The sequence below is a fragment of the Juglans microcarpa x Juglans regia genome, chromosome 5D (assembly GCF_004785595.1).
Source record: "Juglans microcarpa x Juglans regia isolate MS1-56 chromosome 5D, Jm3101_v1.0, whole genome shotgun sequence".
Taxonomy (NCBI): domain Eukaryota; kingdom Viridiplantae; phylum Streptophyta; class Magnoliopsida; order Fagales; family Juglandaceae; genus Juglans; species Juglans microcarpa x Juglans regia.
Window position 1 is genome coordinate 3890790 of NC_054602.1, and position 55845 is coordinate 3946634.

Genomic DNA, 55845 nt, shown 5'->3' on the forward strand with positions numbered 1-55845 from the left:
ATAATCTCAACCCATAACCAATCAAACATTCACATTCAATCAAAACCACATAAATTGAGTACTTGGATAGAAACTCAAAATTACATATATAGCGTACTTGGATACAAAATGTGCAAAGCGTGGCCTCAAATACTATGCCACATATACAAAACGTACACTTTCACCACTAATACATCACATACTCCAATATACCAACACCAACACGCAAATTCCTACAAAATCACCCCTACCACACACAAATTCCAACAAACCCACAAACAACCCAAATTCCATCAACACTCAAGCTTAGTAAATATAATGGATCTTTAAAATCTTGCTACAAGAAACTGCTGGGTTGCGTTCCAAATTCCGTCTCCGGCTGCGTTCCATCCATTCCTAGTTGTATCTGTGAACATAATAGCAGACAAAGTAAGACCCACATAATAAAAACCACTAACTATACAAAAAAATGACCTCAAGAAGAAAGTGTACACTTTCTTGTGTCCCCATCACTGGATGTTGTCCACTTTCTTCATTGACTATTATGGGAGTTTGTACATTTTCTTGCATCCTCATTTCCAATAGGCCGAGTTGGTTTTCAGTGCTTTCCAATGGTTCGGTGTCCAATCTACGCCTCTGACAACATAAAAAATAATTAGAGTTCAGAAGTAAGTAGAAGTAACATTAGGTAATAATTTACAATAAATATGCTCCTACCACAGTGCAACTTTTTCCTTTATCTTTTCTCTTATTTGCAGTCTTAGTTTTAATTTTCTTCACTCTTTCCTCCATCGTGGACATCCTCCTCTTACACGGGGGTCTTCCCTTGCCTCTGACAACATGGGGACTTAGCACCTTCTTGGAACTTCCTTCTGTGAATGCATTCACGGTACTTCCTCCAACATTGGATACCGTGTTGGAGGGCTTCGATGTGCGCCAAACCTCATTCATCGCATACAAGTTTGAAATCATTTCCTCAGTATGCCCATCGCACGAAACTGCATTTGTTATTACCTCATTGAAAGTTCTCAAAATACGTTTATACCTAACAGTTTTAGGTCTCTGATCAACAGCGTCATAACTGGTCGGAAGAATAGTATAGGCCCGTTTTATGTCTTTCCGCCACCGGTCTAATATGTACTTCTCTGGCAACTCACGGACTTTCTTAGCTGAAAAGATTGCAAGAATATGTCTACATATTATCCCTCGCATCTCAAACAATCCACAAACACACTTCGCCTCACACTCAGCCTCATTAAAGTAAAGAGTATACGTAACCTCCTTGATAAAATCTTCAGCCTTTACTTGATCATCGACCGAGTAAATTGCGATTACTCCCTCCATTTTCTCGAAACGACAATGGCAATATATCATTCTCATTATCTCTTGTTGAACCTCCTTAAATTTTGCATTTGTGTATACATCTTGAAACTTCTTCTCAAGAACCAAGTGTGATATGCAAGGAATGGTGAAGTTAAATGAATTGAAGTCAGCTTGGTTTTCGTTCTCAACTTTTTTCTTGAGAGCATTGTCGAACTGATCAACAAACTCTTTAAGGTTTGTTATGGCATACACGTAGCCATCAAAGAAAGCATTCATGCTCTCACTGCGTTGAGTTGTACTCATTCCAGCCCAGAACGAGTTCTTTAAATATACTGGCACCCAAAACTCTTTTTCTACATATAAGCTTTGCAACCATGCATTTTCATGCAAGTTGAAAGTATCATTGAGGCTTTTCCAAGAATTCTCAAACTCCTCAATTGTAAGGGAGTCATATACACAAGATAGCAATTTACTTTTTAGGCCACATTTGTATTGACCATGTGAACCAAGTTTCTCAGGGACCTTTCGCAATATGTGCCACAAGCAATATCTATGCCGCGTGTTCGGGAAGACAATGGCGATCGCATTTTTCATTGCGCGATCTTGATCTGTAATAATAGCATTTGGCGCTTTTCCATCCATGCAATCAAGCCAAGTTTTAAATAACCAAATAAACGATTCTGTATCCTCACTTGAAATAAGGCCTGCACCCAAAAGGATTGACTGTCCATGATGGTTTACACCCACAAAAGGTGCAAATGGCATTCCATACCTATTTGTCAAGTATGTGGTATCGAATGTTACCACATCTCCAAAGTAGTTGTCTGCCCCTCTACTACGGGCGTCCGCCCAAAACACACTTTTCAGTCTATCATCATCATCTAATTCCATGAGGCTGAAAAAACCATCATTCTTGTTTTGCATCCTTCTAAAATACTCAAACAGCGCTTGAGCACCACCTTTACCAAGACGCAGGTGTCGTGCCTTGTCAATATAGTTACGACAATCTTTTTCTCCAAATGGTACGTTCTCATACCCACCCGCTTCAGTCACAAGAGCATGGAAACTCTTATTCATCCGTATGCCAGCCTCATCATTAGTATCCAACACCCTCCTAACAGACTCATTAACTTCTCTGTTGCATCTAAGAAACCTGGATTTTCTTGGACTGAGCCCATGATTGTGTGTGTTAACTACGGATGTCACACACAGCTTCCCATCCTTTAACATGACATTTATCCTTACTTTGCAGTCTGTCTTGCTTGTTGGCCGAGGCTTGGAGACGTTTGACGACCTATTCCGTGCCTTGCCACCCCGAGCACATCCCACAGTGACATATTTCACAGTCCCATCTTTCTCTCTTTTACTCCTTTGTGTCATTATCGGAAAACCACATTACTTTCTGTATTGTTTATAGTAATTCATTAACTCATCCTCCGACTCAAAGTGCATCCCTGGTTTTGGCTCCTCAGTGATATTACCCCCATCAGTGCCAGCCTCCTTGGTATCAACCGTATTACCCAAAGAGGCAGTAGATTGCGCTTCAACTTCTATCGAGTCTAATGTGGCCTCACTAATTTCTTCAACAGAGTTACTTTGCTGTACTTTATTTTCCTGTAAAATAAAAGAAAAGTATTATATGTAAAAATATGTTATGGATAATATAAAAGACAGTGCATGTGGAGAATCTAAGACATCACCTCACTGCCACATGGATATGGGTTGGTAGAAGTTGGAGGAATAAATGTTGGTAAAGCCGAACAAGAGCTAGCAGCGACACTAACGCTGGTTTGTACACTAGAACTGACAGCTACACTAGAGCTGACACTACTTGCGGAGCTAGACATGGGAGCGGAAGTAGAGATCCATGGGTGTTGCTATAGTTTAAAAAAAAAATATAAACATAAATAGTTAGACCAATATTCAAGTCTAACATTAACTACAATAAATACTCTAAAAAATGATCACCTGGTTGCTCCATTGATATGGGTAGGCAGTTGGAGGAGGTCCCATCATTGGTATGGAGGAACTATACAAGGCAGCAGTGCTTGACGCGGGAGCGGTACTACTCAAGATAGCAGTACTTGACGCGGTAGCTGAGGTAGTGTTCCATTGGTGTTGCTGCAGTTTTCCATAAAAAAATTAAAGATAAATAATGAGACGAAATATTCAAGTTCGGAAAATTAAAGCACACTGACTACAATAAATATTCGAAGACATTATCACCTGGTTGCTCCATAGATATGGGTAGGCAGTTGGAGAAGGTCCCATCATTGGTATGGAGGCACTTGACGTGGCAGCTACAGTAGAGCTCCATGGGTCTTGCTGCAGTTCTCCCAAAGATAATTAAAAATAAATAATTAGACCAAATATGAAAGTTCATAACATAAAACCCATAAACTACTTTACCATCCAAAGATTACCTGGTTGCTCTATGGATATGGACTGGCACTTGGAAGAGGCACAAAAGGTGGTAACCAAGCATGAGGCACTGGACCGTAGTAACTTGGCATGTAATTTGAATGTAGTGGTCTTGATATGTCCTAACATATAGCAACATAATGTTAATCAATCCAAGTGGACAATGACTACACATAAAATAAACACATGACAACTGAGGTTTACAATACCTGCGTTGATGGATTGGTGATAAGAGCTGTTATGCGGGATGCATCTTCTATTTCTTTCTCCATTTAACTCAACAATGAAACCAAGTGGGTCTTACTTTCAGTTCCTGTTTTACAAGTTCTATCACTATGAATGTTGTATCAATTATGGAGATCAGTACTATCAAGTTTGAAAATTAAAGAACAACCAATGATAATGTCAAATGTCAAATACTTCAAATGTAGTAAAAATTTAATGAATGGAATATTATGTAGAATATAATGTTTTACATTATAATGTACTTTGGCTAATACCCTCGTTATCTCTCCTTAAGAGTTGACACAATAATAATTCCTTTAAAAAAGTGGGCTTTCTTTCACTGTGACTTTTTGATTTTTTCTACATAATTTTTTCTACATAAACCATCAATGGGTATTAACACTAGATGCGTTTTTTCTACTGCACTTTATTTATCAAAAAAAAAAATTCCAGTTCTTTAAAAACAATGCTAAAATACAGGGGTTCTTACTTGAAGTTGGAGACACAATAATTGCATCACTCAAGGAAAGACTATAATCTCTTACCTTGTTTTATTTTTTTATCCCAAGTCAATGCTAAAAGCAATTAGGAGACACTGCAAGTTTCTTCAAGAGGAAAGATGATAAAGATTAGCTCATAAAGGAATCCAATGCTAAATTGTATTGTTGAAAATTTAATTGGTTTGTAACTTGGTTTGTAACTCTAGATAACAGTCCGGTTATTGAAATGGTTGGGTTTTTGCCTTGGATGGTTTGGGAATTTGCACAAGGAGGTTGTGTTTACCAACTCCCACTCCTTGATTTCGGTATCAACCTCGCTACATCTTCAGGCCTTAAATTTCAAGTGCCAATGAGTTTGGATTCAACTGTTTACATATAAAAACTTGCACCAAATGTCATTTTTTTATTAAGTGGCACTTAAAATTTAGTAGTCTTTCTTCAATTAAACGGCGATAGTAACTATAAAAAATTGTCAACTCTTTCAAAATGTCATTAACTTAAGTTGCAGCTCAATCTTAGAAAGAAAAACAACCAAAATGAGAAACAGAGTGAAAAGACTGGCCGCCCCCCAGCAAGGCTCGAAAGATGGTGTGGACCATATATAATATATCAAGAACAAGGTTATCTTGTGTTTCATGGTTTAGGGGCAATTTGTCTCGACAACAAGCCAATTGGGTTCCAATTTCAGTGAGAGCAAATTCTAAGTGCAGAGATGAACTTATCTACAACATGGGACTTAGCACATTTATTCTGTTTGTCTGAAAGAGCAATGCTAAATTTTTTAAAAACTCATAGAATAAATTTTCTCCAAATACAGGGGTTCAAAAAAATAAAACTCACAGAAAAAATGTCAACTACTGATAGATAGCAAAGCAAGATGAAATCTCAGCAAAGCAAGATGAAATCTCAGCAAAAGAAGATGAAATCTCGGCAACAAAAATTCGAAGCAAGATGAAAAAAAATCAAAAGAAGGGGTTCTTACTTTGACAATGAAATCTCGGCTTCTCTATTTTTTTCTCAGTTTCTCCCACTTGTTCTGTTCGAAATCTCGGCTTCTCTATGAAAAATTTTCAGTTCTGCCTTCCTCTTCGCATATTGGCTTCTTTTCCTTTCGTTTCTGTTCTTCCGCTTTCTTCTGTCCTGCTTTGCGTTTTGTTTTTTGTTTTTTTTTTTTGTTTTTAAATTAATTGCTGACGTGGCAAAATGCCACGTTAGCGGCGTCCGCGCGCAGGCACAACGCCGTGCCTGCCTGTAGCAGCACTCAATACATAATTTTTGTAATAGTCTCACAATCACTGTGATTTGACATTTACTTGTTAATTCGATGTAAAATGCCTCGAAAAAGAGACACAAGAAAACATTTAAAACCTCGTTTATTTTTATAATTTTTTTTCAATTTATTTTATCTAATCATTACAATATTTCTAAACTTTTATACAAAAAAAAAACAATTCAATATTTTTAAATTTTAAAATAAAAATAATATTAAAAAAATATATTCTAACAATATTTTATTCAACTTTTATTTTAATTTATCTCATCTGTAAAAATAAACAAGTCATTTACAACTCATCTCTATGCACTCATTCTTTTTTTTTTTTTTTGAATTTTATTTCAAATTTAAAATTTAAATTAGGAAAAAAAATATGTAGAGTGGATCTTACGATATTTATGAGTATTTAACAAGTTCACAGGATTAATAAAATAATAAAAATAATGTTAAATCCGTTTCACGCATATATCTTTACAAATAAGTCGTACAAAAGGAAGTATAGAAATCGACGTGAATTAATTAATTAATTTGAGTTACTCTATAATAAAAAGAGCTTTACTAATTAAAAAAAAAGGTTTTACAATATAATTAATACCATACTAAATCTATGTTAATTTAAACTTTATTTCATAATTGCTAAGTCATTTAAATCAGATGATATAAGACCTGGTTTTTAAATGGAATAATCAGGTTCGTGCCCCCACTCTATATAAAAAAAGAACTTTATTTCACAATCTTTTATAGACCATGCATTTCTTGTTTTTTTCATTCTAAATGCAAATTGAAATGTTAGATCCTAATTTATTCATATGATAAATATTAAAGACATTGTTTCTCTCTTTTCCTCGAAGCTCTCTATATTCTTAAAGGAAAATGATACGTAGCACATGATTTCGCATTTATTCCATCCATTACCATTTATTCTCGCATTTTCACTTATTTATTTAAGGGTAATGTTGGATACAGTCTCTAAATAAAAACTGTAATGTAAAAACAATTTTAGTTTTAAAATTTTTTAAAATTATAAAAATATCTCTTTTAAAATAATTTTTTTTATTTAATAAAAGACCTGTACATACAGTCTCTAAATAAAAATTGTAAATAAAATTTCTCTTTATTTAAACAACAAGACGTAAATGCAAAAAGACTCATGCATTCCCCTGTTTCCAATACATGCAATTTTGTATTTTCTTTTTCCATCTTCCAGTTTGTGTAAAACCAAATTGATATGACATATATAAAAAGAAAAATTTTATTCATAAGTCTTATATTTTTATTATTTAAAAATATATAAATTTATTCTTTTATTCTCATATTTAATGACATATAAAATATAAAACATGAAGATAAAAGAGTAAAAATATTCCACACTTCTGCTCAAAAGACTATTTGACATATTTTCAGTCGACGTAAGAAAAAAAGTGAAAATGAAATCATGATCCCAAATAATTTGAACTGAAATAATTGAATTATTTTTAGATTTAAAAAAAAGAAAATACTCTAATTACAAATGATTATTCAAAAATAATTTTATAAAATAATGTAACTTGATGTGGTTCGTCATATTATAAATTTATTTTTATTGTAAAATAGATATAACGGATCAGATGAAATTATATCAGTTTGTAAAATTATTTATGTGAATTTATTTATTTATTTTAGATGTAGCAGTAAAAAATAAAAAAAATAAAAAAACCCCGAAGCAGGCAATAAGAATTGAACAAAACGCAACGTTGATCTCCTCCCTGAAATTCTCGCCCACCCACCCGCTAGTCTGCTCGCTATTTGCTTCCAGATTTCCCGTCATGGCAGCCCTCTCCTCCATTTGGTACTCTCTCTCTCTCTCACACTACACATGGCCAAAACAAACGCAGTTACGCATGGTTATCTTCGATTTGCCAAATCGAATTTCAATTTCTTCTCTGCTTTGATCTGTCTCTTACTGGTTTAATTTAACATTAAACAGGAAGGCACAATCATGAGGTAAAAATGAGAAGAAAGTGTAGGATTTGGTGGCCAAAGCAGCTGTCATCAAGTGAACCTCTATCTTCCAGTTTCTTGTTCGGATGGTTTCTTTCTTCTTCTTCGGCTTCTCTTGACATTGTAGTAGCTTTCGCGAGCAGTGAAGTCCCTTCTTCACATAACCAGTCCGACCTCGAGGTATAGCACTCAAACGTTTGAATTATTCCCACGCATATAGAACACGTTACTCTCGATCACATGCAATTTGTTCTTTAGATTTATCAATTGGTTTTTATTTTTGTTCTAACATTGCGAAGTGTAACATAAAGAAACACTACCATCTTCGTATGCACCTACCACTGAGTGGCTTACGGTTTTAGCAAAGGGCGCCCTCCCTCGTGGTTGGGTTGTCATACGAAAAAACTTGTAGATCAGTGTTGGCCATAAATTGCCAGATTACGTTTAAGAGTGACTGCTCAATTTATCTTTCCAACACTCGGCGATGTAAAGCTGTTCAAGGTGCTGGTGCCACGCATTTCATTCTCGTTTTAATGAACATTAATGCCCTGCTTTGATATATGGGGGTTGTTTTACGTGAATTGATATTTAGGTATGTAACATCTCCAGACTGAAGGTTGCCTTTGTTCGGGGAACCATAGCCACTTCTTGAATCTTTTTATTTTTTAAGTTGGCTAGTTGAAACTTTTTGATCATGGCTAGTGAATTTACGGCCAGAAGTTCTTTTTATCAGGGGATCCTACGTGAAACAAACGCGAAGATGCCCAAGTTTCTACAGAAAAATTCAACACTCTCTATACTCGGCCAGCATGCTGTAGATCTTCACAGTACTGGCCTTTTGTTGAGCTCTGGAACTACAGAAGATCAAAGGAATTCCTCAACTTGTGGCAATGCTTGTCTGCTGAACAATAGAGGGACATTTAGACAAGACTATGGACGATGGACTCGTGGGTGCCACAAACTTGATGGATCACTAGAGCAATGTACACAAGCTTCTATCGGAAACTGTAATTGGATCCTGCTGGCATATTACTCTCAGGAACAGTTCGGTGAAGAAATTTATTGGATTCCTAAATTACATCACATTCACTGGAATGGACAAGTAGTGTTTCAGTCTGATATCCACGTATGTAAGTCATAACGGCTTCTACTGTATGCTTTCAACCCCTCCTCGCCTTTCTTGTCACTGAATCTTAGTTGTTGGTTGTGATTCATCTCCTCTCTTTTCTTTGAACGATATAGGTAATATTCTATGAAATTCCCTCATATGGTGGTCACCATTTCTCACTGCATTGTTGGGATTCATCTGAGCAAGTGAAAGCTCCTTTGAAGAAACCCAAGTGGGTTGACGAGCTTCACCAAAAGCAGCCATTAGTTGATTTGGTAAAAAGATCTCAAGATTTCTTTTTGTGCATTTAGATCTTTTGCCTAGTTATCAATATTCATTTTCTATTCTTTATGTACAGGATACAGTAATTCTGGCAATTAACAGTGCTGCTGCCGCTAAAATATTTTTCGAAAGACTTGTTGCTCCTGGGAGATCCCTTGCTCGGTTTTCCATTGTTTGCATGTATTCACTTCACGACTCTAATCCTGCATCCCAACTTCTTTCTTCTTCCATCCCACTTTGGTCTGCAATATTTGATGACCTATGTTGTGGCTTTTCAGGTTTATTACCTTCATGTGGCAAGTAATTGCAATATCCATGGCTTCACTGTCAACTTTGTTTTATGCCATTCTTCAGCTTCTCCATAGCCTATTGAGCTATGGATCGCAATCATGGATTTATGTTACATCAGCAAAGATATTCGGGTCTACATGGATAATTACACGAATCCGCTGTTGTCAGATCTTGTATTGGCCAATCTTCCTTCAAGAAACTGGCCTGAGGTAAGATAAGGTTTTGGGACGAATATTTGGGAAATGTTGATTTGTACGTTAGGTTTACTCGAGTCGGTCATAAAAAACTTATAAATATGAACTTAATGTTATGTTTACAACCATTTTGATTATCAATTGATTTCTGCATTTCAATCTACCATCTGCTTAATTGTACAAGGCCAAATGTAAGTCAAATAGAAGATGAGATAAATATAGACAAGGTTAAGACTATATATGGTTTTTATACTCAAGTTAAGCATCAGCTTCAACCTGGATGGGAAAAGCGGGGCCAAAGAGGAAAGAATCTCTAAGTTTTACTAATATACTTAAATTCAATTAACCCTGAGGGGTAGCTCAGCTGGTCCGGCTTTGGGTTTGCTCCCCAATGGTCACTAGTTCGAGTCCCCTTAGGGCCATTGGAAGTTTACCTGGTCGTTAACTTCAGGGTTCCATGGGATTAGTCTAGGTGCGCGCAAGCTGGCCTGGATATCCACGGTTATAGAAACAAAAAAAAAAAAAAAAAAAAAAAAAAAAAAAAAAAAAAAAAGAAAGAAGAAAAGAAAAAAAAGATGGTAGATTGAAATGTATCCCGCCTTGGGTTGATAATGGCCCAATATACTGACCAGGTTGTTATTTTAATCCTATGAGATCTTGAAGGAAATTTCTATGTTTTTCCTTCTTAATCCGGCTAACATTTTTTCTTTTTCTAATTAGGTGTTCCTCTTGTATGCACCATATGTACTTGGGCTAGACCTTTTTGCATTTTTAGATAAAATTTCTCATTTACTTAAAAATCAAGCTTATATTTTTCTTGTTTGTATTCATTGTTTGCAGTAGGTTCCTTTGTTTCTCAACTCATTAATTGGGGTTTTTAATTTGTAAGGTCTCTGTCATCCGTTGAATATGCGGAGAAAGCTGCATTACATAAGCATTCCATCTGGTCAAGTATAGCTCTTGATGTTCTCTTGGGAAACTTTATTGGTTTGGCACTGTTATACAATGCTGAATCTGCTTGCTTGTGGATTATGAACTTTGCCAATGACATTACGAACAAGTTGTTGCGGTTAGGTTGCGTTTGGTTAATGGGAGTCCCTGCAGGTTTCAAGTTAAACACAGAACTGGCAGGAGTTCTTGGCATGATTTCTCTCAATGCAATCCAAATATGGTCTACCCTCTGGGGCTTTGTGGGTTTCCTTTCCATTTATATCATTAAAGGACTTGCAATATCCGGAATTCTTTTTGGGATGACGATTCCTGCTGCTTTGATCATAGACATACTTTTACTATCAGCTTTGCATGTGTCGTCACTTCATTGGTTGCTCTCACTAATATATTCGACGCAGATACAGGCATTAGCAGCTTTATGGCGCCTTTTCAGGTAGCACCTTGTGACTCCATTTTCTTCGTTTCGTTTTTCCAACTTTCAAAAGGTTCAAAACTCCACCAGGCTATTGTAACAGGCATGAACTTCTATTAAATCAATTAGAAGCGTTAAAAAGACCAAAAAAGAAAAAAAAAAGGTTGGCTATTAAGTTTACTTGCAGATGAGGGTAAAAAGTCTTGGTCATTAAGTTAAAAAGAGGATTTTCTCCTCGTGATGAATTTAAAAATGCTTGAGTTCTAATATGGAAGTGCTAGAGAGGGTTGGTCATTGCTATATGAGAATAATTTTGATCCTGCACATCTCTGGTCATTCACATTTTGACAAGAGTGCTAACTTTAAGCGGTAATATTGTCCCAAAAGATGCAATTTTTGTTTCATATATCATTCAAGTGATCAACAAAGAGTGGATGTCCAGTTGCTATATGTTGTGTTCTGGATTAGGCCTGCTTTGATACATTCCAAGAGAAATGCCTTTAAGGGATTTACCATGAGTTTTTAATGAAAGAACAATACACTTACAACTTAGAAAGTTAAGAGGGTAACTATCGAAGGTACTGGTATTGTGCACTTGGCTACATTTCAATAGTCTTTGGAGGCCGAAATATCTTTTCTTTGCTTCATTGGTAGATCTAGAAGTCAAATGTTCACGAATTTTTCTAAATTCATCACCTCATATTTCAGTAGATGAATTGTTTTTTCCTTGTTCAAGTTGTTCATGCTATTGCTGATTCTTTTGCAGGGGTCGAAAGTGGAACCCTCTTCGTCAGAGATTAGATAGCTACGACTACACTGTGAAGCAGCATGTTGTTGGATCTCTTCTGTTTACACTGCTCTTACTTCTATTACCAACAACTTCTGTTTTCTACATCTTCTTTAGTATTGTGAACACAACCATTAGCTTTATCTGTATATTGATTGAAGTCATTATCTCTGTTATTTATGCTACACCTTCTATCAAAATTTTCCTTTGGTTGGTGAGGCAAAGAAGATTTCCGTCTGGGATATGGTTTGAAATTGTATCTTGTCAGAGTAATCTAATTGATTCTTCATCTGAGAATCTTCAGAGGAATCAAAGTGGAGAGAAATCTAGCATTCTGGTTTCACTTCTCCACAGCAACTTCTTAAGTATAGGTGAGGCCTTTGGCTATATTGTTTATGATACATATGCTAAAGAAACATACTTGCAGGCACGCCACATACACATACATGTATACAAGTTTATATTTTATGATTTTATCTCCCTCAGATATTTTTTTGAAATATTGTGTCTCCCTCACACTGCTATGAATGTGGTGTCTTTTGTGCTAATTATAACTGGATAATATATTTCAGGAGAACTGATCTTGCCTCATTACGTAAACATATTTTGTGGGGTTTCTGGGTCTTTTGTAGCGAAAGCAATTCATGGTGTCCTGACTGGGAAAGGGTACGTCTCCTATGTCTATGTAGTATTCTTCCCACTGATCTGTCATTTCATAGCTATGAAGATTCGAACTTAGTTCCACTCTCTCTCTTGCACATTTATATTTCTTCCAGGGTTGCGTATAAATTGGGTACTGCTCTTCCTTCGCCGTTGCCATGGATGTTCATCCCCTACAAAGAGTATTGGTATCTCTGCTATGATTCAATTCTTGCGTGCAGCAGAACATGACTGCCTTGTGTGCCATTTTGGCAAACCTTAAGCAATGAACATGCATCAGAAAGTGCACATATGGTTCCAAACAATTCAATTTTATTCTCTTCATCCGGACTTTACCAAGAAAGATTACTATTTTTGGGGCGAACAGGTTGATAGCAGAACTTCACCGACGAATTCCTCTTAATTTGATTTAAATTCTTCTCCTCTTAATTTTTGCTGCACTGTGAATTTTGTGGGCTCGCAGGTTTGTCCATTCTTGATTTAATTCTTGGCTTGTTATAGGAATGAGTGAGTCGGAGAATATTGGATATTTTCTAGGTTGATTACGCATTTGTTGGAGCGTTTTTTTACTTATTTAGGATGTATACTTGACTGTTATAATACATTTAGGTTCCCTTCTCTAACATTTATCACATATGGTACTTGTAACCAAAACGTATTGCTGCGATTGCTTCTTCATAGTTGCATCATACCATGACTCCATAACCAAGCAACTGCAAAGATTTATAAATGATTGAACGACAATAGAGTGTTCACCTCCCCTCTTCTCGTTTAAATTTGTTAGCAAAAAGGTGAAGGGGAAAAAAGCCTAGAATTTGGCACCCTTTATTTTGGCTGGCGTGATCTTAATTAATAATCTTCTATATCCTTGGAGAGTCCCTCATAGAGACTTGAAAGCATGACTTTTCATCTACCAAGCCATGTAAAAGCAAGACTCTTGTCACAAAGCCAATACCCGTAGTGGTCACAGCTTATTTATTTGGTCCACCAAATTCGTTTACATTTTTACCTTTCAGGAACATTCGGCCTAGTCTAGTCATTCCAAACATTTCGAGGGAATAAATGGCTAGAAATGGCTATTTCTATGGAGTTCCTCGAACTGTTCTCACATTTAGAAGAATCCACCTAATAAGATAAAACCCTATCTTATCTATAGATCATGTGGCTGCACCATAGGTGTTGGGTAAGGTAAACTTGATCCACATGTCGTATGCTTTTTTTTTTTATATATAAATATATATGTATAATGCTGGTAATACGTGCATTTTCATGTATCTATCAGGCTATATAATCATGCAAATATATTTTGCCAAAAGGACTCCACTCTAAATTTTAATTACTCAAAACTTCATTGAGTGTTGTGGTTCATGAACTATACTTACTTTAACTTGAAAAACGAAAGAAAAAGAAAATAAAACTCCTTTTTTTAATCAACATTCACAGAATCATTGAATACAAAGAAAAAAAATCATAGATCACGAGAGGAAACGCTAACCCAGCCAACTGTACCTAATTCAAATGGTTGAGATGGCCGGCAAGGCAATTTCTTTCTCTATCTCTCTGTTTCTCTCTTCGTATGTTTCCAAGATTACAAAAGGAAGCCTGTAGATAACAACAAATAACTTAGTTCACGGGAATGGAATAGACTAAGTTGAAAGGACTCTTACATTGCTCAGCTGCCTTTAATGAAGATAAATCAGAAAGGATACTGAGAAATGAATGTATGATTTCTCTTTATATCTTCTCTCTCTGTAGTAAGGTGTGTATAGAGAGGGGCATTGGAAACTTTATAGGACATGTGAAGGCACATGTGAAGCAGTCTCACATATAACTTTCAAGCTACCCATGTCACATGGTTTCTGTTTTGTTTTAAAAGAAACATGACCGATTTAGCCTTCCTCGATATAAAATACATGATAGTTTGTTTGATCTCTCTCTCTCTCTCTCTCTCTCTCTCTCTCTCTCTCTCTCTCTCACCTATTAGTAGTGAGACTAACATGATAACAATTAACAAACCAAGGAGACTATAATATATGTTCAATGGGATTGCAAAATTACTAAATCAACAAAAACCAGCACATGCACCAATCGAAAGAATTCCTCAAATGGATTTTCTTCCATGCATGTTCATATTTCCTTTTCCATATGACAGTTAGAAAGGCAGCATATATACTTAAAAGAGTTTAAGGTGTTGCATATATAATAGTAACAAAGTAGACTTACATATTATGCTATAAATTAAATACCACATCCTCAACGCTATATAAACGCAATGAAAAAAAGGTGATGTGCAGTGGTGGAACAAGCAATTGTGTTGAGGGAGCCAACTTTTTTACTGTGTGACACATTTATGTAAAGAGTAATGCTGGATACAATTTTAGGGTGTGCAAGCTCTACGCACTCATTTTTAAAAAATGGGGCCTACCATTAAAAATTTATATTTTTCATGTAAGTCTTAAATTTATCTACTTTTTTCAAAAGAAGTGGGCGGAGCTTGCACATTTTAGGAATGCAAACATCATTTCTCTTAAGTAAATTAAAAAGAGATTAAAAAATCATAAAAACATAACTACAAACTATTTTTTATATAGATCATCGATCTTAAATAATTTTTCTTGTATTTCCATTTTAGATTTCAGGTTAAGAAGTCCAATATTGTATAACAAAAAACTGTGGGATCTAAACAAGTTTAGGAGAAATAATATAATTTGGATCTAAATTAATTTTAAATTTGGAGAGATCACATCCTTGAAAATAGATAATATATAGAAATTAAACAAAATTTTGGGACTATATATAAGAAAAAAAATTGGAGAGACATTTCTAGGTATATTAAAATTTTCTAAAATTTTAGTGAAATTTTAGAAAATTTTAGAGAGCATGTGAAAATTATAAATTTTTTGGGGGGCATTTTTTATATTTATAGAATTATGTATAAAATTTAAGGGGTAATTTATGTTTTCAAAAAGGTTTTTTTTTTGGGGGGGGTAATACGTGGGTCCGCCGCTTTGATGTAAATGCAGTATATAGAATTTTGGTCGATTAAACTACATTGCTATCGAGGCCGGGGCAAGTTTGGTAGCCCCATCGCTGTATATAGCAATTTTGTCCCTTGCAAAACTTCTTGTCATTTCCCAATTTCCATTTCCCAATTTCCATATGCATGTGAAATAGATCAAATAGTCCAAATCTAGAACTGTGGCGAGCGAACTGCCTATAAAATACCCCTTATAACGTCCTTGACAGCCACCCATCTTCACATGATCTCATATCTCTCTCTCTCTACAATGGCAAAGAAGATTTGCGTTCTAATGTTCTCAGTAATTATGATGCTGCATTTACTAGTAGAGAACCATGTAAGCCTACAATCTTAGAGCTCTCTTTCTGCATGTCTCCCATTATATGTTGTCACTTCGACTAGTAAGGAGGCATTTCTGCCAGAATTTAGTAGTTTCTTTGTTTGCTTTACCTTTTTGCAACACTTTTCTCCTTGATTTGAGACCTAAAGTAGAAACATCGTAGTCAAGGTACATCCCATGTCCCTCCCGCTGCTCGTCCATCTTACAAGACAGTAGAATAAAAGGTCATTTGTCATTCTCTCTGGTGGGCTGCTGGTGCATGCCTTGCTAAGCTGTTTTTGCAAAATTACTTTGGGACTACAGTTGCTTTTTGTTTTTGTTTGGTGACCAAACTAGAAGGAAGAATGACCCAGCACATGAGCCTTTAGGTGACAGGACTATCATAAGGTGACAACTTGGGCGCCTTTGCCCATTTCCTGAGCAAAATGGATGGTCCCATAAAACTATATAAGAGGGTGTTCGGGGTACTGTTCTCTGAATTCAGAAATAAGTACTAATACTGTAGAAACTCCATATAATTTCCATACGAAGTTGACAATTTTGGAGCCCTAGCTCTTCATCAGAGATTTACCATCGCCATTAAAATCTATGAAAGTACCTCGCATTTATACATGATTTCCCTTCTTTGGGTCTCTACTATGATATCATTGCATAATTAGGAGGTTTGTTTCCGCATATTTGCTAAGAATGTTTCCTGAATCCTTGATAATGATTTAGGCGATCGAGACTGAGGCTCCAACACCACAGCCCCAACAAAATAGCCAATTTCCAACGGTGAGATTTGTTAATGGACATTCATCTCTTAAATTTACAGACAAATGTACATAATGTCGACCAAACTGATCTGATGTTTTTGTTTTTGTTGAAATTCAGTATGGTACCACCCAAGGCAGCCTTCAACCACAAGGTAAGGGCAGCTTAACCAAACATTGACAGAACATCAAAACAACAACATCGTTGCAAGTTTTCCAAATCAAATTAATTTCTCCAACTCCGACAACCATATAATAGTGAAGCTTGTGAAACAATTATATATGATTTATTCTTTAATTTTTTTCTAGTATAAATATGAATACGATTGTGGGGGGACTTGCATGCAGAATGTGGTCCACATTGCACACAAAGATGCTCAAAAACAGCGTTCAAGAAGCCATGCATGTTCTTCTGTCAAAAGTGCTGTGCCAAGTGCTTGTGTGTCCCTCCTGGAACTTATGGGAACAAGGAATTCTGCCCTTGCTACAACAATTGGAAGACCAAGAGAGGAGGACCCAAATGCCCTTGATCCTTTCTTTCATGAATCCTCCATTCAAATATCTGAACAGATTGTATCTAAGTTCGTTGTTATCTAGAGACTAAAGATCGAGCAGTGTACTGTTGTTTTATTTTTTCAAAAAATAAAATAACATCTGGTATGATGGCGTTCCAATAATCGTCTGGCTGATATCTTCAGACTACAGAGATGGCTGGGCTGGTTAATTCATTAGGCTCACTTTTAACTGGAAATTTGGATTTTTTTTTTTTTTTTAGGATAATGCACATATTAATGTCCTAATATATAAATAAAGAGTTAACGTTGTCATCTATGCTATGGAGTTACTAAACTGCCATATAATATTTGGGCCGCAAGGATCGAACGCTAGCACCCAGGTCGATATTTGGGCTTTAATATAATTTCGGTCAGCGTGCTACGTTGAACTCAGCCAAGCATCCGACGCTCCAATTAGGACGGTCTTGGGAAAGAAAAAACCATTCAAAGACCTTGATCCGGTTCTTGTGGCAGTGGGACACAAAGCAACCAAGAAAGCGGATTTGAGGAGTAAATGAGATATTTCCCATATCGATGTTGCTCCCTGCGCATGATACGTCCCTGCTGCTGCATATGGGCGGGAGGAGGTTTAACCAGCTAGCATGTTGTCCCGAATGTCGGTATGCACAAGGGTTTTGGGCTGCTCGAGTACCTTATCATCGGCACCAGCGTCTCTCCTTCTGGTTTGGAGGGGAAGAGCCACGCTTTGAGGAGGGGCGTCAGCTGCAGCAGGTTTTAGTATTGGAAGACACTTCCTTTTCCTTCAAGAAAAAGTCTACATGCAACCGTCTTGGGTAACCGTGGGGAACCCTTGCTTCCGCGGCAAGTGAAACGATTCGTTTTGAACAAAACAGACCGTTTTCTTTGACTCATTCCCTCTGTTTCGAAACTCATTCCTCCAGACTTCGTCTCTTCGTCTTCTTTCATCTTTTTTTTTTTTTGTCTTCCTTCGTCTTCTCTACCTCTCCCCTTCGTCTTCAACAATTTCACTTCGCCAACGATCCTTCATCTTCAACAATTTTCCCTCCAGTAATTTCACTCCAGTCAGCAGCACTTAATCGTGCAGGTGTTGAGAATATGAAATCCAGACAATTATCTGATGTCATATATGATGATGAAGGGGAGAGGCAGAGAAGATAAAGGAAGACAAAGAGACGAAGTCTGGAAAAGTGAGTTTCGAAACAGAGAAAATGAGTGAAAGAAAATGGTTTGTTTCGTTCAAAACGAATTGTTTCACTTGCCACGGGGGCAAGGGTTCTTTGCGGTTACCCAAGACGGTTGCATATAGACTTTTCCTTCGAAAAAAAGACGCCCAGCCTGGATTTGATAGCTCCATTATTTTTTTAAACTTAATGATTAAAAATAACTATTAGCTAGAAAAATTGTGTAATTTTTCTTAATAATTAATGTTGTTAAAAAAAACTCCAAACACATTAGAGGGCTAGCCGAGCAGTATAAGTTGGGCGGCTGCCTAATATTATTCTTTATATAGTACTCCAATCTGGTCAACAATTAGAAAGAGTAATCAACAAAATGACATGATTTGATGTGATATATTATATTAAGTCATAATGAATTTATTTTTATAATATATTTTAATAGTTAAAGCAATTATTAAGAATATCATACGTTTTAAGCACTTTTATTTACAAATATATAAAATAGGATTACCATTTGACATGTACATAAAGTAGGAAGAGAGGTTATTATATATGGCTTTGGATTTATCAAGCAATTGGGGGGGGATGAGATTTGCGTTTTAATATTTGTTGCTGCGTGCCGTACGTCTCTAGTTTGACCGAAACCAAAGGCAATTCCAACTGCACATTCCCTGGCAGGCAATGGCATATTCGAATCTGGTCTTGTTTTTCTAGGAATTAGCAAGTAGCGAGGAAGAGGCTGGTGCAGTTAACATCATATTACAAATTAAATTACGTATTTATTGAAAAGATCTTCAAATCGCACTATTCTAAAGCTTAATATATCCACATAATCGAAAATAGAAATCAAGCAATTCTAGAAGCTATAGAGAAAATTGTGGCAGGAGAATGTTCAATGAAATACAAAGTATTTTGTAGACTTGGACCACACGAACAAAATTTTACAGGTTTGACCTAAATTAGTTTATTTATTTCTTCATATAATAAAATGTATGATTTCGAGAAACCCTTTGATCAACAATATCGTTGTAAGTACTTCATATTATTATTAGATCATATATGCTACTTCTTCTCGATCGAAGGCTCTGACTAATCGTACATATGATCTTCACATTAATTATATTACTACCTGAAATTAATGCGACCAACATCAAATGTTAATGATCCACATTCGATTTTGACGTGCTTATAAATGCATTTCATTTACACGTGCAAGACTAGAAGTTGACGTCGTGTATATATATAGCAATGCTACGTATAGTTTTTAAATGGAGATTATATTATAAGTTTAGTTAATTTTATCTATAAATTTTTTTAAAATTACAATAATATTCTTATCAAAATAATACTTTTTTTTTTTCATTTAATAAAGGGTTTATACATGCAATCTCTATTTGGAGATTGCAAATAAAATTTCTCTTATTATAAATAAATCTCAAATTGATAGCAGTAACGTTAAGGTTTGGATGAACAAATCATCTCATTTAATTATTATAATTTTTTAAAATTTGTAAACAAAATATAATAAATAAATTATTTTTTTAAATATCAAAATAAAAATAATATTAAAAGATAATATTTTAACAATATTTTATTTAATTTTTAATTTTTAATTTTTATCTGCTCTCAATTTACCATCCAAATCTGATTTAAAAATTTGAAAAGTGCTTATGTCGATGTGAGATGATCACTATCCATAAATAAATACGTTTAATTGGCAGTTATGCTTTTGTTTTTTGATCTATGGAAGCTGGGATCATGTCGATATGAGATCTTGATAATTGAAATTACAAAAAAAAAAAAAAAAAAAAAAGAAAAGAAAAGAAAAAAAGACGTGCATAGTTCATGGCTGCATCATGCATGTAGTTTGAGAAGTGATCAGGATCAATATTATTATTAAAGGAGCTTAATTAATTTCTAGCTAGCTACGTAGATCAACCCATCAAAATCCAAAAGCTGGGGAAAAAAAATTACTCGAGCCATCCAAAAACCCTTACAGAAACCCTAATCCGCAGTAAAAACCAAAGAGATCAAAAAGATCATCTAGCCTCAGTCTTTGGAACAGTTTGACACACAAATGGACTTTTTACGACGCAACTCGATCTTGATGATGCAGGGAGAGGGAACCAATGCCGTGGAAGAAGGAGCTAATTGACAACAAAGCTTGTTTCTTTCTGGCACGTCGTCGCCGTCTGCATCTACCTTTGGTGGTTGCACACGAAGAGCGACAGGCATGTTGTTGTTGCTGCTGTTGTCCGCATTGACAGGGGTCGTACGAGGGTAATAGAAATCAGTGGGGAAGAAGTAATAATTAAGGCCGGCCATTAATGGAGCTCTACAAGCCAAACAGATTACAAGATTTGAATCCTCTGATTTGGTGCTTGGGATATGTGGGGGAGTATGTTGGTATTTATTTATCGTTCTTCATGGCTTGGGCTCCAAGTCAATCGGAAGAGTCGTTTCCGTTTCCAAGTTGAAGACTTCTTTCTCAGTTTCTTGCGCGTGAAATCAAAGTCATTGTGGGGAGGGCGGGCCAGGCCCATTTTCGTGGACCGCAAGGTCCATTCAGAATTGGACCGTACATTTTTTTCGACCCAACTTTCTTAAAGTTTTTTTTTTTTCTCTTTCTCTTCTTAGTAAGAGTTTAAAACACAATTCTTCTTAATTTATCTTATCTAATCATTACAATTTTATTAAATTTTTACATAAAATAAGATAAACAATTCAATTTTTTTAAATTTCGAAATAAAATTAATATTAAAAAAATATATTTTAATAATATTTGATTTAACTTTTTAATTTTAATTTTAATTCATCTTATCTCATCTACAAAAATAAACAAAACCTAAATGTTATAAGATCCAGGAAATTTCTCTCGTTTCAATTTCATGTTGAAACGAATTATATTATTACAGCACGTCACTCTTTTTAATTAAACTTTAAAGTGTTATGCGTGTACTCAATGAAGAATGTGGACAACAAATATCATTAGAATATTATACTTGTATTCAATATAGTATAGCAGTAGATCTCAAAGTTTCCTTCCCTTGTTTTCATTCTCCTCTCTCATTCTATTTTCATTTTAATTTATTTTATAATTAGATTTATTATTATTATTATTATTTTAAGTAATGTCTCTAGGCCGCATGCATTTTTTCTCGAAATTAATTAAAAGTAGTTAATAGCATTGACTCTGTGTTTGTCGTCATCAGCGATTAAATAAATACCATTTATTATATGTTTCCGCAGCGCTAGCACATCTGATCAAGACCCACCGTCGATCTGATCAATTTTAAGGTAGTTTTCTGCGGATGGTATATATTCTTCTACACAAGATGCAGGCGCATAGATTAATATTAAAGAAAAGATATATATATATATATATATATATATATATATTATCAAAGAAATGATATGATGTGAGGGGAAGCATTATTTTATAATGGTTTGTTCATTTTTAAAGATGAGATGAGATGAAATTATATTAAAGTTAAAAAGTTAAATAAAATATTGTTAGAATATATTTTTTAATATTATTTTTATTTTAAGATTTAAAAAAATTGAATTATTTATTTTATTTTGTATAAAGATTTGAAAAAGTTATAATGATGAGATGAGATGGGATGTTTTCTGAAAACATACGAAGCTTAACGTTTTGATTTTCTTAATATTTTCTGAATAAAATTACTATGTCGTCTCATTTTAATCGTTTATATATTTAATTTTTTTTAAATAAATGTCTATTAGTGTATTGATGTATTTTTTTATTTTTAAAAATATTAAAAAATATTAAAGAAAATAAAAAGTAAAATTTGCGGTGGACAAGCGATCAAAGCTCGGCCGCACAACTACCCATATTTTATTTTTAAAGATATTGATAAGCTGACTTTTGGCAGTTTGATTGCATGGCTGAGTGTTACTTATACGGTACTGAAAAAAAAGGTCTAAATTATTTTTTTAAATAGGAATATGTCACTTTCACAAATGATATTTGTGAGGCATATTCTAGCATATTCACATCAAGAAAGCAGCCTCATGAATGAAAGTTGAAAGTCATGCTCTTGAAAATGAGAGAAAAATGAAGTAGTTGAAGAACCAGAAGGCATGTTATATTTCTTATTTTTTGGTGGTAAGCAAGCCATCTCAATCATCCCATAAATATTTGAATCCAATTTGTCAAAAAAAAAAAAAAAAAAAAGAATCTACTGGCCAGTTTCCTTTCCATGCATTTGTTTCACAATTGCAAGTTTCTCCTTTACATTGAAAAGTTCTGAGTAGTTCTGTAACATTGGAAGTACATATCCAAAATCACACTGCATGTTTAGGTTAATTAACATGGAATATGGGCTTTCAAATTAAGGTAGACATCTCGATCAAGTTGTTCATCCATTTCTAGATATAATAAGAAGCAAAAATCGTTTGAAAACAGAAGTTGTAGAACATGCTGAATTCTTTCTTTGATAACCACAATAATAACTTGATTTTTACTAATTATTACAAGAACATTACAGGACAATTTTTTTTTTTTTTTTTTTGCTTTTTATCATTACAATGTCTGCTTAATATATGCATGACAGAAAACTTCTAAAAAATAACCCACCCAGTTTCATGGGGATCGATCTACATGACAGAAACTTCTATTAAACTGCAGACTCCGTGGGATCTTGTGGATTCAACGGCAACAACGCACGAAAGCGGTCTATTCTGCTAAAAGTTGAGATGTTGGGGGCATACAGCTTGATCATGATCATGCTGTCCTTGATCTAACCAGCTTGCTTCTGATTCTTCTGTTGTACTAAAGGGTGGAATTTAACAAGGTTGTTCTGAACCAGAGTTTTGGAACCTTCAAAATCTTTGGTCGCCTCCTTGATGGGGCCTTGCTGCTGTAGAGGAAGAACCACTTTGTGAGCAGCGTCTGAGGACACAGACTGTGGACGAGGGTAAAAGAAATCAGTGGGGAAGAAGTTGTACTGAAGGCCAGCCATGTGATCTGAAAGCGCGGCTGATAATTAGAGCTTGGTTGAGATCACATGTACAACATGGTTGATACTTGGCGTCTATATTTATAGAGAGGAGAGAGAGTACTTGGGTTAAACATGTCATGAGTTCTCTCTCTACCAATAATATAATTAAAAAAAAAAATAAAAAGGCTAAATAATTAGTTTGTAGTTTTTTGCCTTCTTTTATGTGTTATTGATGTAGTTGCCAAAACAAAAAGGGGATATTCGATTTGACTTCCGGTATGGAGTTCTGGGTGGGTGGGTGGATACGGCTGCCATTTTCCCACCTAACAAATGTTGTGCCTTGCTTTTAAACGTGGATTCATTCTTATTAGATGCATTGAGAAGATGGACGCCAACGAGACTTTAATGTGCCTACTTCGCACCACCTCACGTGTCCATGTGTGCGACTGGTCTGGTTTGAGTGTCAAGGTATTATTATTATTATTATTATTATTATTTATTTTTATTATTCTTTCACTGTTATTTATATTTTATTTCAAAATATCTCACTAACTAAACTTAATTACTGTCATCAGGGGTAGCTGAGTTTACTATACTTCCACACCGAGTGCTTTGTCGTGCTGCGAAAATAATCACATGTTTTTTGTTTTTTATTTTTTAGATGTAAAAAATAAGAATTATGCTACAAAGCCTCGCAATCTTATATATCATTTAAAAATATATCATTTTATTTTATGTTAAGTAGTGTATAAACGTAAAAAGATTATATCTAAATTTTTTCAAAAAATAAAGATGTTCACTTTTTTATAGCTGCTCACTCGGAACTCGGAAGTGAAAGGGCTATCCATCTAAATCTACATTGTCCGTGACATCCTCCAACAGCATCATCGTCGCCTCCTCCGGCTACTGCCAGCATTCAGCAGCACCACTACCACTCCAATTGACTTCTCCTCCCCGAGCTTGCAACAAGATTTACTACTTTGGGTACGCGGTCCATGTTCACAAAAAAAAAAAAAAAAAAAACCAAAGTTGTATTATTGAGTTTCTGCTGGCCCCTTATTCCAAATCCCATTACATGCATCGTTTAGTTAATCTAAATTTCATTTTCTTGGTTAAAAGAAGGAGGAGATTTTTTGAATCTTTGATCCATTATGGGAGATGTTCTGCTTCTCCACATGCATAAGCTTGCTGCTTACAGGCCCAAATATGTGGGTTTGACTCACCCACCCATGTTTTTCTTTTTAAGGTCTTACAATTAGGCAGACACCAATTCAGTAGCTAGCTTAATCCTGGTCAGGAGCCACCTTTATGCATGTCTTCCTTGTTCTTCATATGTGTTAATGTGGACGGAAAAGGTTTGGTTACTATATAACGGTATTTACCTGTAGTCATTGGCAAGAGATGGTCTGGAGAGAGAACCACGTATATATTTATCTGAGAGTTTCCGGGATAATTTACAGTACCACGTTTTAAACTAGTGATTATGGTGAACCTTTCAGTCTTCAGAACTCGAAATAGCATTTTCCTGTATAAAAATGTGTAATAATAACATCTCTTCATTTTTCACAACCTTTTGGCCTCAAATAAGCCTTGAAATCATACAAGAAGTGTATGCACCTTACAATCTTCATTAACTCATAACTTGCATCTACATGGTTTATGTAATAAATGACAGAATGAATAACAGTTTAGTTGTTCAGCCAAACGGTCGTCTCTGGGAAAATTTCCTCTAAGAGTGTTGCTACAGAGCCATCTCCAGTGACCATCACAAAATAGCTGCTTTTTCATCGCCTTACCTGTATACAAAGAATTTGTGAGACTCCAAGGAGATATATGAATTATTCTTGGATTAATACATGTTACGTTAAGAACAGGGGCATTTTGTTCATGATCTGTCTCTGTTGTTATTAGTTTCTTCTTTCCAAGGTCTTTTGCCTACTTTTTTTGTAGCTTTGTGAGCTCTTTTGTGCTATTATCATACTTCTCTTTGTGTATTGTTGGACTTATTGTCTTGCCTTGTGTGATTGAAAAGGAAAATTGAAGCTCTTTGTTTTTACCTTAGTGGCGTATGGATTGAACACCGTTTTGCATTATTGGAAGCTGCTGCATCTTTTCTTTCATCTTCCTATGGTTGGGATGACTGTTTCGAAAGCTTGAACAAGCAGCTCCACTTTTCTTTTCCGAGCCGGTGTTAATCTTGCAACAACTTGTTGAAGTGCATAATCAAGCATCCATTCCTCACCATTTTTTCTCTGATCCATGCCCTGATGCCTCAAATGAACTTTTTCTCTTTCTGTGTTGGGCTCCAAAGGCAGATAACGTGGCTCCCGTGCATTAAATTTCCCTACCTTTTCCAATGCCTTGATGAATCTTCTAAGCAAGATCCATTTTTTCAGAGTGCTCCAGTTCCTTGGCATTTCCTTGTTCGACTTTTTTCCCACTTTCATTGCTGCTTTATCTTCTTCTTGGGTACTGATATTACCATATTTGAGCCATTTTTCTCCTGGATCTTTTTTGTGGTACTCTGTGAAGCCGTCTTTGCAATTAGAGATGAATGGTTCCCCTCCCTCACCAGTTTTCTCTTCTGAGAGTCCCTCATCTGGAATCATGTCACTAGTGTTCATTAGATCATTAGGTGAGAGGTCCTGTATTTCTGGAAGACTGATTTCATCAATTGCTTCTTCTACCAGCTTAATGGCTTCAATACGGTGGAGTTCAACCTTTTGCTCATCTGCCTCATTATACCTATCTGTTTCTTGATCCATTTCTGCGGAATCTTGGCCAGAACTAGAAATGCTTGTTTCTGGCAATGAGTTGGCATCATCCAATTGTTCTTCTTCACCTGCTTCACCAAAATGTGGCTTGGCTCCATCTGTTGCTGCAATACTCGACACCATGTGCTTATACACCAAGTACCACAGCCTCATGTTTCTCTTTTTTTCAAACCGGGCCTCATTTGCTACATCAATGGTGCAATCAGGCTTAAATTCTTCAAATGACGAAACTTCTGGAAGGGATATAGATTCTAGCTCATTTCTTCCATTTCTTTCTTCTTCGGCTTTTATCCGTTCCTTCAATGGGCAAGGTGCACTGATTAATATATGCATCCCTGAATCTCTGCCCTCTGATTCTGAACCACCGTTGTAGAATTCTGAACTTAAAGTTATTTCTTTGGAGACTTTCCAATTCTCTCCAACTTCTTCATGACAGGTGCTTACAATGTCCTGTGGCTTCGAGGATAATTTATTACCTGAGCTGGGATCTTTGATCTCTGGTGAACAACTAATGATGGAATCAGGTTGACCGTCAGCAAGAAGGAATTTATTGTCCACCTTATCAAGATTGATGGCGGAAATTTGCTTTTCCTTCCATTCTTCATCAGTGTCTTGAGAGGCAGTTATTTTCTGTGCTGTTTTAATGCAACAACAATCCGAACTTGTTTCTCTGAGCTCAGAAAATTTCATTGGAGGGATCTGTTTGTCCCTGAGAAAATCACCGACTTGGTCTGGGTAAGCTATGAAAATTTTCTCATGAAATGATGTTTTCCCAATCAAAATTTCAGTAAACTCTTCATAGTTACTTTCTTGACTTGTTTTTCCTCTGCTTTGAGTTGAGGAACCATCACAGACACAGGCTTGAATGGGATTGGCTCGAGTGCAAACTGCAGAATTGGACCTTTGGCTGGTTTCAACTTCTGACAGTGGAAGAACTGACTCAAAAGCTTCGACAAGAAGAGCTACTTTTCGTTTTTGAGCTGGAGCTAGTTTAGAAATGACCTGTTGAAGTGCATTATCAAGCATCCATTCCTCAGTGCTTTTTCTCTCGTCTGTTGTCTGGTGCCTCAAATGGACTTTTTCTGCTTCTGGGCCAGGCTTCAAGGACAGATATCGTGGCCCCCGGGGGCTGAAATTTTTCACCTTCTCCAATGCCTTGAAAAATCTATTGAAGAGAATTAGCTTTTTCAAGTAGCTCCAGCTCTTGGGTGCTTTCTGGTCTGATTCATTTCTCACGTTTGACGCGCTTCTCTCTTCTTTGGGAGTGCTAATGCTATCAGCTTTGAGCCATGTTGTTTCTGGATTTTGTACCATGCTATCTTTAGCTGGCTCATATGAGGCTGAGATGCTCCATTCCTGGGCCTCTCCATTACTCTTTTCGAAGAGTTCCCGATCTGAAATTATGCTACTACTAATTGATGCCTCATCCATTTGGTAGTCTTGATGAAAGTCTCGGAGAAGGATATCATCAAATGCTTTTTGTACCAGCTTAATGGCTTCGCTCTGCCTGATCTCATTCTTTTGGTTGTCAGGATCATGACTTTCCCTGGATGTGCCCTTACCTATCTCAGAAAAGCCCTCAGAAGAACTGCAGTTGTTAGTTCCAAGCAAGTTGTTGGTATCCTTCACTTGTTCTTCATCCTTCAATTCCTCTAGAGGAAGCTGGTTTCCAACTTTTCTGTCGATACCAACTACCGCATGCTTATACATCAGGTGCCACATTCCAATATACTTTTGATTTTGAAACTGCATTTTGTGTTTTGCATCATCGATCATATTGGGCTTGGAGTCACTTTGGGTAGAGATCTTGTGAAAAAGTTCATGTTCTGGCTCCAATTCTCCTTTCTTTTCTTCATGGCCTGTGATTTGTTCCTCCAATGACTCCAGATCAAAATCAGAAGAGCCAATGCTGTTACTTCCTGTTAGTTCTAGAAATTCATCATCGGTTGGTCTTCTAGTTTTATCAGTGAGAATGGAATTAGCCTCTGCCTCTCCATTGTTGGATGTACCAATTTTCTCTTCTTTTCTGTCTTCATGAGTGGCTTCAGACATATTTGAGTGCGTAGTGTCACTAAGCAGCATCTCATCCTGATATTCCAAATCACAGAGGTCTTTATCTTCTCCACCTGATGCGCCTACTCCATTTGCCATGCCCTTTGGTTCTTCAGCTTGGATTTTTACAAACAAGTCCCTGCCTTCTTTTTGTTTGACAGGAGAGATTGCTCTAGTGGCATTAGCAACTGCAAGATCTCCATTATGGAGCATTTGGTTTGCCTGAAGTTCGTTCTTCCTATTTCCAGAACGTTTGCCGTTAGAAAATTGACACTGCCGTTTCATGCTCTTTTGGGTCTTCGGCAATCGCCGCCTCATGGAAATGAAGCGCCTCAATGGAGGTGCAGCATTATGGTGATGGCCATGAAGGGAGCAATAAGTATATGTACAAACCTTCATGACTGAAGTTCCTGCAGATTCATGTTCACCAGGCTGAAGCTCGAGCTCTAAGGAGCTAGGGAATTTGGAATCCTTGAGAATTGAAGAACAGGTAGCTTTATGCATGCTTGAGTTAGGAGATTGACATATTTGACTACATTTTGCCGTGGAAGACTTCTTTGATTTGAAAGTACCCATTTTTGTTAAGACTCTCACAGGTCTCAAACTTGATGCTCTAGTTACAACTCTCACAGATTTGTTACTAGACAAAGTAGATTTCGGCTTTGAAACGCATGATTTTGTGCTATTTTGATAACTGCTGCTAAATCTGGTTTCATAATTACGGGATCTTGCCTGATACCGGAATTTGAAGCTTCTTGTGGAAGGACGTCGCCCCTCCAATTTTTCCTGCCTGATTGATCTTGACCTCTGTGCTCTCCTCTGCACCTCAGTCCCTCCAGAGCTTTTACTCATCAAAGTCCTCTTGAATTTCAAACTAGCCATTCTTGTCAAACTCTTCTCAGGCTTTAAACTCGATCTCCTTGCCAAGGTTGTCATTGGATTCTGTTCACAAGAAGTAATATTTGGTGTTAAGAAAATCTATTCTTGAATTATTGTTACCAAGACTAGATTCAATGATTTCAAGTGCTTGCCTGAAAACTTCCCTTCCTTGCATCTGAACTGCTTGTGGCCCTCATATAACTTGGCGACACATCTGACATCTTATTTGGAGTGGACTGTCCCGAGCTTGATGGATTAGCAGGTAAGGCAATGAGAAGGTGATCATTTCGAGATTTCATCCATCTCTTGGATGATCTTAAGCTTGGAAATCTTGAGAACTTGATTGACCTCAGCTTCTTCAGTTTCTTCTTTGGCTCCTTTCCTCCTCTGTCACTGTTGTCCCCAAAACAAGACGAGTCGTTGGTTATTGATGCCATCTCAGACTCCGCAGAACCAACACTTTCATAATCGGTGCCAGCTTCAAGCTTGTTAGAAATCATTCTTTGAATTTGTAACGAGAGTATTCAACGCTATGGAGGTTGGAGTTATCTTTTCAGTCTCTATCTTTACTCTGCGGTGGAGAATTAAGCTTTGGAAGAAAAGCAAAAGTGCCCTTCTGGCTGTCTGGAAAGGACAAGGGATTCAAAAGCTTGTGCCTGGTTATACCGACTGGTCTTCTTCATCTTCCTCCAACTGCTTTTTAAAATTTCAGCCATGACTTTGGCACTTTACCAAGTTTGATTATGGCGGAGAAAGGGAAAGGAAGATGCCTTGACTTGTACAAACACAGAATGCATGCCAATGACTTTGTCTTTCTGATTCACTCTTTTTTTTTTTTTTTGTCATTTTTTGTAGAAAATAATGCTAGAAACTTGATGATCATTATCATACACATGTCGTGCTGATGAAAAATTCAAAAGACAACAAAGTAATATTCAAATCTTAGCGTAGATTATAATATTGATTCCTGTGCATGTAGATCTTAAAAAATATCATAGAATTATTTGAGATGATGTTGAAAGAATCCTCAGATATGATGATGATCAGCTGCAACATGCTAGCATGACTTTCTTTTTCCTGTGAAAGTGTCAAGGCGCATGCAGTGACCCACACGGTTTGTATGTGAAATTATTATTCCTCAATCAGTCTTAACGTCAAGAAGTAATTCCATTCCATATTTTATGGTACATTTTCGACGTCCGAATTATTTTAATATTTTTAACTCATGACATTATTAACTATCAAAAGGATCAATTTACATCATCAAACTGCCATTTTTTTTTTTTTAAATTCTGAATTAGCATAATATAAAATAATTCAACTATGTATGAATATAAATACTGTCATGATGAGGTAAAAGCATTTTCGTTTGACCAAATTTTTCTTTTAAAATTACATGAGTTTAGTCATTTATCTTGATCCCGATTGATTAAAAAAGAAAAAGAAGAAATTGATATATCCTACAAATGGACGGTTGAGATTTGAAAAAATGACTATCACAAGGGAGACAATAGGAGGTGGACACGAAACAAAACGCGTTGGTCTTAGTCTCTAGATCTATATCTTACATGGGCCATGGGCCATGCTGGACCAGCAAAATGCTTTCTGGCTTCGGGATCCATTTTCAATTCCCTGGAGTAATATTCGGGGGCCGGAGGGACCAGGACCCATCATCTTTAAAAAAAAAAACTACAACTCTCTTTTTTGTGGGGACCCTGCTGATTTAGTAATGGAACGTCATGTCGGCAATTATGTTCTACAACTATAACACAGTGGTGGTACTCTATCTCAATGTACAATTTTTTTTAAGGGTTAGTTTTTTTTTTTTAAGAGAAACTATCATCATTCATTTATCAAAATAATTTACATCTATGAACGGATACATTTTAGAATATTCACATATCAAATATGACATCATAAACTAAAATAATGCATTTGAAGTTCCACTAATATATTATTTCATTTTGTGTCTGGTCTGATCTTCACTATTGTTGATACTTTCTACAGAGAAACGTTCAAGAGACAACACTCTCTACCTAAACAGAGACTCAACGTCACCATTTATAAAAAGAGAGGACTCAATCAATACAGACAAACGTCCGAGAGACGATTTATTTTTTGAAATTAACAATAAGGAAACCAAAAAGAAAAACGGTAAGATAGATGCAAAAAAGAATGGATTACAGTTTGGACCAACTCTGGTAGACTTCGAAATCTGTGACGGCCCGTGAAGACAAACACACTTATCTCTTTTCAATCACAAATGATTAGTTTTTTTTTTTTTTTATGACGTGAAAAATAGAATGCAAAATTTAATTAATTATTCCTTCTTTTTTTCAAATTACAGTACTCATTTGGTTTAGGCAAATGTTGCCAACCAGACTTTTGACACTATGAAAAGTAGCTATTCAGGAGTTTAATATCATTGGAGTATTGATCAATTTCTGATTTTCAAGTGACAAAGTGAAAGATAAGATGTGATTTGGTGCTTCGCAATTCTTGGAATTCCCTTTTTTGTATCTTTTTCTCTTTCAGTGCCTAGGCAAGCCCATGGCCACGCCCCACCCCCCTTCGATGTCCTTGACATCGTCAGGGAACTCTACTAGTGGAGTGTTTGCTAACAAGTCTTTTGTGCAAGTAGTTATGAGGTAGGAACAATCTTTTTTCAAACTTTCTATGAGGTACCCGATGGACGTAAACGGCGAACTAGAATTTGTTTTCACAAATTATGAGATGACGAAAGTCGCGGATGATTTCCGTTTTACGTTAGTGTTAAAGTTTTTGCACTCAAGGCCATCCATTGACAAGATATGCTTGCATGTGATGAAATCCTGGGGTCTAATGTAGACTCCCACCATTAGTTTTATGGACGCATACCATGTTCTAATTCAAATGCAATATGAGAGGGACTTAGTGCATGCTTGGCCTCGAGAGGGTAGAGTAATTGACCGTTACGTATTCAGAATTTTTCGGTGGACAAAAGATTTCGACCTTCACGTGGAATCTTCTCTAGCGCCACAATAGATATTTCTACCTGGTCTACCGATGCATATATATAGAATTGATTGTTTACAAATCCTTGCTACTAGATTTGGTCGGTACTGGGGCACAGAAAATACAACATTGCACAAAATAAGGGCTACAGGGGCACGTATATGTGTCAAGGTGGATCTGAAGGAGGAATCAGTCTAAGGTTTTCTGATTGTTGTGTCGTCTGACAGGACAATCTGGCAGAAGGTATGATACGAAAAACTTGGCTTCTATTGCTATAAATGTTTTAGGCAAGGTCACACGAAGGTGGTTTGTCGGATGGGGAGTCTCGGCGTAATGCATGTGGAACATGGCATCATGTGTATCAAGAGAAAATTTGAAAAGGAAAAACAATTGAAAATGAGGGGGAGAAGGTGCAAGATGCAAAAGGAGTTGGTCCATCTCAGCCTGTTTCTTCGAAAGTTCCTCCACCTTAAGATGACGCGGCTGAAAAGATTTTGGTTTTGATAGATGCAGATGGGAGTTTGCTGAAATAGAGTAAAGAGGAATCATTTACTTTGCAAAATGTGAGTAACGGTAATGCTGTTGTGACGAGGCCTATTGAAGAGGAGCCTAGCACTACTATGATTCATGATGTGCCTGCCGTGAATCTAGATGACCCTGGGCTCTTATAGGAGAGTTTGGTCTCACCTAATATGGAAGGAAGAGGAAGTGCAGACCATGGCATTATGGGGAGCCATATGGTTGAATTGTTACCATTGGACAATGTGCTTACCCGAGATGATTTTGAAGCGAGCATAATGCTCTGATATCTGAGCTATTGGAGTTGGAATGCAGGTCCAATATGGTGGTTGATGATGTGCACGTTGTTGGGGATGATAATGAAGTATCTCTTTCGGATACTGTGGATGGAGGCAGACCTTTAGTTCTTGCTCGGGAAAAGAATTATGAATCTGATCCGGAAAACCATGAGACGAGAGTTACGACATTTGAGACAAAAAAACACATTGTGAGACAATCACAACGAGTTTTATCCCGACCCTCTAAACTGAATTTATGATTGATAGCATATTTGTGTGGAACTTGCGAGGGCTAGGTTGATCCAGAGGTCGATTAAAATGGTTAGTGAAGAAGTATGGTGTGAATTTTGTGGGGATTTTAGAATCTTTTGCTGATGTTGGAAAAATGCCTTGCTTGGCTTGCTTGTTAGGGCTTCCCCATTATTGTAGCAATGATGCAATGGAAGGCAAATTGTAGATTTTTTGGAGTGATATTTGCGAATTGGTGAGGAAAAGATCCTTCTTACATTTATTTATGCAAAATGCAACCCACTAAAGCGTCATGATCTATGGCATAGTCTAGAGGGGGCTGACCCCAATGAGTCGCCATGGCTTGTTGTTGGGGATTTCAATATTATCAGGACCGATGGAGAAAGAATTGGTGGGAATCCAAGGTCTATGTCTTCTATGGAGGAATTCAATGCTTGCATTGACCACTGCAGTTTACTAGACCTTCAAGTTGTGTGGCATAGATTTTCATGGTGTAATGGCCATGAGGGTCATACTCGTAGTTGGGCTCGGCTTTATAGAGTTCTTATTAATATCTCGTTCGCTCCTCGTGCTTTCTTTGAATATCTTGATAGGAAGTCTTCTTTTCATTGTTCGATGCTTATTCATTTCTAGAATAAAGTGATAAGCTATGACTCTCCTCCTTTTCAATTTCAAAATATGTGTTCTCATGTAGATTTTAAATGCAGTGTGGAAGATGCTTGGAAGGTTCCTTCTCAAGCATCAGGCCTTTTATGATTGGCGGAAAAATTGAAGAGAACTAAATTGGCTTTCCGAGCATGGAATAAATAGGTTTTCGAGCATGTAAGCCAGACTATTAAGGAGTTGGAAGAGAGACTGGAGGTCTTAGAAGAAAGTCGTTCGCAAGAGAGTTATGATCCTAAGGTTGAATACGATTTTTTGGTCACTAAAATTGAGATGGACACCTAGGAACATTGAGAAGAAACTAGACTTGCTCAGTTTGCAAAAAAAGAAATGGCTTATGGAAGGGGATTAGAACGTCAAATTTTTTCATGCTGTTGTTAATCAACAGAGAAAAAATAAAGTTTTATTGTTAATCAACAGAGAAAAAATAAAGTTATCTCTAACATGCGGCTAGAGGATGGCACGATATCGGACAGTCTGGAGCAGGTTCACCAGGGAGTGCTTAATTACTTTCAGAATTTTCTTTCAACTCCATCTTTTGTTGAATAGGTTGATCTTTCACATCTAATCCAAAGTTCTATCTCTGAGGCGGATAATTTGTTGCTTGGCCTTGATCCTACTGCGGAAGAGATTTTTCCCGCCTTGAAGTCGATCCCAAAAAAGAGTTCACCTAGACCGGATGGGTTTGGCTCAAGTTTTTATTTAAGCTGCTGGGATATCATTAAAGATGATGTGATAGAGGTAGCTAAGGATTTTTTCTTTGGCTCTCATTTGCCTCGCTTTTGTACGACATCTTATATTGTCTTGATCTCGAAGGTGGAGGACCCCAAAAGTATTGCCAAATTTAGACCTATCAGTCTCTATTTCGTTGCTTATAAAATTTTTTCTAAGATGCTTATGCAACATATGACCCATCTTTTGCCTCAGTTAATTTCTCATGAGTAGGGTGCGTTTATCCTGGGCCGTAGTATTTTTTAAAATATTACTTTAGCATAAGAGTTGGTTCATTCAATGAACAAGAAGATGAACGGCGGCAATATTATGGTAAAAATTGATATGGTCAAAGCCTACAATCAAGTGGATTGGTCGTTCTTGTTAAAGGTGCTAGAATGTTTTGGTTTTTCGTCTCGATTTCACAACTTAGTGCGGGAATGTGTTTAGTCTCCATGGTTCTCCATTATGATGAATGAGACTTTCAAGGGTTTTTTCCAACCATCCCAAGGACTTCGGCAAAGTGATCCCGCCTTATTTGTTTATTCTTATGGTTGAGGTTTTGTCTCGATTTCTTTGTAAGAATTTTGAGAAGGGTCGTATTGGGTGTTTCAATCATCCCGTGGGCACGCCGTTAGTCTCCCACTTACTTTATGTTGATGATCTCTTAGTTTTTGTGAATGGGGGAAAGCGCTCGGTACATAGGCTGATTAAAAAGTTGGAGGTCTATGAGAGGTGGTCTGGCCAATTGATTAACAAGGATAAATCAACGATTCAACGTTGTTTTTTTCCAAGTCCATCACCTAGTCTAGACGCCGAAATCTGATGCGTTTAACTAATTTTGTTGAAGGTAAGTTCCCGGTCGTCTATTTGGGTGTTCCCCTTGTTTCTGGTTGACTCACCGCGAGAGACTTAGAAACTCTTCTCGCGAAAATTCAGAACAAAGTGACATGGTGGAAATTGAAGCTTCTTTCCAAAGGTGGTAGACTCACGTTGATCAAACATGTTCTCTCATGTATGGCTATACATCTCTTGGAAGTTTTGAACGTGCAGTTGAAGGTTTTTTAAAAAATCAACTCTCTGTTGTCAACATTTTTTTGGGGTGAGATTAATGAGAAATTGAGAATGAAATGGTGTGCTTGGGATAAAATGTGCAAACCAGTCAATGAGGGGGGTATCGGACTAAGAAATTTTCATGAGGTTCAAAAGTTTCTCCACATGAAATTTGCATGGAAATTGGTTTTAGTTAATAATCTGTGGACTCATTTCTTTCGGGCTAAATACAAGCTGTAGTTCACCGTACTGCCTCTCAGTTTTGGCTTTCGATTATATCTGTTCTTCCTGATGTGGCTAACAACATCAAAGTGAAGGTAAGAGAAATGGGGTCTTCGTTTTGGTTTGATCTTTGGTTGGGGAATGGGCCTCTTTGTGTTTATGGGAATGATGAGCCAGATGATTTTCGTATACATGATGCTTGGGTCGATGACTCTTGGGATGAAAATTATCTTGTTGAGCTGGTTGGCACCAATAAGGCTAGAGAGATCATGCTTGAAATTGTGGTAGGAAGAGAAGGAAAGGATATTACAATCTGGAAACCATCAGGGGATGGTCTCTTAATCTCTGCCACTGCTTGGTATATCATTCGTATAAAAGGGACAGAACTAAGGGGATGGACTGGATTTGGCATCATCTTTTATAAAAAAAAATAGTCGTTTGTATGTGGAAAGCAAGATTTAATGGCCTGGCTATCGATGCTTGAGTGTAGTATATGGAATTCAATTGGCCTCTAGGTGTGATTGATGTGCACAAGGTCAAGTTGAAACTTTAGATCAAGTGTTACAGTGTGGGAGTGTTGCTTCTGAAGTCAGGAAGGTGGCTACTAGTGCGCTGGGCATTCCACAAATTGAAGGTCTTTGATGGTGGATGACAGTGATGCAATGGTTCAACCTGTCTAAAAAGTCGAGTCACAGAGATCTTTTAATTGGGCTCTTTCCTTCTATCATCGCTTGGCGCCTCTGGATGTGCCACTGCAAGGCACGAATGAAGAATCACAATCAGCAGCAGGTGTGTGGTTAGCAGTTAAGGTATGGATAAGGAAGCTCTCCTCACTTATGGTAAAACACTAGCATCTCTCTACACGTGATGAGGAGATTCTTCGTGAACTAGAGGTCTCGTATGTCTCTCACACTAGGACTCAATCAAAGCTTATTGCCTTGGGGAAACCTGTAGAATGGTGGATCAAGTTGAATGTAAATGGGAGTTGTCAGGGAAACTTGGCACTTGTGGTGGAGGAGGTGTCATTCGGGACCATCGGGAAAATTTTAAAGGTGTGTTCTCTTCATATTTTGGTCATGGTACGAATAATGAGGCCGAATTAAGGGCTTTAATTTGCGGCATTAGTTTACGCAAGGAGTTGGGATTCAATCAAATTTGTATCGAAAGTGATTTCATGTTGGTCATTCCTTGGTTGGCTAGTCGGAAGTGCACGACATGGTATTTATGGAAATTTTGGGAGGATCTTTTGCTCCTTCTAAGGGATGTGAACTTCACTATTGAGCATCAATTTAGAGAGGGGAACAATGCCGCGGATTTCCTAGCCAGACGGGAAGAGGAAGGACACAATAACATATTTGTTGATTTTGATTCTTTGCTTCGTAAATTGAAGGGTATTTTTCGTTTGAATAAGGCTGGCCTTCCACATGTTCGAGCTTAATGGTTTTGTCAAGTTTAATAGGTTTGTTTAGTTTTTGGTTTTTGGCTTGTGTTGACTTGATATTTGGGATTTTTCTTGTAAATCCTAAGTGTTTTGTTTGTTATTACGGTTTTCTTCCGTCACAAATTAAGGCTTTTAATAAATTTTGGAGGGGGTCACTCTTGGACATGTGTCATTCGACTCTTTAAAAAAAAAAAAACTTGTGACACTATTTTTTGAAAAATACAACTATATTTAGACTTCTGACTTTTCTCTTTTAGTCAAAATGCAACCACATTATATGTCACTACATGCCCTATATAGACTTACTCAAGGATTCATTTCATTTTATGTGTACTTGTGTATGTATATAAAATTGAGAGAAATTTTACAAATATAAATAGATTTTATAAAATAAATTTACCAACTGACGATTTTATATTTAAATTTATTTTATAATAAAAATAATTTTATAATTTAACTTATCATATCATCCATTTGTGACTTTGTTTTTATAAATTTTCTTTTGTCATCAAAACAATTATCTAAAAGTAGACGAAATAAATCTATTAACAACGAGGATGCAAGTAACATATATTCTTTCACAGGCTTTAACTTTTCTTCTGCGTCTTACCCAGCCCCCCTCCCAAAATCCCGAATCATTCCATCCCCTCTGTATCAGCCCCCACACCAAAAATCAAATTCTCTCTCTCTGACTATACAGATTTATATCTTGGATTTTCCTCAAATACAAAATCTAGTTGTTTATAGAAGGATTTAATTTTTTTTCTCTGCAATGTGGAAACTAGAAGTGGATTAAAATGAAATGTTGATGCTTGAGATAGAACGACTTTATTTTTTTTTCCTTTACAGTACTTAGATTTTGAATATTTAACCCAGATTTTGAATATTTGACATTTCACTCTGTTGTGTTTAACGTTTGAGATAGAATCATCTGTATTTTGAAAATTCTGATGTTTAGATGTGCATTGGTTGGGCTCCTCAACTCGGTCATCCAAACATTCTCATGTTTAGAGAGAGAGAGAGAGAGAGAGAGAGAGGATTGGATTTTGGGTGTGGGGGCCTGACATAGAGGGGAGGGGATGATTCGGGATTTGGGAGGGGTAAAAGCAGATGAGACATGGGAGGGGGAAGTGAAATCAACGTTTTGAAAAAAAAAATAATTAAAAAGAAGTTCACCTCGCTCAGGTATGTGGTGTTGGAGAAATAAGGGGTTTAAGAGTAGAATTACTCAAGACCATAACATTCTATCACACTTTTGAATCTAACATTCACGGGAACTCACTCTATTGACATTGATCTAGTGATAGTATTTTTCCTTTTAACAATTTCATTCATTTATCAGTATTTAATGACTTAACAGTTAATACTATATCCATACAAAGTATTAAGATATTTTAATCCAGCTTATAAGTGGTCCCTTCCGTGACTTGAATATGTGACATGATCCTTGCTCTAACATCAATCATTAAAAATATAATTATTGATCCAAAAGTCTATATACTATTTTGGTTAATAACAAAAACTAAATGACCAACCCTCATGTCGCCCAACAAGTTTCGTTTTCGTTGTCATAATTTAAAGTGAAAAATATTTATTTTCCCTTTTCTTGTAAGCAACAAAATCAAAAAGAGCTTTCTTTTACGCATTAAACTATGGGAACCAATCGTGTTTCAACTGTCACTGTCTTTAAATAGAAAGTTCCAACGATCTGACAAAGCCAATGTCTTTCTTTATCCTCTTCCACCTCATCTAACTTGTATTTATAACTCCGTCACATGCTTTATCCGAATCTTTCTCCCCGCCGTTTCCGTCATACTATCTGTATCTTTATCTATTCCAGAATCCCAGATCTCAATGCTTCGTAGGTTTCCATTTATCTGGTAGTATTAATAACTCTCACGCGTCTCTCTTTTAAATCAATTCTATAATTGTATCCCTTTTCTATTATGTGGGATTTCGTTTCTGGTTTTTTGGGCAGGTATTGATGGTTTTGGGTCCCGATTTGAAAACCCATATGGCTGTTGAGTTTATATTTTGGTTGCATTTGGGCATTTGAAAGGGAGATTTGCGTGTTTTTTTTCTCCTATCTGGGTTTAAGATAGGATTTACAGGTATTTTGAACCACAGTTGGGATTTGAAAGGTCGCGGCGGTTGTTCTTTTATCAACGTTTTGGGGGTGAAGTGTGTGGAATTGGGGAATCTGACCACCAACGAACACTATTTTTTCCTAATTCTTTGCAGCTAAAGGATTAAGCATCAGATGCAATTATAGGAGAAACCAGCTATTCGAGTTTTGAGGTTGAAATTGTTTTCTCATTGATTTCGTTTTTAGTTCTTGGTAGATATCCAATTTTAAGTTTGCAGAGACAAACCCATTCGCATAATCACCCTCTCATGTTTCATTAAATTTCACAGCCAAACACAACCTGTATTTTACGCATGTCCCGTCTTTCATTCTTACGGCTACACATAATTTTTTAAATTTAGGTTGCCAAGTGATCGTCTGCATCATAGTATCTTAGAACTACTGTAGGTTTTTTTTTTCTCCTTCAGCCTTGAGCAGATTCAGCAGTGATACCACCACTCATTTAGAAGCAACCTATTATATTGACAAACAATGGATATTAGTAACGAGGCCAGTGTTGATCCCTTTTCGATTGGACCTTCAACCATTGTTGGTCGGACGGTTGCCTTCAGAATTTTGTTCTGCAAGTCAGTCTCTCATTTGAGGCATCAAATACTTCATGTGTTGTTGAATTTCATATATAGATTTAGGGACTTTGTGGCACCCATGGCTGCATGGTTGCATCCCCGAAACCCACAAGGGATATTGGCAATGGTGACAATAATTGCCTTCTTGTTGAAACGATACACAAATGTGAAGCAGAGGGCTGAAATGGCTTACCGGAGAAAGTTTTGGAGAAATATGATGAGAGCTGCATTGACCTATGAGGAATGGGCTCATGCTGCGAAGATGCTAGATAAAGAGACCCCAAAGATGAATGAGTCTGACTTGTATGATGTAGAACTAGTGAGGAACAAGCTTCAAGAGCTCCACCATCGTCGCCAAGAAAGATCTCTGAGAGATATTATCTTTTGCATGAGGGCTGACCTTATCCGAAATCTCGGCAATATGTGCAACCCTGAGCTTCACAAAGGTAGGCTTCAAGTGCCCAAACTCATAAAGGAATACATCGACGAGGTCTCAACTCAGTTGAGAGTGATCTGTGATTCGGATTCAGAGGAGCTATCATTAGAAGAAAAGCTTGCTTTCATGCATGAAACAAGGCATGCCTTTGGAAGGACAGCTTTGCTCTTGAGTGGGGGCGCTTCCCTAGGAGCTTTTCATGTTGGCGTTGTTAGAACACTGGTTGAGCATAAGCTTTTGCCCAGGATAATTGCTGGCTCTAGTGTAGGATCCATTATGTGTGCTGTGGTTGCCACTAAGTCATGGCCTGAGCTGCAAATTTTTTTTGAAGATTCTTTACACTCATTGCAGTTTTTTGATCAGATGGGTGGGATTTTTACTGTAGTTAAGAGGGTCATGACACAAGGGGCTGTTCATGAGATCAGAAAATTGCAGATGATGTTAAGGCATCTAACAAGTAACCTTACATTTCAAGAAGCTTATGATATGACTGGTCGAATTCTTGGGATAACAGTTTGCTCCCCAAGGAAGCATGAGCCGCCTAGATGCCTTAACTACTTGACTTCACCTCATGTTGTTATATGGAGTGCAGTGACTGCTTCTTGTGCGTTCCCAGGCCTCTTTGAGGCCCAGGAGCTGATGGCAAAGGATAGAAGTGGAGAGATTGTTCCTTATCATCCACCATTCAATCTAGGTCCGGAGGAGGGCTCCGGCACTCATGTTCGTCGGTGGAGGGATGGTAGTCTGGAGATTGATTTACCTATGATGCAATTGAAGGAATTGTTCAATGTGAATCATTTTATTGTTAGTCAGGCAAATCCTCATATAGCACCATTATTGAGGATGAAGGAATTTGTGAGAGCTTATGGAGGCAACTTTGCTGCCAAGGTATGTATATATTGCATGGGAACTTCAATCCAGTTTATGTGTTATTCTTGGCTAATGCTTGTTCTTGTGTCGCTGATATTCTGGATTATGATGTTCATTGCCAACAGAAAACGCATAAAAATGATGCCTTCTCATTTCTTCTTTTACTTTTGCCCTAACACGCTCCCCCCCACACTTCAATAATACACGTCGAAAAACTGAAGAAACTCTAGTAAACAAGCAATATGAGTTTGTACTAAAGTTTCAGAGATTTGACCATCCCGACTCTTGCCTCGTTTGGTTACATGGTTCAAGATAAAATGAGATGAGATGTTTTGTTGAAAGTTGAATAAAATATTGTTAGAATATAATTTTTATTTTGGGATTTGAAAAAGTTGAATTGTTTATTATATTTTGTGTGGGAGTTTGGAAAAGTTGTAATGATAAGATGAGATGGTTATGTGTATCCAAATCGGACTTAGTTGTCTGATATTTTCTGAACATTATCAGGAGTCAGGACTGGTTCTCCTTGTTTATGCTTATCAGTGCTCTAGGTGAACCGTTGCTACTTGATACCAATAGAATATAGCTTTCTGAAGATGAATGGGCTGACATTTTTGTTAAGATAATTCTACCTTTTCCTCCCCTTCGAGCCCATCTCATAGGTTAAAAGAGATTGGTTGTGCTGGTTGATCTGCAATGATTAAATTCCATTAATCTCTTCTTCCTTTTTTTGGATAGTCTAGATGGTAGAGTTTGGCTTTCTTCTCCTTGTATCAGGGCCAACCTTTCTTTCTATTTCTTTTCTTCTTTTAATTATTTTTTTATTGGGACATAATTTGAGAATTTTTGAAACTTGTTGGAATGAAAAATCATTGGTATCTGGTGAAACATGATTCTCTTGCATTAATTGCTTGACCTGTCATTTGAGTAGAGATTTTATGCTCATGGCTTGCTTATATGGTCTTAAAATTTCAAGCAGGTGAGGTTGAGGCACAAGTAAATGATAGGTCACAGAGATTTGTTTATGTGCGATGCACAGAGCCACAGAGGAGTTGGTACACTTAGTTGGAACGTCATAGGACCTGCACTTGATTGCAATATAATGGCACCTACACTCAGTCGGAATGTTACAGCAGCAAATATTGATGTTAATTTGAACCGTTGAATTTCACACCACATCTTAAATGGACTCCAGCTCAAATCTTTTTCCAGAAGATTCTTAATAATCTGAAGTAGTGTCCCATCTTGTTTGTTTATGTTAGATATGATTTGAAGGATAGGAAAATTTGGTTTAAGAGTGGTGGGCTCATTGGTCCATTCCTAGTTCTTATTGGTTTCAGCTATCAAATCTTTTTCTTGGCATTTTTGTGTGAAAATTAATCTTTCTTAATCTTTAATCTTGTAGCTTGCTCATCTAGCTGAGATGGAGGTGAAACATAGATACAACCAGATTCTGGAACTTGGTTTCCCTTTAGGGGGACTTGCCAAGCTGTTTGCTCAAGATTGGGAGGGTGATGTCACCATTGTTATGCCTGCCACGCTTGCTCAGGTATGTGCAAAGAAAAGTTGTAAATTGAAGAGGGTATACCCAACCCTAACGACAAAACTTCTCTAAAGTTTGTTTGACTAAAACTTCAATTGTTTAAAATGAAAATTGTTGAATACTTACGAGCTGTCAGAAGCCTAGCTTTAAAATTCTCTTTGTTTTCATTAATTGAAGAATTCTCACTGCGACTAACAATTTTATCTCTCCCACCTCTTATTGTTGTTCCAGTACTCAAAAATTATACAAAACCCATCATATGTGGATCTTCAAAAGGCAGCAAACCAAGGGAGACGGTGCACTTGGGAGAAGCTCTCAGCCATAAAAGCAAACTGTGGGATTGAGCTTGCTCTTGATGAGTGTGTTGCAATTCTCAACCACATGCGTAGACTCAAAAGGAGTGCTGAGAGAGCTGCTGCTTCTTCTCATGGCCTAGCCAGCACAGTGAGATTCAGTGCTTCCAGAAGAATTCCTTCTTGGAACCACATTGCACGGGAGAATTCCACAGGTTCCCTTGAAGACCTCCTTGCTGATGTCGCTCCCTCATTTCATCCAGGAGTTAGTGGATCCACTGGAGGGGGACCTTCAGGTAAAAATTTGCGAACCCATCGCAACATGCATGATGGAAGTGATAGCGAGTCTGAAAGTGTTGATTTGAATTCTTGGACAAGGTCAGGTGGGCCCTTGATGAGGACTACTTCAGCTGAAAAGTTTATTCACTTTGTCCAAAATTTGGATATCGATGTTGAAGAAAACAGAGGTTTAATAGCTAGTGCTAATTCCATTACACTTCACATAGTTGGCAACAATCAATGTTATCGTAGCCCAAGGGTGAAAACTCCAGATAGAAGCTCAGAAGGCACAGATTCCGATCAGAGGGATCTTGCCAACAGAGTTTCCACTAATGGTTCCAGCATAACAGTGACTGAAGGCGATCTTTTGCAGCCTGAGAGTACCCATAATGGGATTGTGTTTAATATTGTTAAGAGAGAAGATTTGACAATCCCACCTAGGAGTCATGATGCAGAAAGTTACAGTAGTGACGTTCCTGAATGTGTGCATCTTGACTGTCTTGAAAAGGAGATTGATAATAGCTCTACGTCTGAATATGGTGATGAAAATGTCACTCCAACAAACAGCCTAAATCTTCCAGTTTCTACTTCTAGGGATCCTCCTGGCATAGATGATGGTAGCAGTCAGCTTGTTGTTGATGATTAATTTTGAGGATCATTTTGTTTCAATGATTCTGGATTTTGCATTTGATCGCTAGATTGTAATCAAATCCGAAGTTCTACTGTCTCCAGTGAAGTGTTGGACCATGACTTCAAGAAAATATTAGAAGGGCTACCAATGCAGCTTGAAGTTTCAAATAGCTACCCCATTTGGTATTGCACTTCGTGGTATTCCCACTAATTTGGAAAGAAAGTCTCTTGATTCTGGATTCTGCAGACATCGTCGCATTGAATATGTAAGCTAATCATGCTAGTAGACACCACAGCTGATCATGTCATTCTTATATGTCAACAAATGAATCTCTCTTTATCTCACTCTCAATGTGTGCTTGTGCGTGTGTATATGGATGGAGGGATGGATGGATGTGTGTCTGTGTGTGTATGCAAATGTTTAAATGTACGTTGGAAACATAAAAAATGAGCCAAAATGTGGATGGCTCTTCTTTTTACACGTGCTAACTGCCAAACGGCATGCAAGCCAAAAGGAAAAAAGACTAAAGAAAGTGTGTTAATCCCTTTTATGCCTCGTTTTATATCAAATTAAGTGGAGCATCAGGTCTATGAAATGTTTCACCAAAATTTGGTTCTAAATTTCTGGTGAACCAAGAACCTTTGGAAGAATCTTTTTCCCATCATGCAGTTCCATGCTTCTCAAAAGCACTATTTTCCTGTCAATTTTTCTCTTGGATAAATGAACCTCTTAATTCCCATCATCGGAATCACATCTGTGTGGATGATTTCTACCATTTTTAGATCCTTAAATAGGGGAGGCTCCTACTCTTGTGGCTATTGTAACGGAAGAAATTATGCTAAATTCTACTTCGTTGGCAGGGTTTGTTGCTTTTTCTGGTTTTGTGGTTGGCTGTGTTTATCTGTAATTCTCTCAAGCCCGATGACAATGAGGGAGAAAAAGATAAAAGAAAAAGGCGATCATGCTGACCCATGATCGACTTCACATGGCTCATCTTTCCACCCAACATTTGCTGAGAAATTGCCCAAACTTTGAGTTTTCTTTTTTCTTTTTCTTTTTCTTTTTTTTTTTTTTTTTTTGAGAGGCAACCACCCCACTTTTTGGAATTGAATAGTGAATTATATTAGTGATTCCACGTATCGTCTAGACAGTCAGAGCCAAGTAGCAAAAACACAAACAGCTGGGTTGGAAAAATAGAACATAATACTACATTGGCCCATGGCATCAAAACAAAACAAACAAAAAAAGAGAGAGACAAAAAGGGGTGGATACCAACGAGTCAAACATCCATCCCCCTTTAGGCTTATCAAAAATAAAATAATAATTCAACTTATCATCCATATATACTATACACTATATTTATTTTAATTCGTTTTCTATTTTTTTATAATAAATATATGATATATAGATGTTAAGTATAATAATTTAATTAGTTTAATAAAAATAAAATAAATAATAATAATTTTAAAATATATAAAATATATGATATTGGATGATGAGTAGCATCCGACCGACTGAGGTCGGGGGTATGTTGGGCATGGGCTGGCCTAAAGCATTCGAGACAAGTGAAGTGAATGTCCAGTTGTATTTTCATGTCTCCGTGCGCCTCTCTCCCTCTCTAAATTATTTGAGATTTTTTCCATGTCGACCAAGGAGCCGATTACAATTATGATATATTTAGGGGATGTTTATAAAATGAAGTGAGATAAAAATTTTGTAAAAAATAATATTAGGTATAAATCTCAAATAGACAACATTTATATAAGTTTTTTTGTAAAAAATTGGGTCTTACTAATAAAGAATAGTTTTTTTTTTTATACTTTTTTTAGGTTAAGTTCGCTTTTTTATAAGGACTTGTATGAAATTTGTCTATTTAAGACTTGTACAAATCACCACTTTTGTTGTGAATAGTAGTAAGATGGTTTGTAAATAATAATGAAATAGTTTAAGTTAAGTATTCATTAGATTTTGTGAAAGAAAAGTGAAAGTGTTAAATAAAAAAATATTAAAAAGTTAGAATATTGTTATAATGATTATTTTGAAATTTTGAGAAAATTGTAATAATTAATTTGAGAAAGTTATAATGATTAGTTTGAAAAAGTTGTATTGATTGGTTTAAAAGTATTTACAATTTGAATAATGTTTAGAAAAGAAATGAGATGAGACGAAAAAATTATTTCCAAAGATCATCTAATGTGCTAATAAAGAAATTTGTAAAAGATTATTATTTATTTAACAAACCTACATACAAATAATTTTTTCTCTTTCTATGAGTCAAGATCAACCTTTTGCGTATTATTTATACGATTTAACAAGAAGTATCTCCCTTTAGGAATAGGATAAATTATAAATTATGTTTATTATTAGGAGTTAAAATGAAGACTTTCATAATTTAATGGTCAAAAAAAAAAAAAGATGACTTATGGGATGATTTGTAAATTTTACATTTTAAAAGTCTTATAATGGTCATAGTGTAGTTTGGAATTTATCGTTGAAGACAGACCGACATCATAATAGTATATATTAAATATATTTATTTGTGTTTGTAAACGCATATTGTATATTTATATTAAAATTATTATAAACATAATTCTAAATGGAAAAAAGTATATCAATATGCTCGTGACTGTTGAAATAAGGGTTATACTGGCTTCAATATAAACCACGTCATTCCTCTTTGAAATTGTGGTTGTGAATGAGAGAAATTAACTGAAGACATTGAGGCTAAGTTTGGATGTTCGACATGAGTTGAGTTGAGTTGAATTGAGTTATGAATAATCGTATTTTGTAAGTCCCGATAGGTTTAATTTTTTTAAGTTGAGATTGGTTTAACTTTTTAAGTTGAAATGTATGAATTAAGTTACGGTGAGTTTAACTTTTTTATGAGAAATTAACAAAGTAGTGAGTCACATCAATAATTGAATTGAAATGGATTGAGTTTGATTCAACAACCAGATAAATTTGTAGGAAAGTCGGGATTTTCTTTTTCATTTTTAAACTTAATAATTAACCTTCTGAATTGGATTTCCTACGTAAACGTTTATAAAATTATGGCCATGATTAGAGGTTATGGACAATGAAGTGATGCAATCTATTAAAGATTAAAAAAAAAAAAAAAAAGATAGTGTGAAGTACCACATTTTGTTTATGATAAAAACAAGAATAAAATATGATACATAACATTACTTATTATATAATAACCTTAAAAATGTAGATGTATTAGTACATATATTTTGTAACAAGTCTATGCGCTGATGGATAAATAGTTGTAACTCGATAAGTCCATATTAAATTGTAACAATTAGAGCTCGTTTGAATACATAAATCATCAATTATAATATCATCATTACAAATTTTTCAAATTTTCACATAAAATATAATAAACAATTTAACTTTTTCAAATCTTAAAATAATAATAATATTAAAAAATAATATTTTATTAAATTTATCTCAAATCATCTTATTTTATCTCATTCCACTATCTTAACTAGCTCTTAAATTTTACTATTAATAAGTCCATATTAATAGTTGGGAACGTCATTCACAGTCGATGCAACTTAAAAAGGATGGTTGGTGTATTTATGGCAAACTTGAGAATATAAGCCCAACTTGGCCTCCATGAGTACCACATCCTTATTTGGGGATCAAGATTTTTTGAAGTTTTTGTTTGTACTCGAAGGCTTAGAGAGACAAACACATGAAATAAACTCTATAATAATTTATGTTCACATGAGTTTTTCAAATAATATTAAATATTCAAATAAATATTATGAGGCTCATTCCATACATTTATTTCTCTTTTAATTGGGAGTTGGATAAGAAATTCATAATACCTTTTTTCGATTCCCTTGGAATGCATTCTTCTGCGCCTGAATTCTTGAAGGTTTAATATTTTGAATACCATTTCGGTCGAGACATTAAAATAAGATATTTTGATATTGATGTCGTTTTGGATACGATTTCAGAATAGTTTATATATAAATAAATTATATATAAATAGTCTGGTCTGAATTGGGAGTCTAAAAATAGAAAGAAATGAAAAAATAAAAAATAAAAGTCGAAATCCGAAATATCGATCAGTACAGACCGATACAGTCGAAATTCTGACTGGTATGAAACTAGGCCATTCTTTATACCGGCTATCCGGCCGGTACGGTATATTTCAACCGTATCAGCTGGTATGAAACGGTATTAAAAACCTTTCTTGAAGTGCCTAAAGTGTCCATTACAATTACAACTAGGTTACGATTTAATGCTAAGGTGATCTTATGATAAATGAATAGTAATAAAATAAATAGTAAATAATTTATAAATAATTATAATTATTTATAAATAATAATAAATAACAATTTTACTTACCAAACACATCATGCACCGGTTTGAGTAAAGTCTCCTGAGAGCCTCACCCTAGGCATGGAAAGACTCGGCTACCTTTTTAAATGTGAAACATAAAACTATTATTTATTTGTATTCAGAGGTAGAAGTCTAGGTAGGTAGTTGAATGCTTTGGCAGGAAATGTGAACTCGTGAACTGGATTTTCTCAGCTAGCTACGTACAGGAGCTGAGCTTTAAGCATGGGGTCGGATCAAAGTCAAGAGACACTTTTCCTATTTATTAAACATTTTCCTAATTTACACGGCATTGTGACTTTGTGAGGCTATGTTCAGATTAATCAGAGAAACATTCTCAGAAGTTTCATAAAAAAAAATAAGTAGCTGTGATCAATTATTTACGATAAAAATAATTATTTGTAATAAAAATATATTTATTTTAGTAAAAAACAATCATCTTATTATAAATAAATGATCACAAATAAATAAATTTATTATAATGATGATTTTTCTAGATATGAAAAAAGTGCATGCATAAGAGGTTTGAGGAACATATCCAAGAACGTAAAAAAAAATGAGAAAGGATATTTATAACTATAAATTGTACAAAATTTATACGTTTTTTTTTTAAAGTTAATAAATCTATAATTTATATACAAATTTCCTAATAATAAATATTATTTTTTTCAACAAATATGCGATGAAATTTATCCACCTATATAAAACTGTATACAGTATCTGTTGAGAAAATTGTGATTGATATGGTTGTTGAAGATGGTGAAATAGTAGCCACGCTGCCAAATAGTATTGATGCAGCAGTGTCTTATCACCGGTGATGATTATTCATGCTCCCGTGCATGCCTGACCAACCTTGTTCTGCCCCCATCCATCATTGACATTATTCATTGTCTCATATTTCCTATTTTCTATGGAACATAAAGACATAGAAGTTCTCAAGCACAAATGAGTTTTCCATATCCTTTCCCAGAAACTGATCCGGCAACCAAGCACAAATGATTGTGTTATTCCGTGATTGTGGCAATCTTGATTCATTTTGGGTCGGAGATGGATGAAATCAATCAGATAGGCAAATCGAAGTTCGAAAACAGACTGCAACCCTTTTTTTTTAAAAAAAAAAAAAAATTAAATGGTTTGTGTTTGGGAAGTTTTGAATTAATAACGTATTGCATTCGCGCCATTGAAATGTTTTATAATTTTTGTTAATTTCAAAATAATAGACATAGACATATAGAATGGATCGTATAATATTTATCGAATATTTAATGATTTTTGATAAATTCAAATGAATACTAATAAATATTTTAAGAATTCATCTTATGCTTTTATTTATCATACTTTAGATTGCGCATAATCTCTAACCAATATCGAAGCGTGCTAAAGAGTAGTTATAATTACATTCAAGCGATGTTCCACTTTTATAATCTCATCTTAGGTAAACAGTTCATGCATTTAATTGTTATATTTTACTTTAAAAAGCAAAGTATGAGTAGAAAATAAATGAGTGAAGCCATATTCATGCTAAACTTTTGTACATTTTTCTCTTTCAAATAAAAAAGGAGATCACTCTCCCTCTATTTTGCCAAAATAACAACAGTAATAATACTCTTATACTTTCTTTATTATTGTTTTATTTTCCAGTTATTTTTTTTTATTTTATTATTTGAATCTAGATTAAAAATCTTAAAACGTTACATTTTTACATAATATAAAAGAAAATTCAACCAACTAACATAATAGTGTAATTTAATTAAAAATAAATTTAATTTTATAAAAAATTTTATTAACTAAATAACAAGATGGAATGAAAAACAAAGAGCCGTTTGAGGAGGCAATGCCATTATGCCAGTCAAAAGAGGCAGATGAGATCTTTACAGGACACTCATCACCTGGTTGGAGAATCCAAGGTTAGAATCTCTTAGAGGATTGGTAATCGTCTAGTCTAAAGTTTAGCTAGAATCTTAATTTTTGACTATAATATCAACTTTTGACTAGGTGAGTCCACATTGGACTAGCCATTATAAAGTTAAAATAATAATATAATATAATATTTTTTATTATTTTTTAATTTTTTTTACAAATAAAATTTATATATTTTTTAGATCTCCATACTTTGTAGAAATAATGTATTTACTCTATCAATTAGTAGAAATAATATGCATGACATACATGTTTTACCACTCAAAGAGAGAAGGAAGTGATTAAATAATTAAATATTACTTTCCATTGTGAATAGTAGCTAGTCATGTTTAGAGAAGACTTAAGATTTACTATTTATCAAGTCTCATATCTAATTAAAATTTAGATTTACATTAACATTTGGCTAATCCATTGGCAATTCTTTTACAGGAGAACCATTTGAGCCATCTCACAATATCTGACAGGAGTTGATAGGTGTATTTCATATCTATATATATATTTTTTTATGTATTTTTTTAATATTTTTTTAAAACAAAATTCACAACATTAATAAAAAAAAATATGAACCTACCATCCGGAAAACCCATCAGGACCCATAGCATCTCTCTATTGAAATCGGAAAATTACTCCTTTTTTTAAAAAATTTGTATAATGCAAACTTTTATTCAATCGAAATTGATTGTATAACTAATAAATGTTGATTTTTTACTATGTATTTGCTAATAGTTACTCGTTTAAATCACAAATTTTTTTTTTAAAAGTAAATAATAGACATACAACTCTTTTATAATAATTTATATAAATATATTTTAAATGAATATAAATTTTATCAAATAATTTACAAAAATAACATCATTTTATATAAATATATTTATTTAAAAAAAATTATAAAAAAAAAATTGTGGGTATCATTATTATTTTAAGTACTCTTCTAATATCCGGTAGTAACCCAGGTCCCAACATCCACCACACACGACCAAATAAAATAGGCAAAGTGGCATAGTAAAATCCTCCACATAAATCTTAGTGTTTATTAAATATTAAATAGTTTAAAAAATATTGCAATTCTCAACTAATCTTAAATCACGTCTACATGTCAACAACGCACTATTTTGTCTTTCTAATTAGTATTGTGGTTGAAGTTTGAATTACATTCTTTGGTTTCATTCCGATTAAATTTTCTATGTTTTAAAAAATATTATTCATCATTTCATCAAATAAACAAAAAATCCGAGTTTGAAACCCACCACGCTTTTATAATAATAATACTAATAAAAAAATCTAATGTTGTCGTGTATATTAATATTAGAATTTACTTATTTGATATTTTAAAATGATGCGATTGGGTTTAAAATTACATATTTATTGGACTGTAAATGAACCAATCTGTTCGATAGCCAGCTCGGTACTCATCTTGTTAAATTTGAATTGAACTCGACTCATGAAAAAAATGATTGCCCATGAAAACAGATACTTGCTCGATTAGTAAATGACACATACCCAACAAAATTCAACTCAGTTAAGGCCTGCTCGTTTATGCCTAAGTCAACTCGTTAGCTCGACTCGATTAAAGCCCATTCATATATTGACAAATATATATATATATATATACACCCATGTATTTATACATATATATGTATTAGATAATAATATAAACATAACATTTTTATAATTAAATATATAATACGCAGCCTAATTATTTATGCCTATATATTGAATATATTTCATAGTTATATTTTATAATTTGTACAATAATTAGTCGATAAAATTTAATAATTTCGTATACTAGTATGCATGAACCATATATGAAATAGATATATGCTATCATATTATGTGTATGTATTGTAGAGATAAAAAAAAAAAAAAGGTGAACCGATAAACCGGACTGAACCAGTTCCATTTTTTTAATAATATATGTGTATGAGTTCGGTCCGGTTCTAAATCGGCTCGTTTGGTACCGGTTCCATTTTTTTCAAAACCGGTCAAAATCAGTATAATTATGATTTTTCTTTTTTTACACCGGACTAGACCAGTTTATATAAATATATATTTTTTTAATTTTTTTATATTATATATAATTTTGATATCTAATAGATATATAATTATATATAAAATAATATTGTGTTATATGTTAATTAATAATTAAAATAACATTATAAACTTAAAATCCTATATAAATAACTATATATTATCACTATAATTTATAGTATTAGTAGTTATATTAACACAATATCACTATATATATTATAATATATCACTATAATCTATAATACAATTATAATATATATTATAATATACTACAATATATTATCATTATATTATTATAATAAATATATATAGCATATTATATATACTATATATATAATATAATAGAAAAATCAGACCGAAACTAATAAAATTAGAAGTACTAGTTTAGGAGTGTAACCGGTACATTATCGATTATTCAAATCTCAAAATCGGTGTATACCGGTTCGGTTATAAAATATGTCAAAAACATGACCGAACATGATTGATTACACCCCTAAATATATGTAGACATATAATATATTGTTATTATGGATAAATATAACTAGTCAAATATTAATTATTTATAAAATTTTAAAATATTATAATTCAATAGAAGTTCTACTTATTTGTTGTACAAATTCAATATTAGATTTTTTATTTATTTAATTTATTAATTACTAGATCTTATTAAAAAAAAGTAAACAGTTCAAGCCAAACTCGAGTTCGACTCAAACTCGTTTGTGATAGGGGTGGGCAGTAGGTGCCTGCCTGCCACTAGTTGCACCGCCCCATTCGCTTCGCCCCCGCTTGGGTGGGGTAGGGGATCCGCTCCGCACAGAAGGAGGCGAGGCCCCTCGCCCATATGAAAGAAGAGTTGCGGAGGCGGGGGACGGAGGGGGCTCAGCCCCGCTTCGTAAATCCCCCGCCCCGCTCCCGCATGTCTAAGCCCCCCTGATTCCTCTCTCTTTCTCGAACTCTATCAATCTCGAACTCCCTCACTCTCTCGATCTTGAACACTCTTGTCCCAGACCTAGACTCCCAAACTCTCACAATCTCTATTGATCTAACTCTCTTGATCTCGTTTGCCATGGAAGTTCTAGACGCTGGAAGAGGACTCGATTGGGTTTATTGCAACAGACGCCGTTGAGTTTGGGTGAGACGAGGAGGGGAGGAAGGGGGTGGACGGATGAAGGTCCATCCCGACACCCTGTGCAACCGATAGGGGACCCCACCCCCGCATGGACGGAGGTGAATTACGGGAAAAAAATCCCCACCCCCGCCCATGCGAGGGTAAGGGACGGGGAGGGGGTGGCCCCGCCCCATAAGGGGAGGGTAGCACCCCTAGTTTGTGGGACGAGCTTGAGCTCAACTTAGGAGTTTAGTTTAACGAGTCGAGTTCAAATAAAAAATAAATAAAAATTTTAAGATTGAGCTCGAGGTCGAGCTTGAGTATTTTGAATCGTGCTGAGTTTGGCAAGCCAAAGATTGACTCCACTAGCTCCATGAGCCGAGCTCGAGTTTACCGCAAGACGTACCTCTAGTCTATTTTTTTATTTTTTTTAATAATTTTTTAATATTCTTAATCATTAAGAAAAAAAATAAAAAATATATACAATTTAATTAATAATCACTTCCACAATAGTAAAAAAATAAAAAAGAAAAAAAGAAAAATTGCTCCACTGGCATTTTCTATATATATAGATATAAAATATATACATGTCCTTGAAATGCTCAGAGGAAGCTTCGTCGAAGCTGCCATGCCACTCCATTCATTCCAAGCATTTAACACCCCATCCTTCCACCTTCTTTCCACTCAAACCTCTCTCTTCTTCCTTTCTTTCCTCTCTACGTTCTCTTCCTACTGTTTCTTTGCCTTTCTGGGTCTCTCATTTTTGCCATGAAGCTCGTCAAGATCAATCAGCTCAACCCGAAGAACCTCATTGTCAGCCCGACACGCTTATTTCGGTCCAAAAAGGACCGGTCCTCTGTATCCAGGTCCGACCCATTTTCTTTCGGATCCGGGACGTCGTCGACATCGAGTTCCGATGCATCCACGTCACACCAAAAGCCTGGTTCCGGCGCTGGCATCACCAATCTTGGGACCCCCAAGAGTGTTTTGCCCGAGATATTGGGTAACTGGTCCGATTCCTCGGCCGATATGAACGTCGAACTTGCGCAAGCGTTCAGGCTCACAGACAGAGATGACGACGGGTTAGTGTCGAGAAAAGAGCTGCAGGCTCTTCTGAGCCGGATCGGAGCCGAGCCTCTGAGCGAGGAGGAAGTGAAGATGATGCTGAGCGAGGTGGATCGGGACGGAGACGGGCACATAAGCTTGGAAACGTTGCTGAGCCGGTTTGGTTCGGCTTGTGGACCGGCTTGCGACTCGGAGCTGCGCGAGACGTTCGATATCTTCGACGCGGATCACGACGGGAGGATCACGGCGGAGGAGCTGTGGGGATTTTTCACGGCCATGGGGGACGAACAGTGCACGTTAGAGGACTGCCGGCGCATGATAGCCGGGGTGGACAAGAACGGCGACGGGTTTGTGTGTTTCGAGGACTTCTCGCTCATGATGGAGCTGCAGAGATGAAGTGATGATATCTACCATCGTATATGTACGATTGATGATCATGCGATGACGTGGCTCCCGATTTTCAAGATAATGAAAATCCTTTGTATTTTATAGTGTTTCCGTTTTGGTTGTAAGGTTTTTATGGGAGCCGAGAGCGATCAAAGGGAACTGAGATCTTGACGATTGTGAAATCGACGGCTGTCGTTGGTCAAAATTTAAGTCGAGAATGAATTTGTGTTCGGTTTTTTACGTATGAATATTATTAACTTTGTCTTGACCATTTTCCCCTTTTCAAGTGTCAAATTATTTCCATGGTCGAGAAACATGAAATTGATCTTCAAACTGAAATAAGAAAAAAAATATTGATCTTAAAATATTGATTAGTGTTCGATATAAATAAATGATCCTGCCAACCTTAAATGGAATCAAAATAATCTATTTTATGAATATATATATATATATGTGTATATATATGAAGACTTCGATCTTATTAAGCAAAATAATTACATTATCAGAATAAATATAAATTAAAATAACATATTTAATGCAAGAAATAAATGCCATCATGACCCCATAATTTGTCAGCACAAAGATAATTTGTTAAATTAATTTACTAGTTGGTTGCTTAAAAAGATTTGTTGCAATTTGCAAAAAAAAAAAAAAAAAAAAAAAAAAAAAAAAAAAAAAAAAAAAAAACCATCAGCAAGGTATCCAATATCAATAGTTGAGTATCTAATTATAAAGAATGTTATGTATAAGTTATTATACACTCCCACACCTCATACTTAAAACTTTTTTATAGGTTGTGCCGTTGTCGGGGTGTTTTTTTGGGAGTGTTTTTATAGAATGTGGGGTGGTGAATAGTAATTGATGAGAAGATTCTTTCTTTAATTATATATCTACCTACACAAAAACAATTAAATGAAAATAAGAGTATGAATAAACCTAAAGATGAAAAAGTACAAAATTTCTATAATATGTGCGCGCACGCGTGCACATTTTATTCATGAAAAGAAAAAAAAATATTAAAGAAAGGAGGATGTGAGCACAACAAATGTTTATAGAGTTAAAAGAAAATATTTCTTTCCTATTTTATGGAGACTCGGAATTTCGGATGGAATTAAAAGAGAGTTTTATTTTATTTTATAAGAATCTCGAGAGGTTTTTTCAAATCTTTTGGGAATAAAACTATTTTTTCAGTCTTTGTTCGAAGTTAAATAAA

The 55845-nt window shown here is 35.6% G+C and overlaps 6 protein-coding genes across 6 annotated transcripts; 4 read left to right on the forward strand and 2 right to left on the reverse strand.

Moving 5' to 3' along the window:
- Positions 1–316: 316 nt before the first annotated feature.
- Positions 317–2682, reverse strand: LOC121264768 (protein FAR1-RELATED SEQUENCE 5-like). Its single transcript, XM_041168067.1, has 3 exons — positions 697–2682; positions 472–615; positions 317–385 (listed from the first exon to the last, which is right to left on the reverse strand). Exons 1-3 carry the CDS (start codon positions 2680–2682, stop codon positions 317–319), a joined length of 2199 nt encoding a protein of 732 aa, XP_041024001.1.
- Positions 2683–7423: 4741 nt separating this feature from the next.
- On the forward strand, positions 7424–13075 carry LOC121265087. The gene is made up of 10 exons (XM_041168554.1): positions 7424–7549; positions 7688–7881; positions 8435–8827; positions 8944–9084; positions 9168–9271; positions 9370–9591; positions 10466–10960; positions 11706–12097; positions 12299–12392; positions 12503–13075. The coding sequence occupies exons 2-10, from the start codon at positions 7711–7713 to the stop codon at positions 12615–12617; spliced, it is 2127 nt and encodes a 708-aa protein (XP_041024488.1). The 5' UTR covers positions 7424–7549; positions 7688–7710; the 3' UTR covers positions 12618–13075.
- Positions 13076–15586: 2511 nt separating this feature from the next.
- Positions 15587–17170, forward strand: LOC121265133 (protein GAST1). Its single transcript, XM_041168630.1, has 4 exons — positions 15587–15742; positions 16463–16519; positions 16619–16652; positions 16846–17170. Exons 1-4 carry the CDS (start codon positions 15647–15649, stop codon positions 17025–17027), a joined length of 369 nt encoding a protein of 122 aa, XP_041024564.1. The 5' UTR covers positions 15587–15646; the 3' UTR covers positions 17028–17170.
- A 7545-nt stretch (positions 17171–24715) lies between these two features.
- LOC121265076 (calmodulin binding protein PICBP-like) lies at positions 24716–29693 on the reverse strand. The gene is made up of 3 exons (XM_041168538.1): positions 29033–29693; positions 25233–28943; positions 24716–24971 (listed from the first exon to the last, which is right to left on the reverse strand). Exons 1-2 carry the CDS (start codon positions 29378–29380, stop codon positions 25293–25295), a joined length of 3999 nt encoding a protein of 1332 aa, XP_041024472.1. The 5' UTR covers positions 29381–29693; the 3' UTR covers positions 24716–24971; positions 25233–25292.
- Positions 29694–38735: 9042 nt separating this feature from the next.
- LOC121265083 (triacylglycerol lipase SDP1-like) lies at positions 38736–44118 on the forward strand. The gene is made up of 3 exons (XM_041168549.1): positions 38736–41046; positions 42434–42577; positions 42803–44118. Exons 1-3 carry the CDS (start codon positions 39628–39630, stop codon positions 43787–43789), a joined length of 2550 nt encoding a protein of 849 aa, XP_041024483.1. The 5' UTR covers positions 38736–39627; the 3' UTR covers positions 43790–44118.
- Positions 44119–53772: 9654 nt separating this feature from the next.
- LOC121265129 (probable calcium-binding protein CML36) lies at positions 53773–54900 on the forward strand. The gene has a single exon (XM_041168624.1). The coding sequence runs from the start codon at positions 53949–53951 to the stop codon at positions 54639–54641; it is 693 nt and encodes a 230-aa protein (XP_041024558.1). The 5' UTR covers positions 53773–53948; the 3' UTR covers positions 54642–54900.
- Positions 54901–55845: the final 945 nt, after the last annotated feature.

Coding starts and splice junctions, on each gene's coding strand:
- LOC121264768 (XM_041168067.1), bottom strand. CDS start 2,682: ATGACACAAAGGAGTAAAAGAGAGAAAGATGGGACTGTGAAATATGTC. Junction 616..696: donor AAGGAAAAAGTTGCACTGTG/GTAGGAGCATAT, acceptor TTATGTTGTCAG/AGGCGTAGATTGGACACCGA. Junction 386..471: donor TGATGGGGACACAAGAAAGT/GTACACTTTCTT, acceptor TTATGTTCACAG/ATACAACTAGGAATGGATGG.
- LOC121265087 (XM_041168554.1), top strand. CDS start 7,711: ATGAGAAGAAAGTGTAGGATTTGGTGGCCAAAGCAGCTGTCATCAAGT. Junction 9,085..9,167: donor AGCAGCCATTAGTTGATTTG/GTAAAAAGATCT, acceptor CTTTATGTACAG/GATACAGTAATTCTGGCAAT. Junction 9,592..10,465: donor CTTCAAGAAACTGGCCTGAG/GTAAGATAAGGT, acceptor TTAATTTGTAAG/GTCTCTGTCATCCGTTGAAT.
- LOC121265133 (XM_041168630.1), top strand. CDS start 15,647: ATGATCTCATATCTCTCTCTCTCTACAATGGCAAAGAAGATTTGCGTT. Junction 16,520..16,618: donor AAAATAGCCAATTTCCAACG/GTGAGATTTGTT, acceptor GTTGAAATTCAG/TATGGTACCACCCAAGGCAG. Junction 16,653..16,845: donor AGGCAGCCTTCAACCACAAG/GTAAGGGCAGCT, acceptor ACTTGCATGCAG/AATGTGGTCCACATTGCACA.
- LOC121265076 (XM_041168538.1), bottom strand. CDS start 29,380: ATGATTTCTAACAAGCTTGAAGCTGGCACCGATTATGAAAGTGTTGGT. Junction 28,944..29,032: donor CAAGGAAGGGAAGTTTTCAG/GCAAGCACTTGA, acceptor TCTTGTGAACAG/AATCCAATGACAACCTTGGC.
- LOC121265083 (XM_041168549.1), top strand. CDS start 39,628: ATGGATATTAGTAACGAGGCCAGTGTTGATCCCTTTTCGATTGGACCT. Junction 41,047..42,433: donor GAGGCAACTTTGCTGCCAAG/GTATGTATATAT, acceptor TTAATCTTGTAG/CTTGCTCATCTAGCTGAGAT. Junction 42,578..42,802: donor TGCCTGCCACGCTTGCTCAG/GTATGTGCAAAG, acceptor TTGTTGTTCCAG/TACTCAAAAATTATACAAAA.
- LOC121265129 (XM_041168624.1), top strand. CDS start 53,949: ATGAAGCTCGTCAAGATCAATCAGCTCAACCCGAAGAACCTCATTGTC.